The following is a 71,711-nucleotide window of genomic DNA, read 5'->3' on the forward strand; positions in this document are numbered from 1 at the left end:
TCTAAACCCTAAATGAATAATCTAAACCCTACGGGGAAGTGTTCAAAATGGTCATATAACTGTATCCATCTAAATATTATCAGCACACAAGTATATGGTACTAATGGTACTAATATAGCCATAAGTATCATTCGTGTAGCACTACATAAGACATAGTATATGATACTAATGGTATTAATAGTGCCATATGTGCCTAACCCGTGCGTAAACCCAAATTCGACCTGAATCCGGTCCGCCTTATTTAAGGGCAAAACAGTCCTAAAACGTAAAAAATGACCAGAATTTGTGTTTTTTTAATTAATGGCCAAATATTGTGTTCCATCCTTCAAAATGATCATGCGAGTGTATTGTTTCCCAAATATATATATATGTATATATATATATAGAACAGAGAACCATTTTAAACCATTCGATCATCAAGATTTACGGTGGATGCATCATCTTGGTGGATGAATGCAGATCCTGGGTTCGAATCCTGAAGGGAGCAAAAAATTTATTATTTTCGGATGCATTAAATTTAATAGCGAATGCATTAATTTATATAGTAGATGCATTGATTTTAATGGTTCTTATGTTCTCACGATAAGTGTGGTTCTCACTATAACCGCACCATATATATATATATATATATATATATAGGGTTGAGTTCAATAGAGAATTATCTTTTTATTTATTATGAACAAATCTATTCATTTTACGAACAGATCAACATAAGTAATGAACAGTCGTATTTAGTAAAAATAAAGAAAAACTCGCCACCAGCAGGCAGGGCCGGCCCTGACATTCCAGGGGCCCTAGGCGAAGAGGAAAAAAAGGGGCCCCGGCGAGGAGCACTCCTCCGGCAGGAGCACCGGCGCCGGCAGAACGCAGCCAGGCAGGAACAGGAGGTCAGGAACAGACGTTTGCTGCCTTGCTGCGGCTGCGCAAGTGAGCGCCGAGAGTACAGTCGCCGGAGAGAATCGAGAGAATTCAGAGAGCATTGAGAGAGAGAGAGAGAGTACGAAGAGAAGGAGAGAGAGAGAGATTGAGAGATGAGAGCCGTTCCTCTTGACCGTTAATGAGTTATTGAGTTTGAGAGAGATTTTTTTTTTTAATTGTTGCCTCCAAACTCCTCACTCGTTAGAAATAGGCAGAGTAATTTTTTTTTTTTTTGTATGGGTATAATACTATTCTTGGGCCAATATTTTGGGGCCCCCAAAAATTGGGGGCCCTGGGCCATTGCCCCACAAAATACACTAAAGGGCCGGCCCTGCCAGCAGGATTCGTACCCTTGGCAAATTGTTGTTCATGTGGTACATTGATCTGTTCATTAAAATTAGATCTGTTCGTTTTTATTTTACGAATTCTCTATTCTCCACAATATTTAGCTTCTCTGTTGATCCCTTCTATATATATATATATATATATATATATATATATATAGGGAGAGGTTCAAATAAGAACCACTAATAAAATAAGAACGGAGAACCATTTTAAGCCATTCGATCATCAAGATCTACGGTGGATGCATCATCTTGGTGGATGGATGCAGGTGCTGGGTTCGAATCCTGAAGGGAGCAAAAAAATTATTTTTTTCGGATGCATTAAATTTAATAGCGGATGCATTAATTTGTATAGCAGATGCAGTAATTTTATTGGTTCTTATGTTCTTACGATAATTGTGGTTCTCGCTATAACTGCACCCTATATATATATATATATATATATATATATTAATTGAATGCGATTGTGCATATCTTTTATACTTGTTTATTCACAATTAAACACCTAAATTAATCCATGCCACGAGATCAACAAATCAATGTTACACATAAATAATCATATATATATATATATATATTAGTTGAATGCATGCGATTGTGCATATCTTATCCTTATTTATTCATCTTGAATTCATGAATTTTAGGTATTTATGCATGTGTAATTCTCACTATAACACGTCGTGTTCATATCATATAGATAGATATACTCCATATGCTATATATGAATGAAAAGGAGGAAATACAGGAGTAATAATTAAGCTAGTTGACAAATGAATGGCAGTAGGCAGCACATGAAGTTCTGCGTATCCACAGCTTACCTGACCACTGAGAACTATTTCTTGGACCCCATTCCTAACATCCTATCAAATCAACCATGTCTAACAAAACTTATATATATGTTCACTGCGTTATTTTACCATTTCTAATGTTAAAAATTAAAATGGGGTTGTATTTTTTCTTAATGAATTCTGCAAACTATAAATGACATTTAATATAGCAGCATTGAACAACTTTCATTGTTTGTTATAGGTGTCAAATTACAATATTAATGTATATTTCATCATACTAGAGAAAATTACTGTGAGTGCGTGTATAATTTTTTATATTGGTCTTATTTGTTTATAAAATTGTTTCTCACATTTTGTAATTATAAATTATATAATTATAACTGAAAAAAGAAAAAACATTTTATACAGCATGGTGAAATGCAGTAGGATCACTCACATACGTAAGAAGCAGAAATAATTGGGGAAAGAGATCCTCAAAAGTCAACTTTAGAGTGATTTTGTGCACGATATCATATGTTAGGATTTTGTTATATGAACATGGAGTCGAGATTCGTGGGATTTAAGGCCTCGGAAATCCTATATTGCCCAAACTAGAAACATGGCCGTTTGGAATCAATCTAAATCTAGCTATAATATTCTTGTGGATTTAATTGGTCCTTTTCCATTATTGAGAAATAATTATTTTTTTTCTTTTTTTAGGGCTGAAAAATAATTACATGGATGACTTTTAAATAGGGGTGGGAAAATCGAAAGGGAAAATCAGAATCACGTATCAGGTAGTACGGTACCGACCCAAACCCGATCGGGTATACCCGATCCCTGAATAATTAAGGTATCGGATCGATATCGGTACCAGGGGTGCGTTGAAATCGGGTAGCGGGTATACTCGAATACCCGATTGAATTAATATATATTTTTAATTATTTAATTAAATTTAATAAATTAAAAATAGAGTTAAGCCCTAGTCTTATACTTTGAAAATTCGGTCTTCGTAAATTACTAAATTCAGTGTGTTGCTTTATTTTGTAGTTTGCTACATGGCATCTTCTCGCCCCATTCAAGATAGTAATAGAGTTTCGGAGGAAGAGGATAATAATATTGATGTGGATGATAGGTTAGAGGATGTCCCTACTGGCAAGGACGTGGAAGAAACAAAAACTGGAGCGCAAAGTGTTGCGACAAAGAAAGGGAAATGAGGTGCACGCTCAGAGCATTGGAAAGGATACATAGTTTTATGGGTTGAGGAAGGTGATCCTCCGATTAAGACGTGCAAAGGGCAGTGCAACACATGTCAAACTATAATTTGCGCTGATTCATACCGTAATGGGACCAACGACTTAAAGAACCACACCGCCTCATGCTCTAGAAAACAAAAATGCAACAAGCGGTCAAACTATATTGCATTACACACATGCCGGCGAGGATGAGACTAGCACGTTGACAGCTTGAAAATTCGATCAAAAATTTATTAGACTCACTTTGTGTGAGATGATTATCCTTGATGAGCTCTCATTCATATTTGTGGAGCGTGAGGGCTTCAAAAGATTTGTTGTTGCTGCTTGTCCCATATTTCAGATTCCTACAAGGTAGACAATTAGAGTTGACTGTGTGAAGGTGTTCTTGAAGCGCAAAGATAGATTGAAGACTTTCTTCACCAAAAAATGCATGGGTAGAGTCTCATTGACCACAGATAGTTGGACTGCAGTGAACAATGCAAATTTTATGTGTGTTACTGCACATTGCATTAGTAAAGATTGGGTCTTACATAAGAAGATCATTACCTTCTGCAAGATTATTAGCCACAAGTCAGTTGATATTGGTGGAGCTATTGTGATGTCAATGAAGGATTGAGGGTTGCAGAAATTGATTTGTTGCACTTTAGACCATGCAACAACGAACGGTGGGGCAGTAAGATATGTGAAGTCTTATCTTGATGGGGTACAATCTACAATTCTTGATGCATGTTACCTCCATATGCGTTGCACAACCCACATCCTTAATTTGATGGTGAAAGATGGTTTGCGAGAGATTGGTTTGTCGGTTCAAAGAGTTAGAGAAACGGCTAAGTGAATCAAGGCCTCCCCAACAAGAGCTGCACAGTTCTACAACTATGCAAAGATAGTTAAGATTGAAACCAATAAGCAATTATGTTTGAATGTCCAACACGGTGGAACTCAATATATCTTATGTTAGAGTCATATGAATGGTATGAGGAGGTATTCAGGGTGTGTGGGGGTATGTTTCCTATTTATACAGAGGTTTTGAAGAGCAATAACTATGAGAATAACCCTGTTGGACTACCTGAAGCGGCAGATTGGGTAAATGTGAGGAAGATCATTGAATACCTCAAGAAATTCTACGACCTCACTCTTCTCGTATCCGGCACTTCATATGCACTTCACACCTCTTCTTTGTTGAGATGTGTGATATATTTGATCTTATTACTGAGTTGGAGCTGAGTGATGATTACGAGGTGTCTTCAAGGGCTACAAAAATGACGCTGAAGATCGAAAAATATTGGTTGGAAGAAGTAGATTCAAATGCAAATATGAATAGGCTTATTTATATTATTGTTGTATTAGACCCCATGCAAAAGATGAAGCATGTGGAGAAATGCTTCAAATCAGTGTATGGTCTAGAACATGCAGTTGTTTGGTGAGTGAGGTGACAATGGAACTAAAGGAGTTATTTGAGTTTTATAAGACATCTAAGCATGTGGCACCCACACCTCGACCACGAGCTAGTGCTTCTACATCTTCAGCAGCCAAACAGAGGAGATCAGAACATCGTAGTGCACTTAGCCTTGTGGCTTTGCAAGACAGTGAAGAAGATTGTGATGATTTTGATACAAATAAACTCACTGAAATGTTATTACGTTACATTGTTTGCAAGGCGTTCCAGAAGAAGATCAATATAAGGAGTTTGAAATGGGTAATTATATTATTATAATTATTTGAGATGTTATTACGTTACATTGTTTGATTGTTTAATTATATTTAATTTTCTTACAATGCTCCATACCATTACTCATGGTGATACGAGGACGGCACAGAGTTAGATGGATCAAAGTGGACCTCGTCAAATAGAGTAGCCATGGACTTCAAGTTAATTGAACTTTGTTGTTTATTTGGCATTTCTTTGTGTAATGACTTACTTGAGACGTTTGTTTAATGTGGAACTTTAGAGTTGAGACTTGAGATTTGTACTTGTTGCTTGTTGTTATATGTTATTTGTTAATACAGGAAATTGAAAACACACACATTTATATAGGGTAAGGGCTTAGAATAGGGGAATAATTTTTGATTTTTTTTAAAATTCAGGTATTAGGGTACCCGAATACCCTATTAAGCCGAATTGGGTAATTCGGGTATCCGAATACCCTATTTACCTGAATAAGCTGGATGACATTTGAAAATTGAAAATTAACCGGGTATTTTAGGGTACTCAAATACCCGACTCGGATATTAGGAAACCCGATTAAAAGATCGATACCGATATTGGTACAAGCATATTCTCATTTTTCGGATTCGAATACCCGAATCCAACCCGATTGTCACCCTGCTTTTAAAAGTACTGTTTGGACATATTCAATGTTTCGTATTATTCTGATTATACAATATCTATTGTGATTGTGAGATTGGGACTTTGGAATAATGTTATTCCCAAATCAATAGTTTAATATTTTATATGAAATTGGGGGTATACAGAAGCAGGGGTATAATAGTATAAGAAAATAAAATCATCGATTTATTATTGAAACAAGATTTATAGATGACTATTTAAATAGTGTCTTTATAGTAGTATATTTTTATGCTTACAAATTACAATAAGGTTTTATATCATCAAACTTCTCACAAATATATATTTGTGCATGATTTTCAAAAATATAAAAAAAGGTCAAGCATTATTCAGTTATTTATAGACATTATAAGCATTTTAAATGACGAACACATATTTATACGAATTTCCCTATTTGAGATTTTGAAATATGCGTGTGATTTTAGTAGGGATGTCAATCGGGCCAGCCCACTCGGTTTCGGGCTAATCCATTCGGTATCGGGTTATTTTTGGTTCGGGCTAATCGATTTTTTTATTTTTCGGGCTAAAAATTTTCGACTCTAACCCACTCGATTTCGGGCTTTGGGCCCGCAAGTTTACAATTTTTAAAAGGTAAATATCATGAAAACCCCTGAAGTATACCCGCTTTATAAAAAATACCCTGGAATTTTCAAAATGTTCTCTAAACCCTCAAACTATCAGGTTTTTATCAAATATATCCCTCATCTATTTTCCAGTCATAAAAAACGTGATGTGGCTCGCCGGATGTCACACTATAATTTATATTCTATTTTTTAAAAATGTAATGACAAAAATGATGTCGTTTCGTACCTTATCATTAAAAAAATCCACTCTGGAATTTAAAATTCACTCCTATCGTGTTTGAAGTCCACGCTAATAACCTATAATTATGGATAAACACGATAAAATATGGTATGAAACGAAGTCGTTTTTTCCATGTCATTTAAAAAAATAGAATATAAATTACATTGTAGCATCCGGCGAGCCACATCACATTTTGGTAACCAAAAAATAGATGCGGGATATATTTGATAAAAACCTGATAGTTTGAAGGTTTAGAGAGCATTTCGAAAGTTTCAGGGTATTTTGTAACAGATTTGGATGTAACAGTAATTATGGTGATGATTTGTGATGAATTTTAATATAAAGATGTAACCTTGGGAAATTAAAGGAAAGAGCAGAGATAAGAAGATTAGGAATAGAGGCGAGATGAGAGGAGGAATTTCATATATTTCTTAGGGTTTCATAATCATGCAGCGTACTTTTATACTAAGATCATAAGTGGGGACCAAAAGCTATACAGCTATCCCAAGAAATAAACTAAAGCATAAATAAATGAATCAAGATAAAGGAACACGTTGGAAACCACGTGTTCAGCCCAGCTATCCTGTCCATCCATCTAGCCACTTGTACGCTGCTCCTTAACTCCCACAATTTCCTCAGTCTTCTTTCTCTCTTCGGTCAAATCTTCTTCAGCCACAATAACAAAATTCCCAAAGTTTCCCTCAACCTCTGCCGTCTTCAAACTCTCATCTGTAGCTGCGCCTTCATCCTCGACAGTTGCACCTTCATTCTCGACCATGTTCGTAACATATTTTTGATAAAGTTGTTACAGTTCAGGGATTTTCATGATATTTATCCATTTTTTTATATGTTTATTTTTTTATAGATAATCATATTCTTATAATAAAGATATATCGTGTTTTTTGAATCAAGATATTTCGTCTTGTTTTAGATACAAAAATTAGTGTTATTTTAACGTAAGTTTATATAATATCTAACTTAACTTCATTTTTGATAAAAAAATTGTACACAAATTTAACATAAATGACTATTTTTTTTTTATATATCATAGATGTTTGTTATTAACCGTTGAAAAAAATCAAAATATATTCTACAAGTATCAAAATATTATTATCGAATTAAAAAGTAAAGTATTAAAATTTTAAAAAATATTATTAAAAAAATATTCGATTAATCGGGCCAGTTTTCAAGCCAACCCTATCGGACTCGGGCTATTTTTAATTCGGGTTAAACATTTTCAATCCTAACCCTCTTTTTTTATCAGTCTATTCGAGTCGATCCATCAGTTTCAGGTTTTTTTGAGATTTGAGTCCAGTTCAATATCTTTGTAAGTGATTTTATTAAATCTTAAATCTATTATAATTGCGGAATTGCGATACCCCTAAATTTCACTTTAATCGGTTAGTGGGGCTGACTCGCCATGCATTATGATTTGTAGATGGAACTATGAATTAGTTAAGCTATTTAAATACGACTAGTTTTATTCAAATATGGAATGATCGTTTTTGGAAGACAGTCAAATCACAAACTGAACATTGCCTGCACCCCAAATGTAGGTAGATACGAAAAAATGAATCCCGAAAAAGGAAAATATATAGGCATTAATATATGATATGATGCGATAATAAAGAAAGTAAGTAGAAGCTGCGGGCTACATTAGCCGCTTCAGCCTCCTCCATTCCCTAAGTGGAAAAACACACACAAAAGTAATACAGTACTTGATCTATATATTAATACTAATTTTGGTATTTTATATATAAGTTTTTTTAAAGCAACGCAGTCTTCAAAATCTTCCCGGGTCAAAAAGGAGAATTTTTTGAAGGCGGGAGATGGGATCAGACCCTGAAGTTTTTGCCCGTGAAGGTCTGGCCGAACTGCCAATTAGAAGGCGCCACGTTCCAGGAAGTGGAAGTGCGACGGTCACTGCCGGTAACTCTAAAGGAGAGGGCCTGGCCCACCAAGACGGCGTTGGATTGCCAATTTTGGCCCCAGTTGCGGCTCAGTGGCACCCACTGCGTGTTGCCGCCTTTGATGCTCGCGCGCACCACATCCCCTGCGCCCGCCACGTTGGTGATCAGAACCAGGTTGAAGTAACGGAAGCCGTTGATCGTGAATCTGATTCCCCCTTGTTTTCTGCACGCCACACTGCCACACAATTTCATCTGCCTGATTAATTCTATAATAATTAATTTCATAGCTACGCAGTCAAGTGGTTTGTAAAATACCGGCGGAAGTTGACGGGAACGATGCCGGCGCGGTACTGGGCGATCTTGAGGAACATGGGCATGGCGAGGTCGAAATGCGGGCGGGGAGGGTTGCACCAGCCGCCGTTGTCGTTGGGGAGGGCGTAGTTTGGGGGGCAGAAATTGGTGGCGGTCACTAGAATGGAGGGACTGCCCGGGTTGCACCACTTGGCGTCCTGCGCCGCGTCGCACTTGATCTCGAAGCAGGCGCCGCAGCTCAGCCCGTTGTTGAAGAGCGCCGTGCTCAGTGCCGCCGTCTTCACGCCGTAACCCTGGCTGTATAGGTTTCCGTAGCCGCAGGCACCACCTGATTAATTACAAAAATTAACAAAACAGAAATGAAGCATAGCTAGCGTTGTTTTTTGTTAAGTCGGAGAATGAACCCATGGTGCCGGAGGCGTCGCTGCCGCCGTAGAATGTAGCGTGGGCGGCTTGCCAGGTGGTGCCGCCGTAGACGCCGGGGATTATGGCGCCGGCGGATGTGAGAGAGCAGAGGATGGTGGCCATGCAAAGGATCATCTTCAATGGCCGCATTTTTGGGAGAGAGATGTTTGTGTGGAATGGAAAGCGGGAGGGTGTACTTATGGTGGATAGTGGGAGTGGCGGGGCGGGGGGGCCTAATCACACTTCCATCCCTCTAATTAATACGCCCTTTACTATCCCCTTCTCTCTCTCTCTCTCATGCCTTTTGAATTGAGAATTTTGACGGACACCAACATAAATATAGTGCAAATACATTTTCTGTTTTCGCTATATGTATCATTTCCCCATTACTTTATTCGCTCATTATTCTTCTACACTACCAATTAGTTTATCATTTTAACCCATCATAAATATTACCGCTTTTCAAATATTTTTAGTTAATTTTCTTAACTACCAATTGTTTGTTGCTCAGCAACTCAAAATGGACATTATTTTTAGCATCCTCAAATTTTATTTTTACTTTGTGAAGAGAGATTACAAATGACCAACATTTCCAGGAAAAAGTGATACTCCCTCCGTCCACAAAAAATAGTTAATTTTTTCATTTGGGAATGTCCATAAAAATTAGTCATTTTTCATTTTTGAAAACTTTCTATCATATGAGTCCATTTCTCCACTCACATTACAATTAAATATCATTATTAACATTACTTTTAAGTGAAACCCCTTCTCCACTCACAATACATTTAACTATTTTTATTAAAACTCGTGTCGTTTACTTTTAGGACTATTTTTTATGGACGGAAGCTTATATTTTTAAGGCATTTAATATAATATAATTAAGAGATACTGGGATGGAAGGTATCAATATTGCTTTTGAAATATATTATAAAAAATTCATCTTTTAATTGTCCGTCAAACTATAGTCACTTCACAACTTGCAACTTGCAACTTGCAGTTTGAACTTTTAATTTTGGCCAAACTATATATTTAGTGTCGATCACCAAAGTCATAAGTGTCCTTTTAAGAATGAGAAGTAATCTTCATGGAATGCACGTTGAATAAAGCATCTATAAAATCGAACTAGATTATGGTAGTCGAAGAAACTTAATGGTCGGTCGGTCGGACGTCTATGATACAAATTAAAGCCAAAAATATAATAAGATTATATTACGTTTAATTTTTGCAGAAAAGTAAGTTTCAAATTACATAGCATAACAAGCTAGGGCTGTCTAAATGGTTATCGGGTTTTGGGTATCCAATTAACCGAACCGAAATTCCCGGGTTTGGATATCCAATAACCAAAAATTTCGGGTAATGGATCGGTTTCGATTATTGATTTTTTGGAAATTTCGGTTATCGGTTAACCCGAAAAACCGATCGGGTTAACCGAATAACCGAAAATTATTTTATTAATTATTTAATATATATTATCAATATATCATATATAATATATTATATATTTGTAAATTATTTAATATATATATATATATATTTGTAAATTATTATATATAATATATTTGTAAATTTACCAATATATATTATAAATTTACAAATTTATAATATATTATATATTATAAATTTACAAATTTATAATATATTTGTAAATATATAATATATATTATATATATTATATAATATATATAATATTTACAAATATATTATGTATATAACATATATTATATATTTACAAATATATTATATTTGTAAATTTACAAATAATTTACATATATATTATAATATATTTACAAATATATTATATATTTGTAAATATATATTATATATTTGTAATTTCTTTTAGAGTAGGTAGAGCAAAAATTATTTGAATTTTATTTTTTAAATGGGTATTTCGGATACCCAAATAACCCAATTGGTTAACCGAAGCGGGTATTGGGTAACCGAACTTCTAAAACGGTTCGGGAACGGTTATTGAAATTTGGCAATTTCGGATTCGGGTAACCGAAAATTCGGGTACGGATAACCGAACCCGAACCGATCGCACTACAAAAAAACCGAGTATTACCGGGGAAATTACCGGCGGCAAAACGCCCGCCGGTAATTATCGGCGGCCCAACGACACCGAAAGAAGGCGGGTCGGTTTTTTTCTTTAACGGCGGTATTACCGGCGGCATTATCACCGCCGGTAATTAGAGGCAGCTCGCCGCCGGTAATTTCAAATTAATTTAATTTAACTTTAATTTTAAAAAAATTGTTGCTTAACGGCGACATTGCCGCCGGTAATTCTTTAAATAAAAAACGATCAGATCCCCTTTTCTTTCACAGCAATCACGCGCAGCCCAAAAAACCCTTCTCCCTGCCCCCTGCCGCGCCTCCTCGCCGACCCAGCAGCCGCCGCTGACCGCCGCCGTCAGTCCACCGTCGCCGACCAGCCACCCCTGCAGGTATTATTTCTCTCTCTTTCTCTTTATCTCTCACTTTCACATTTAATTAATTTATTTCTTTAACATTTAATTAGTTGAACGACGTCGTGCCGTTGCCGACACCGCCATCGCCACCGCTCCGCCGCCGACCACTACCGTACGCTTTCGTTCTCGTTAATTATTTGATTTATTTATTAATTATTTTGTTAGATTAAAATTAATATTAATTAGATTAATTTTAATTAATTTATAATATTTGAAGTATGATTAATTAATTTAAAATTTGTTTTTTAATATTATTTTGTTAGAATCTAATTAATGTTAATTTGATTAATTTTAATTAATTTATAATATGTGAAGTGTGATTAATTTTAATTAGTTAAATTATATTGAAATTTGTTTTTACAATCTAATTAATAATTAGTTGGAGTTTGATTAATTTTAAATTAAAGTTGTTTGATTAATTATAAAGCATGATTAATTTTAAGTATGAATTTGTTAGAGATTTATTTATGTTAAATAATTTTGTTAAACAAAGTATGATTAATTGAATTTTAAGTGTGCTACGTATGTGTTTATCATGAAATGATATGATATTATATATTGTGGGATAGATTTAATCAATTTCTTAAGGATCTTCTCCCTTGGGGATAGAAATTGATTGTTTCTTAAGGATCTTCTCCCAACAAATGATTGTTTTAAATTTCAAACTTTATTTTTTATTGCTTTATATGTATTGTATATTGCTTCGACATTGGGGGGCAGGGTAGACCTAGTATAGGCTTAGTAAATTAGGACCACTATGGTCACTATAGCTGCTGGTAGAGTCGAGCACTTGGTAGTTAGGATAGTGTGGTTATGCTGTCGAAATTTCGTTTGATTCAAGTAATTTATGATATTTTATTTATTTTTCTCAATTAGAATTTGCAAGAATGAGTGATAATCGCATGTGGATATATGCGAGATACAATGATCGTTCTGCATTTGAAACGGGGCTGGAGAGTTTCCTTGATTATGCGATAAATCAAACGGCGTATACAGATGGAGTAGGTAACATTAGGTGCCCGTGTAAGAAGTGTAACAATGAAGCCTTTTTATTTGTACCTACAGTCAGAAAACATGTTACTAGGCGTGGATTTGTCCACAATTACACAACTTGGGTTTATCACGATGAAGCACCGATGTATATGGCGACAGAACATGCTGGACCTAGTAATTACCAAGTAATGGATGAGGATGATGGGTCATACAATAACTATGAAAGGATGGTGCATGATCATGCTGGACCTAGTAATTATCAAGATGTGTCAAATCTGGAGGAGCCGCCCAATCCTGATGCTCAACAGATTTACGACATGTTGAACGCGGCCGATAATCCATTGTACCCAGGCTGTGACACTTACTCACAGTTATCCTGGATGACTCAATTCATGAGCATAAAGACTGAAAGTCACATGTCAGAGAGAACTTACAATCAGTTGTCTTCGATGTTTCGAAATGCTTTACCGAATGATAACAATTGTCCAGAAGACTTCTATAGTACGAAGAGAAATCTGCGCGGTTTGGGTTTGCCCGTGGAAAAGATCGATTGTTGCGTTAATAATTGTATGTTGTATTGGGGGGAAACTAGTGAGCTACATAGTTGTATGTTCTGTGATCAATCACGATATAAGGAGAATTTGCGTGCATCTGGAAGTCGTCGAAAGAAACAGGTGCCCGCCAAACAGATGTACTACTTTCCTTTGACGCCCCAACTGCAGAGGTTGTTTGCATCTGCAGCAACAGCCGAGAATATGCGTTGGCATGCGACTTCAACAGACGATGGGGTTATGCGCCACCCGGCAGACTCTCCGGCTTGGAAGCACTTGAATTCAGTCTATCCTGAATTTGCTAAAGAGACCAGAAATGTGAGATTAGGTCTATCTACAGATGGTTTTGCCCCCTTTGCACAATCAGGACGTCAATATTCTTCTTGGCCGGTCATTGTCACACCATATAACTTGCCTCCATGGTTGTGCATGAAAGAACAATTCATGTTCCTCACAGTTCTTGTACCTGGCCCATCCAATCCAAAGATGAAGTTGGACGTATTCTTGCAGCCACTGATACAAGAGTTGAAATCACTACTACAAAATTTCACATACATAACACTTCATACATAACGGTTTTTTTTAAAAACCGTTATGTATGAGCGCATTTTCTAGAAAAGACAACGGTTCTGAAGAAATTCGTTATCTATGTAGTGTTATCCATAACAATAGATAACAGTATGATGTAATCCGTTATCCTTTAGCGTTATCTATTAGTTACATACATAACGGTTTGATAAACCGTTACGTCAACCGTTATCTATTAACACTTTTTTACAACAGTTTTTTTACCGTTAAGAAATGCGTTATATAACTGTTATGTATTAACATTATTTTTTTTCATAAATATATATTTTTACTAGGTAAAATTCAAAACCTAACTCAAAATCTAATTTTCAAGCTTCTGCTCCAATACTCCTAACACACCCGCCGCCTCCCCCCGGTGACGCCGCGCCGGACGACGCTGCACGAGCAACCGGACGCCGGTGCCAGTGAGTCAGTGACCGCCCCTGCCCCCACCCACCCTGCATCGCGTCGCCTCTGACGCCGCTCTTCTCGCAGCAGCAGATCGAGCGGCGGAGCACCCTTCTCCTCTCCACCGAGCACGAGCAGACCACCCCTCTCCTCCGCCGACGCCGCTCTTCTCGCAGCAGCAGCAGCAGATCAGGCTTTTTGCTTCTCCGTCTGCCACCTACCGCACCCGTCTCTCTCTCTCCGTCCGTTAGGCCTAGCAGCTGTCGCCGGTCGAGCTCTCAATCGCAGACCCTAGGAGCCGCCGCTGTCGCCGCCGCCTTCTACAATAGCCACCACCAAGGTAGAATCCCTAATTATTCATCCCTTACGCAAATCTCATTCCAAATCCCTAATTTTTGAACTTTGTTGGTGTAACACCCTAATCTAATTAAGGAGTTAAATATAAATTTTAAATAAATATTTAACGCGGAAGTCTTTAAAAATTTCAAAATCAACCTTTAAAATAAATATCCGGGAAAATCAATTTAATGAAAGTAATGATTAAATAAAATACTTTTGAAAAACACTTTTAAAATGATTTAAAAGATATCAAATTTTCTAATGATATATTCAAATATTAACTTTAATTGAAAATCAAAAATCAACATCTTCATTCCAAAGCATGACATAAAGATATCATGAAAATGTTTAACTACTAAGTAAAACTTTAAATATTTGAATCAACTATTTTCAAAATGACTTGATACGCCCATTCGACCCTCCACGCGCCTCCGGCCTTTAAAACCTGAAAATGTTAATAATGGGATGAGCATACAGAGTATAACTCAGTGTGGGATATCATGCAATAATTGTCCAAGATAATAACATAGTAAACACATACGGTCACTTCATATATATCCTCAATATTCGCACTGTGGCAACCCAAGGACTGTGAAGTCCTGGACCCTATTTACGGGCCCCTGGCGACATCCTCAAAATAAACCTCAAATCGCATTGTGGCAATCCAAGGACGGTGAAGTCCTGGACCCTATTTACGGGCCCCTAGCGATATCCTCAAAATATACGTCATAACACATATGGAAAACACATATTATTAAAATGGACAAGAATTAACCACAGCATGTACTGAAATAAATCTCACACCTGAAAATTAACTTGAACTTGAACTTCAACTTCAACTTCAACTTCAACTTCAACTTGAGTAATTCAATTAAAATTCATATCCTAGTCGCGCTACACCTAGTCAGATAAATTCAAATAATAAAATGTAAGGGCCTAGTTGAAATTTAGAAATAATATAAATATAAATATTAAGAATTTATTTTTAGAATACCATTAAAATTATTGATCTAATAAATTATAAAACATCTTTTATTAAAAAAAAGAAATTGGGCTCAATATATATACTCTTAAATATCTAAGGTCCAATTACTAAATATAAATACAAATCAAACTTTAGCTCCAAATAGCCCATAAAATAAAAGTGTAGCCCAAACATTAAAGGCCTAAACCCATTCTTCTTCATTAAATCTCACTCATTCTCACTTTCACTCACTCTCAGTACACACACACGCACACAACACACACCTTCACTCACGCACTCACACTCACACTAAATCACAACATCTCTTCCTCTCAGCCTTCCCGCCGCCGCCTGACGACGGCGCCGTCCGGCGCCTCTCCTCTCTTTCCCAGCCTATCTCTCTCTCCCAGCCTCCCTCTCTCTGACTCCTCAACCTCTCTCCCGACCCCTCTCACCCTCTCGGCCAGACGGCCACGACGCCGCTCCCCCAGCCAGCCATCGCCGCCGCTACGCCCGACGCCGTCTCCTCCAGCCCGGCGTGGTCTCCTTCTTTCTTCGACTGGAAGCAACGGGTGCCGCCGCCATCACCTCGACGGACAGCACAGCTGCTTCGCTGCCTCCTCCCCTTTTCCAGATCTGGCGCCGCCGCCGCCCCTATTTCTCCGGCGAGGGCGCTGCCTACCTTCCCTTTTCACACCGGCGCCGTTCAGACGCCCACTCTCTCTCTCATCTAAATCCTATGCCCCAATTCCTCTTCAATCCAACTTCTAGTTTTTCTAATTTCTTTTCTGAAAAAGGTAGTAGAATTATTCTATTTGTTTTTCTCATGAATTCAGGAAAAGTATTTGATTGTAAGCATTTATGTGTTGGATTTGATTCAAGAACAGAGATTTTCTTAGAAAGGCAGAAAAAAAATAGAATTTGCTTTGATGCTTTAAAATCACCAAAAATAAATTTACCAAGCTGATCTTCTATAGAAGATGACGATTGCAGAAATTTACTGAACAAGTTTGAAGTTTCACAGAATTTCCAGAGATGAGAATAACAATGGCTGATGGGGACGGAGAAATTTAAATGAGAGAGGAAATACAAGTGATACGTGGCTGAAATAAAATGGTAAATAGGATTGGCTGGCTAATTTACAGAGCAACACGTTGAGGCAAATTTTAAAATAAGAATGAAATCTACTCTACATAATATATGGGCTGATAATATGTGTTCGTAAATGGGCTTGTTAAAGGAAAAATTGTAAAATCTTAGTCCAAGATATAGAGGCCCAAACTGGATAAAGCATAACATAATAAATATCAGGCCCAATGTGTATATAATGCCTAACATTATAAATCATTAGGCCCAATTTAAATGAAAAGTGAGAATATAATTTCTATGTTTATGCACATTAATCTATAATTCAAAGTCTTATATCTAACTAGGAGCGCGACTAGACAATTTATAACTGAGAATATAATAAAATTTTAAATGACTTTACAATAAATAAATAAATAAAATTCAAACAATTCAAAGATAAATAATTTCAAATAAATGAATTGGTTTCGGGCTGTCACAATCCAACCCACTAAAAGAAAATTTCGTCCTCGAAATTTAACTTACTCGGCTCTAAATGAGGGTAACGAGTTAAGATTTCTTCTTCGCATTCTCAGGTAGTTTCATCAAGTCTGTGTCTTGTATAGTGATTTAACTAATGGTATATCTTGACCTCGTAAAAACGTGCACCTTCAATCTAACATGACATACTCTTCTCTGCATGTGAGGTCTTTGTTGATTGATCTTCTTAATGTACGATATCATTGGGATTGTGCAAATATTTCGCAACATAAACACGTGAAACACGTTGGGAACGGTTGACAGCTATGGCGTTGAAGCTAGACAATCGGCTATCTCCCTTATAAACTCTAGGATTTCGAAAGGTCCTAGCTAAAATTCGAAGTCTCAATTTGCCTTTCATTCCAAATTGCAGGCCTCATTTCATCGATGCTACCTTGAGGAACACTTTTCGCCAACTTCGAAATATAGCTCTCTTATTCTACGATATGCATTGGATTCCGGTCGATCTTTAGCTATTTCGATCTTCCCTTTTGTTTTCTTGATCACTTCAATTGTTGTCTCCACGATTTTTGGGCCTAATACTTTTCTTTTTGTCAAATCTCGTCCCAACATAAAGACGACCTACACTTTCTCCCATATAATACCTTGTACAGAGCTACGTCAAGAGTCGTTTAAAAACTATTGTTATACGCGGATTCTATTAATAGTAACTGAGCTTCCCAAAACCTTCGGCTATCGTTTTCTTCATTGTTCTGCACCAAAACAAAAACGTTCTTTTAAGATCTCTGCACTTCTTGGTGCTTCCAGGGTGAGTCGTGTATAGTGCAATGTGCCTCATCAAAATTTCTTTCATCCGCTCCTTGCTTTTGATGACACAAATTTCACCGACATTTGTCAACGTCTCCTTACTCGCTAGCTAGAAGCATACGATATCGTGTCTATGGTCCTTATTCGTCATTTTGTGGAGAACATCGTTGGTTTCTTGAGCTTTCTCAATTCGATATAGTAACGTGGGTATAACAACTAACGCAGCTAATCTAACTTTCTGGGTATTCGAAGTCACCACCTTGAATTTCAATCTCTTGAATTCTCTTATCAATGTATCTTCTTGAGTTGTCATCGAAGCGAATTGTTCTTCGTCATTTCTGCTAAGTGCATTTGCCACTGCACTAACCTCCATGGGTGATACTGTATTGGTGCAATCGCAGTTTTTTTCACATGTTCTAGCCGTCTTCTTTGTCTCATGTCCAACTCCTTCAGCGTGACAAAATATTTAAACGTTTATGGTCGGTGGAGATTTCACATTTTTCTTCATACAAGCAGTGTCTCCAAATATTAGCGCGTGAACTATAGGGACAATTGCTAAATCGTGCGTAGGTAGTTGTGTCCGAGCGTCTTCAATTGTCTTGATGCACATTGCTTCGATGCGTCAGTATTGCGAGGAAATTGTTTGATCTATCAACTATGGCTAACGTTGATGTTGTTGTAGATTTTCTCTTCTTGAAAACTCTGTTCGCACTTGTCAGTCGTTTTGAAGGTAACTTATTTCCTTTGCTAATCGTGTCATCAAAGCTGCCATGAGAATTCCTCGATGAATCTTCTATAAAACTAGCGAGTCCTCGGAAATTTCTCTTTTCACTAGCATTTGTAGACGTCCTCCAATTATTGATAGCTGAACTTTAGCAGGGTCCACTTTGATTCCTTGAGCAGTTATTACGCGACTAATGAAAATAATTCGACCTAACCAAAAATTCGCCCTTCTCAAGTCTACATAAAACTTCTCGCTCCATGAAGTTAATAATACGATCTTGAAATGTTCTTCACGTTGTACATCGTTTCTTGAGTATAACAGAATATCGTTGATAAAGCCTATGGAGAACTTGTTTGAAAAGTCATCTTCGATACATTGCTCTATTCTATCTTAGGTTGATGGAAACCCGACCTCAAATCGATCTTCGAAATCACGTCTGCTCATTTCACTTGGTCGAATAAGTCTTCTATTCGTGGCAAATGATACTTCTTCATGATGGTAAGTGGATTGAGCGTGTGATAATCTTACTCATATGCATCGTTTCGTTTTTCTTCTTGACAATTAAGAATGGCGTTCCCCATGGTGACACGCTTGGACAAAAAGTAAACCTTATGTCTAAAAGCTTCGCAATTGTGTCTGTAACTCTTCTTATCTGGCGTCATCCTATATGATGCTCTAAAATTGGTGCAACTCCAGGTACTAAATTGATCACGAACTCCACTTGCCTATCCAATGGCGGTATGCATGTTATATTATCGGGGTAAGCTCGAAAAAAATTACGTACCACTGGCACACTCTCGAGGGAAAGTTCTTCTGTCTTCTTTGCCTTCGACGTTTACTACACGACCCTCACCAAAACCTTGAGTTAACACCTTCATTGCTTTCATCCCGGATATTGTCATTGCCAAGCATCCTTCGCAAGTTGAATGATAGGATAAAATACTTTTTATTCGTTGATACAATTGATGTGAGTGAAAACTCGTTCTAGTCCTCCAGCTCTCTTCGACTGTTAACAACCTATCAAGTCTACTGAACCGAGGCGAGTTGTAGTTTCGTAGTCGTTCGATAGAATGATCCGTCGTGATATGAATTTGAGTTACTATAAGTCGTGTAGCTTGAGCTTGAGTTTGTTGTTGGATAAATCCTCACAATGCATTCAAAAACTAACTCATAAAACCACTCCACTAGTTGGATGAATTTCTTGCTTCTTCTTCGTGATTCGGAGTAGTGTTCTCGGCATAGTGGGAATATGCACGTGATTCCTGATGGTTCTATAATCATTGGCACTATCGATTTCTAACTTACATATCCTTACAGAAATGAAAGAATATAGAACAAGGCCGTTTCTAGGAAAATTTATAGGTTATTCCTAATTCGAGGACTACGTTTAAAAATAAAAATTTTCATAACTCATACTTTAACATCATGAACTGTGAAATTTCAAAACAAAACTATAGTTTCAATAAACTTCGACATAATTACTTATAAAATGAACTTTCTCATAATAACCTCAATTTCATAACTCATGCTTTGACATCATGGACTGTAAAATTCCGAAATAAATTCATAGCTGCAATTGATCCTCAACATAATAACTTGTAATATGAACATCAACTTCCTCACAATAACTTCAACAATTGCAGCAATTTCAACATAATTTCGGAATATAAATAGTTTATACTCATCCCCATTAAAATATTTTGAAATACATTTACCTTTAAGTCGGAGCGCGTAGTGGTCGAATGGCTTTCTCACAAACGACTTTTAAAATTTTTTTAAGAAAATTTTATTTTGCAGAGTCTACAGGAAAGTAGACCTGCTCTGATACCACCTTGTAACACCCTAATCTAATTAAGGAGTTAAATATAAATTTTAAATAAATATTTAACGCGGAAGTCTTTAAAAATTTCAAAATCAACCTTTAAAATAAATATCCGGGAAAATCAATTTAATGAAAGTAATGATTAAATAAAATACTTTTGAAAAACACTTTTAAAATGATTTAAAAGATATCAAATTTTCTAATGATATATTCAAATATTAACTTTAATTGAAAATCAAAAATCAACATCTTCATTCCAAAGCATGACATAAAGATATCATGAAAATGTTTAACTACTAAGTAAAACTTTAAATATTTGAATCAACTATTTTCAAAATGACTTGATACGCCCATTCGACCCTCCACGCGCCTCCGGCCTTTAAAACCTGAAAATGTTAATAATGGGATGAGCATACAGAGTATAACTCAGTGTGGGATATCATGCAATAATTGTCCAAGATAATAACATAGTAAACACATACGGTCACTTCATATATATCCTCAATATTCGCACTGTGGCAACCCAAGGACTGTGAAGTCCTGGACCCTATTTACGGGCCCCTGGCGACATCCTCAAAATAAACCTCAAATCGCATTGTGGCAATCCAAGGACGGTGAAGTCCTGGACCCTATTTACGGGCCCCTAGCGATATCCTCAAAATATACGTCATAACACATATGGAAAACACATATTATTAAAATGGACAAGAATTAACCACAGCATGTACTGAAATAAATCTCACACCTGAAAATTAACTTGAACTTGAACTTCAACTTCAACTTCAACTTCAACTTCAACTTGAGTAATTCAATTAAAATTCATATCCTAGTCGCGCTACACCTAGTCAGATAAATTCAATAATAAAATGTAAGGGCCTAGTTGAAATTTAGAAATAATATAAATATAAATATTAAGAATTTATTTTTAGAATACCATTAAAATTATTGATCTAATAAATTATAAAACATCTTTTATTAAAAAAAAGAAATTGGGCTCAATATATATACTCTTAAATATCTAAGGTCCAATTACTAAATATAAATACAAATCAAACTTTAGCTCCAAATAGCCCATAAAATAAAAGTGTAGCCCAAACATTAAAGGCCTAAACCCATTCTTCTTCATTAAATCTCACTCATTCTCACTTTCACTCACTCTCAGTACACACACACGCACACAACACACACCTTCACTCACGCACTCACACTCACACTAAATCACAACATCTCTTCCTCTCAGCCTTCCCGCCGCCGCCTGACGACGGCGCCGTCCGGCGCCTCTCCTCTCTTTCCCAGCCTATCTCTCTCTCCCAGCCTCCCTCTCTCTGACTCCTCAACCTCTCTCCCGACCCCTCTCACCCTCTCGGCCAGACGGCCACGACGCCGCTCCCCCAGCCAGCCATCGCCGCCGCTACGCCCGACGCCGTCTCCTCCAGCCCGGCGTGGTCTCCTTCTTTCTTCGACTGGAAGCAACGGGTGCCGCCGCCATCACCTCGACGGACAGCACAGCTGCTTCGCTGCCTCCTCCCCTTTTCCAGATCTGGCGCCGCCGCCGCCCCTATTTCTCCGGCGAGGGCGCTGCCTACCTTCCCTTTTCACACCGGCGCCGTTCAGACGCCCACTCTCTCTCTCATCTAAATCCTATGCCCCAATTCCTCTTCAATCCAACTTCTAGTTTTTCTAATTTCTTTTCTGAAAAAGGTAGTAGAATTATTCTATTTGTTTTTCTCATGAATTCAGGAAAAGTATTTGATTGTAAGCATTTATGTGTTGGATTTGATTCAAGAACAGAGATTTTCTTAGAAAGGCAGAAAAAAAATAGAATTTGCTTTGATGCTTTAAAATCACCAAAAATAAATTTACCAAGCTGATCTTCTATAGAAGATGACGATTGCAGAAATTTACTGAACAAGTTTGAAGTTTCACAGAATTTCCAGAGATGAGAATAACAATGGCTGATGGGGACGGAGAAATTTAAATGAGAGAGGAAATACAAGTGATACGTGGCTGAAATAAAATGGTAAATAGGATTGGCTGGCTAATTTACAGAGCAACACGTTGAGGCAAATTTTAAAATAAGAATGAAATCTACTCTACATAATATATGGGCTGATAATATGTGTTCGTAAATGGGCTTGTTAAAGGAAAAATTGTAAAATCTTAGTCCAAGATATAGAGGCCCAAACTGGATAAAGCATAACATAATAAATATCAGGCCCAATGTGTATATAATGCCTAACATTATAAATCATTAGGCCCAATTTAAATGAAAAGTGAGAATATAATTTCTATGTTTATGCACATTAATCTATAATTCAAAGTCTTATATCTAACTAGGAGCGCGACTAGACAATTTATAACTGAGAATATAATAAAATTTTAAATGACTTTACAATAAATAAATAAATAAAATTCAAACAATTCAAAGATAAATAATTTCAAATAAATGAATTGGTTTCGGGCTGTCACAGTTGGTAACAATATGATTTAGATTAGGGCTTTTGCTCGAATTTTTTAAATTATCTGAAGCTATTTTGCTCAAATTTTTTTATTTTGTCAAGCTATTTTGCTCAAGTTTTTGAATTATCTCTTTGTTATTCGATTATCCTCAATTGTATATTTGGTTGGAACCGCCCACGTTTCTACGGTAATTTTGGTGTTATTTTGATGTGTATTTGTTTTGAGATTTCCATGATTATACAGTTTAATTTCTAGATCTGAATCAGCTCTTTTTACCATTTTCCAACTGTTTTTCTCCTTCTGATTACTGCTGGGAATTTTGTTGCATTGTTCGGATAGAAATTGGTTATTAAATCAGAATAGCTTAAGGGAATTGCTCTGTCATTTTCAGGAATCTTGCCAAGAAGGCCAATCAGGTGATTTTATCTAATTTCTAGATTAATGGGGCTTTGGAATGAATTCCACCAACTTTGGATTGACCCTAAATCTGTAAACTTTTAAATCATTATATAAGCTCAAGTATTTGATAAGTTATTTGTTGTGATCTATGTGGGTTCAATCGAGTAGTATCTATGTGGTGTTAATCGAGTAGTATCTATGTGCTTTCAGATGATCGATATTTAATCTGAGCAGAGATGATACTTAAGGATAATTCCTCGAGACTGACGATGCTTTCTCTCTGTCAATGATAGGAACTCGCCACAAAGCTAAGATCAATCGTGTTACTAAAGCGGCAGCTTGATGAAGTACCAGCACAGGCTGAACTAATACAGTACCCGCCTAAGCATCTTCTTCCATCACTTTTGAAATTAACAACACAAAATTCTTACTTGCTCAGTTTTCATCACTTTGTTTGAACTTCTGATTAACAATGCAGGTACGAACTCCGACTTTCTGAACTTAACACTCAAATTCAGGTAAAGAGTTTGCATTTTAATAATATCATAAGTATTTATATCTCTGTGCTATTTGCTTATATATAAGGCTGAACTGCACACAGATTTGTTTGTTTGTAGAAAAAGCTCCGACAAACACGGAAGCACTATGATACATATAATGCTTTGTTGGAGATTAAAGATTTGATGCTCAAAGAAACATCCTTGTTGAATTCAATTAATGTGCAGGTAAAGCTTGTAGAATTAGTCCATCTTTTGTTCTTCCTCAGCATATCATTTTGTGCTTTGGTCTTAATAATTTGCTTGATTTAGTTTCATTGTGATTGGTATCTGGTTGTCTTGTTGAATCTGTTATCACTTCTAGTAACTTTGTGACCTCCTCTTATATACCATTCCACACTTTCATGTGGGACCGATGTTTGATATTGTAGCATAATCTCTTTACTAAAATTATGTTCCCATTATTTTTTCTTTATATAAAGTTTGCAGCTTTATTGTGATGGTGGACGCCACTGACATTCAATAAATGTTTGTTCCCCCTTGTAGTTCCAAAATGCTATTACTAGCGCTGATGGGAGGGTAAAACTCACAAACTCCTTGGAGGGAATTTTGAATGGGACTCAACAGGTATCCATTTCGTACGTATATTTCTACCCAAACTGAAATTAATCTAACCATATAACTTTCAATTATCATCTCCAAGAAGCTCTCTTGTGTTTCTGTTCCATGAACTATTATTTTGGGAAAGTATATTCTAGAAAAATACAGATAAGTTTGGATAAGTGAGAGGTGCAAAGTTTGACCAGTTAAGTTGATAGCTTGATTGGACATTTTATTTTGAGGAGACGTGTTTGGTTTACTTGCAAAGAAATGTCAGATTAAGAGATTCTTCTGTTAATGGGGTTTAGTTGTTGAAAATGGGATGCAATCTTTTCGAAGATGGTGTTTTCAATAAAGTACTGAGCATCTTTATAACTGCTGCAATATTGAAACTTGGACAAGGTGTGATGTGTGTTACATTATATTCTCATGGTATTGTTCATTAAAAAAACAGGTGGTAACTTTTGTTTCTATGTTTATGTGCTACAGCCTCGGCTCTATGTTGGCAGGGGAATGCATGAAAGTACCTTTTCTCTCTTCAAGTTAAGGCATTAAGGATAAGATCTTTTTGTATTCTATAGCATGATCTCTTGTAATAAATTATATCCTTTTCTAATTATCAGGTATACATTATTCTGGGTGCTCCTTACCATTACAAAGTTAGCTTTCAGTTTCTATATCGAGGTGCCTACCTTTCCCATCTTTTTTTATTTAGTCATCATACTAATTTTTTTGAAATACATGGTGGCTATTGATTTCATTTGCACTTTTTATAAGCTGTAATATGGCCCTGTTATGGCTTTAAGCATGGGTCATTTTCATCAAAACCCATTGCTGCTCCTTGTGTGGTCAGCTTTATTGTTATTTGTTCTCCAGAATTTGTGGTCTTCTCATGTTCTGTTAGGGTGTAAGCATTTGTGGACTGAAAGAAGGTGATATCGTATCGATGCTCTGAACTGTATATAGTCATATCAGAACATATTTATGATTTATACTGTAAACTGAGGCATCTTGATATCTTGTGTAGATATGTGGAATTTGAACTTTACATGGATAAGTTTCCTATCCTTTGCTCTTTGGAAATTTGTTAGAAAAAAAAAAGACCCAAAGGTTTAGTTAGATCTGGCTGATAACTAACAAAATATTGAGGTTTAACTCCATCATATTCCTTGAATGTACATATGCATGAAGAACAATGTCTTTTTCCTTTTTATCATTTCTTCAGAAGGGGATTTTCTCAATCAATAATGCTAGTGTATGCATAATATCTTTTTTTAACACTATTTTCCTTTCATATAACTAAGTATTTGACAAGTGGCGTATATGTTTGTATGTTATCAAGGGATGTTACTTTCAAAAAGGGAGGAAGATCAAGATGAAGATGAGCGCGAAGGAAGCCTTTGAGAGGTCGATGAGGACTTTGTCGGAGTGGATAAGCCAGGAAGTGAATCGAAATATGTAATGATCTTAGATACTTGATACTTGGTTCATTTGGATGATAATGTACGAATATTTTGGATAATATATAATATTGTTATTGTTGATTTTATCATTTTGTTGTTTTAAAGTTATTTATTTATTTCTTGATATAAATAACATAAAAATTGAGAAAAAATATTAAATATTAAAGATAATGGTTAAAATCGTTATAAAAGGTACAAAAAACCGTTATCTATGTCTTACATAGATAACGGTTTAAACCGTTATAAAAAGTATAAAAAACTGTTAACTATAATATGGAAAAAAAAAATATTACATAATACATAACGGATAAATTCTAATACATAACAGTGGAAAATCGTTATCTTTTTCTTACAAAGATAACGGTTTAAACCGTTATAAAAAGTATAAAAAATTGTTAACTATAATATGAAAAAATATATATTATGGAATAGATAACGGATAAATTATAATACATAACAGTCGAAAACCGTTATGTATAATCAATATAGATAACGGTTTTATAACCGTTATGTATGTGTGGTTGTACTGTTATCTATTCCCTTCATAGATAACGGTTTTATAACCGTTATGTATGTGTGGTTGTACTGTTATCTTTTCCCTTCATAGATAACGGTTTTTAAACCGTTGTGTATGACACCTATAATAGATAACACCACTATACACAACGCTTTTTTTGCTCATAGATAACGGATAAAATCCGTTATCTATGTGCGTTTTTCTAGTAGTGAATATTTGTGGGACGTAGGTGCGAACACTTACGACGTATCTGTGAAGCAAAATTTTCACATGCGGGCAGCTCTTATTTGGACTATCAGTGATTTTCCAGCGTACGCTATGTTGTCTGGGTGGGGTACAGCTGGGAGATTGGCATGTCCACATTGTATGGAGAATACAGAAGCTTTCACTCTAACGAAGAGTGGAAAACAATCGTGGTTTGACTGTCATCGGAAGTTCTTACCTCGTAACCATGTGTTTAGAAGAAATAAAACCTCATTTTTGAAGAATAAGACTTGCAATGTGTATGCACCAGAACAGAGATCGGGGACAGAAATCTTGAATCAAATAGATCAGTTGGGCTTCGTGAAGGTTACAGAAGACTTTGATGGGAGAAACGCTCAACTTGCAAAACATCAAAATATAGGGTGGAAGAAGAAAAACATATTTTGGGATCTTCCTTATTGGAAGGATCTTTTGATTCGACATAATTTGGATGTCATGCACATTGAAAAAAATGTGTTTGATAATGTGTTCAATACTGTCCTCAATGTGAAGGGAAAGACGAAAGATACAGAAAAGTCAAGAGAAGAACTGAACGTCTTTTGTCGCCGGCCTGAATTAAAGAAACTGGATGGAGCCCGACAGTATCCAAAAGCATGTTACACGCTTGAAAGGGATGAGAAGAAGATTTTACTACAATGGATACAGAGTCTTAAGTTTCCTGATGGGTACGTGTCAAATATTAGCAGATGCGTTGATTTGAACAACCTGAAGATGCACAACATGAAAAGTCACGACTGTCACGTGTTCATGCAAATACTGCTACCTGTTGCCTTCAAAGAACTTCTTTCTAAGAACGTTTGGGAGGCAATTACAGAGTTAAGTTTCTTCTTCAGAGAATTAACATCTCGCAACATCTCAATAGATGATATGGGAACCCTGAGTGAGAAGATAGTTGTTACTCTATGCAAACTTGAGCGTATCTTCCCACCGAGTTTTTTTAACTCAATGGAGCACCTACCTGTTCATTTGGCAGATGAAGCACGGCTTGCCGGTCCAGTGCAGTATCGATGGATGTATCCTTTTGAACGATATTTGAGGACATTGAAAAATCATATCAAAAACAAAGCCAAGGTTGAGGCATCCATCAGCAATGCATATATACTAGAAGAAATGTCAACTTTCTCTTCGTATTATTTTGAGGATCATGTGATTACAAAGTGGAGAATTTGCCTCGCAATATTGAAGAACCTACTGCCGAGAATGATGATCCCAATGTACTCGCAATATTCAAATCAGTTGGACGTCCGATTGGTCGAACGACAAGGAGATACATGGAGCCAAAAGAATACTTTGCTGCACACATGTATATTTTGAGCAACTGTGCGGAAGTTGCAGACACATATATCAAGTGAGTATTCTCGTTCAATTTATGTATATTTTCAGCATCGTACATAGGTAAAAACATATAACTTTTTCTTTGTATCCAAGGATCTTCGAGGGGGAAATGCGATATGCAAATCCTTCAATCACCGACGCGGAGTTAGAGGTTGCATATGATAACAATTTTTTGGTGTGGTTTAGCCAATATGTAAGATGCGACTTCCTTAGATCTAATATACATTTACGTGACTAAAATTGGCTTTGCAAACTAAAATCAATGCGTGTAACAGGTGAGTCGTCCTTATAACGATGATTTGAACCCGTATGTTAAGTCGCTTGCAGTCGGGCCCTTACATGAGATTGAAACGTACTCCGGCTATTTTGTGAATGGTTATAGATTTCACATTACTGATCGTGATAGGGACAGTGCGACTGTGAACAGTGGAGTTTGCATTAAAGGCTCGGTCTATGACAGAGATGTGCTAGACTTTTATGGGCGTCTGCAGGAGGTTTGCGTGCTGGAGTATCCAGGGTATCCAATTAAGAAGACAGTCTTGTTCAAATGTGAATGGTTTGACTTGTCGGCTCAGGGAACTTCTATTGATACGGACTTCAAGTTGGTTTCAGTGAACCATACAAGAAGATACAAGAAGTATGATCCCTTTGTTTTAGCGAGTCAGGCAGTTCAAGTTTTTTACTGCCCAGGCGTCTAGTAGTTCACGGGCTAGAAGGCCCATCGCCCCTCCAGCTGCCACCATCAGGGCCAACGCGCCTAGGGAAGCACATGGGAGGCTTGTCTTTCAGAGGATGCCTAATGGGTAAGTATTTTAATTTAAATCATTATTTTTCGTACAGCAAACAAATCCTTAAATTAGTTTTACACAGTGCTTTGATGGAGCCAGTGGGCCTGGCCAAAGCCTGCACTAAAGCATTTAAGAGGGTGGATAACCCAGGCGGGTACACTTGGAGGTTGACTCCCCCGGATGTGAAGGAGTTGTACTATGCCGAATTACAGGTATGATTGAATTTATAGTGCATATAAAAATATTTGATAATCTATTGTAAAATGTTATATATTAAATTAACTATTTCATTCAACAGAAAGAGTTTTCTTGGTCGCCTGCGGACGAGCTTGAGGTCAGGGCCATGTGGGAGGTTAAAGCCAGCAAGAGGTACAGTGACATGATGAGCGACTACAAGAGGAAGCTCAGGGCTCATACCGATGCAGGTCGGGAGATGGATAGACCCGTCTGGATGTCTGCCGAATTCTGGACAGGACTCAAGGCATACTGGAGTCAGGAGGCTGTTCAGGCCGTTTCCGAGCGAGCACGTGCGAACCGGATGTCTGAGCCCGATGGACCCGGTACTGGGATCAGCAGGCACGTGGGAGGGTCTCGGTCCACTCGTGTCCTGCAGCAGAGTCTGGTTAGTAATTATCAAATAAATTCATAAGTATATATATATATATATATATATATATATATATATATATATAATATCGCAAATAATAACTTGTTTATATGCATGCATGGACAGAGCTTGGACACTAGACTCCCCCTGACTGCACAGAACTATAGCACTTTCCTCCGCCTCCACATGCGCGAGGATGGATCTTTTCTGTCACAGAGGGATGCGGACATTGATGTAAGCGGTTAATTAGTTTAATCAAATATTAGTAATTCATAGTGAAATGTATTTATTTTAATACAATTTTCAATTGTTATGTCTGAATTAGGCGGAGATTCGTCGCATTGCTGTTGAGACTGGGCGAGAGGACCGGCTGCCTGAGATCTACTTGGAGGTCGTACGGCCCGACAGGTCCCGGCTCTACGGCACTGGAAGTGCCGGTAGGAGCCAGGTTAGTAGGGGGTCTTCTCAAAGCACAGGCACTTCCATGATGTCTCAGCAGATGTATGAGACACAGATCTCCACGCTTGAAGAGCGCCTTCTAGCCGAACAAGCAGAACGTGAGGCCCTCCAGCAGCGTATGGCTGAAATCGAGGCGTTCATGAGGCGGTCGGGTCAGCTACCTTGAGCAGCACTTTATATTTTGGAACTATTAATTTAATGTTTTGGACTATGTAATTAATTCATGTTTTGGAACTATTTGTCTGAACTATGTTTAGGAACAAAATTACAACTGCACTTTCTTTTTACATTTATATATGTTATGTTGAGCAACTATTAATTTCATGTTTTCAAACAACATTACAATTAATTCGTAACAAAGTAATAAATTCAAAATAACGACGAATGGAAATAAATTCAAATTACTTATCTTATAACAAATTATCTTCTTATTTTTTATAAAAATAAGGACGTATGGAAATAAATTCAAAATACAATAATTATCATCATAAAATACTAATGGAGTATATAAACTATATTGATTAAAAAAAATTAATTAATTAATAATAATAATAAATTAATAAATAAATACTTTTGCGACATAAAAATAAAGACAAAAACGAGTTCGATCCGTAATTAACAGCATCTCATCGATATCATCTTGATATATTATAAGGTTATGAATATATATATGATTTTGTATATTGAATTAGACTTTAAATGAATTAATAGGTACTCTATATATCAATAATACGAGTGTTCTGTACTGGTGACCATTCGAAAGGAACTTCAAAGTTAAGCGTGTTTGACTTAGAGCACAACTAAGATGGGTGACCGACTGGGAAGTTCGTCTAAATAATAAATAAATAATAAATAATAAATAATAAATAATAAATAAATTAATTAAATTACAAAAAAAATTACCGGCGGTATTTTCCCGCCGGTAATTAGCAGCGGCATTTTACCGCCGGTAAGTGCAACAATTACCGGTGATATTCACCGCCGCCGTCCGGTGAATATCACCGGCGACAAACCCCGCCAGTAATTACCGGCGGCATAATGCCGCCGGTAATTTGCCGGCATTTCTCCGCCTTTCACCGAGGACAAATAACGGCGGGACCTACCGCCGTTAATTACCGGCAGCGTGTTTTGCCGTCGGTAATAGTGTTACCGACGAGAAAATTACCGGCGGCGAGACGCCGCCGGTAATGCCCCCGGTAGACTAATTTTCGGCGGCCGTCCCCTCATTACCGACGGCAAAACGCCGCCGGTAATCTCCGGTTTTTTTGTAGTGTCGACAGCCCTATAACAAGCTACCATATTTTCCATAAAAAAAAAAAAAGCTACCATATTTAGCTAAAAAAGAAAAAAGGAGTATCATATTTGGACGGCAAAGTTATTTTTCGGGAAATGTTAACTAGAACAGCAACTCTAGGAGTTGTTTAGATAAATGAAAACAATATGTCCACCATCATTTCCTGTTTTCGAATATCAAATACAACCAAGGAAAACAAAGAACATTTGTGCAGTCCGATTTTATTTTTTTTGTCAATAATAATATTGATATATTTGAGTTTATTATATATAGTACTGTATTACATACCTAGTACTTACAATTTGATTGACCCCGTGTTTCATAGAGGTCAATAATGTTACTTCGGTAGGCTAATATTAGGCAGCTTTCGGATTATAGATCAAAGAGGAGATATAAATGAGGAATTTTTTTGGTACTAATTTGTTTAATAATAGACAAAGTATAAAGTGTAACGCAAAAACTTGCATGCGGTCGGTTTGAAAGTTTACATTTCTTCACAATAATATTTACTTTTATTCATAAGAACTTTTACTTTTAGTTATTTTCACTCATTAATACTCATATTCTTACCTATTTAGTCAAGTAATCATTGTCGTAATAAAAAGTAACTATTGTTACAATGAAATGTAATATTTCTAAAGTATTACATTTATTTACGATAAGTGTTACTTTTATTTATAAGAACTTGTACTATTACATAAGTATACATTTGTGCGAACAAATGTATATCTTATGCTATTAAAAGTAAGCGGCCGCATGCAAGACCAACCCAAAGTGTAATGATAGACAACCTCTGAAAATGTATAGTAGATAACCTTTCAGGAGGTATTCTGACTTTATGTGACCTGCGTGTTTGTTATTACCGAACAATAGTAGAAGAATGACAACTTGCATCCATTTTTAAACATAAAATCAGGCATGCCAAAACGATATAAACCTTATTCCTTCGTCTTATCTCATCTGAATTTGCATAATTGGCAAGAATTCCAGCATCTTCATTTCCCTCATCTCTCAACTCACACACATACTTATAATTTATAAACACTCTCAAAGGCAATACCAAGATTTTTTTCTGTCTACTTACCAAAATATTACATATATATAGATACACTTGAATACAAAATTGGAGCACTGAAAATTTTGTATGTACAGGCAGAAGAAAGCCCAGGAAGAAGAACAAAGAACCTTCTTAACTCGGCGCATGAACCACTAATCAGAATCTGGAAAAATAAAATGAAGGTTCAAAACCAGTAGCGACATTACTCCAAAACTTATCAGAACACCTCGATAACTTGCTCGTTGCCAAAGTATGAACTCAAACAAGTTACAGCACCTCTTTTAGAGAATCTTAATGCCCTGCAGTAGTTATCATATCAGCTGACCCTGATACTTTTGAGTAGTAGCCTGGAGTGCCCAAAAATTAGTCCTATAATCATCTGTAAGAACAGGAGTATCTCGTGCGTTCAACATCAACTCATGCCTGTTCAGATTGTAACAATTTCTCCAGATACAGCACAGAAGCAAATACCAAGTCATTTTCTTGCCGAAGAAAGATCTCTGTTATGCTCATGGGAATCTTGGAATTGGTTTGCAGCCTTACTTTGGTGGGCATATATAGTTGAGCCTCTAAATCCCTTGAGCCTCCTTGAATATAAGAACATCATCACGTGGATGCGCTTCCTCTACAAGAACTTTTACTTCATCGCCTACCTGTACACCGAGAGATACCCAAGCAGAACCTTGTACTCCAACCTGGACAAGCCATATTATGATTAATACAAAATGTTGTTGACATGTAAACTATTCCCCTACTTGTTTTTCTTAAAAGAATCTATGATTAATGGTACAATTCACAACGGTGAGCAGAAAATTTAAAGGACTTTCTGCGAACCAACAGAATGCTTATTAGTCATTGCCTTAGAACTTAAAACATATACCACGCATTGTATATTTCCATACACCAATCTACCATCAATTTGAGTTAATATTAGTTCAGGTTCAACAGCGTAATCATTTTCAGAATCTAAGAGTAGATCACTGTACCCCTTAACTTGATGGGACTGATATCTGAAATTCTATTTTCATCGGGTATATATTTAATTTTAATCATCAGCAATAGCACTATTCCTCTATAGAACATTTTACTAATAACCCATGTTCATTTTACTAAAAGAGATTTGAATTAGTGTGTTAGATATTTTGACATCATCAATGCAAGTTGAAACAGCTGATTTATAACTGGAACATGATTATGCTCACTGTGCTCTCAGTTATGGAAAATCCTAAATGAAAAGGTGGAGAGAGGCAACTATCCAAGCAGCAAGAGGTGGTTGATAGCAATTCAAGAAACTAACAATAGTATGGAATATAATTTCAATATACTATCATTACCTCCACCAAGAGTATTGCAGCAACTCTATCTTTGATAAATCGTAGGACCAATGCAGAAAACTTCTTTTCTTTTGGTTGCTGCCTCAGGTATTCTATCATCCAATAACGGAGACTGCTAGAGCTAAGCCGCCTCACTAACCTCACATTCATATTTCCCATAGATGCCATCCCCTCCAGCTGTCCTGCTGAGAAAGGAGGAGAATCTCCCCTGAGAAAAGCTTTTACCTGCATAAGAAAAAAATTAGTAAAAATTCTAAAGCAATTCATCAGCTTTCGGTATATTTATAACAACGTAAGCTCATGTTAGCAAGTTGTCACTCACCAGCCAATGCACAGGTTCACATCCTGGGAAGTATAATGTGACAGCAAAGATTATGATAACATATAAATTGTAGCATCTATATACTGTTTTTAACAGGACAGAAACCAAGCATTATTGATGTTAAAAAAGAAGAAAAGAACAAATTTAAGCAATAGTTGAAGTTCTGATTCAGTTGTGAATAATAAACAAATGAAACAAACAAAAGCTCAAAAACACAACATATTTTGTATTTAACAAATTTTATCCTATTTCCATACAATTTGCTCTTCTACCAGCACATCCTACTATCTTTACCTCTGAATGTGTTGGTGTGTGTCTGAAAAAGGTTTGTAATTTATAATCTCTGCAAAAGTATGACAAAAACTCAAAAGGTAAATTGTATGTAGTACTGTGTCCGTTTGAAGATTTTATGCTATTTTTCCAATGCAAAATAGGAGTTATAGAACTTCAAAATATGTAGTCTAAGAGACTACCGGTTGAATTCTCAGGTGATTTGTTAGTAATACCAATTGGGTTAGATTACTGATGTAGTACATCGATGAATATTAGAATTCCATAACCACTTCAAAGTACCTGATAGTGAGCCAGTAGATCCATATATCTACGTATGGGAGATGTGAATTGGACATATCCAGGAAGTCCTAAAACTCCGTGACGTGTAGGCTTCCTGAAATCGAATTCAGCAGCACGCATGGTTTTAACTATAGCAGAACTCCTTACTGGGCCTTCAGGAAGATGAACAAAATCAGATATATCAATATTTGACTGAGGTTGTCCCCGGTAAGGTAAGGCGATTTTGTTCAAAGAACCAAAAGTGGCCATAACTTCGCCGCAAAGTATCATCATCTCAGATACAAGACGCATAGCAGGATCAGCCTGATTCTCCACATACAGCTTGATCAAGGGCTCTAGATCATCTGGATTAGTCACCTTGATTCTGGCTTCTAATGTAGATGTGTCTATTGCACCCTACAGATGGTACTTCATATCATGAGGTAAAGGAGACATAAAGCCTTGGAGAAAAGAAAGCATTTCACATACAAAACAAAGTTTTTTTAAAGCCACCAAAGTACATTCTGGATTTGCACCAGAATTATCTCACAGCCATCAACCAAGAAATGCACAAGGAGGATGAGTGTTGCATTAGAAGTGACATATTCAAGTTTAAGATGGATAGAGTTTTATGCAGGTCAAGACTTGTTAAACATGCACTGTAGTAGTCAAATACTCCCTCCATCCCCCAATTTTATACCCCTTTCTATTTTTAATAAAATTACTTCACACAACCCCCATAAAAGCTGGGATCCTTACTCTACTTTAATCACTTTTGACACTATCATAAAGGTGGTACCCTTATTCCACTCACAACACACTCAACCATTTTATTAAAACCCGTGTCATCGCATGAAATTGGGGGACAGAGGGAGTATCATAAGCTTATCTAAATTTGCTATAATGGTAAACTAGATTTTATGTAACTCAATCAGAAAGTAAGCGGGTTTGCCTCCTAGAAGGATAAACAATGTTCTGCAAACTGGCATGGTCAACAATTTGACAGTATCACTTTTAAACTCTATGATCTTCTTAAGTAACAAAATTGGAACAAGTTGATTACATCCAGCTTCTAGAAAACAGAATACATTTCTAAAAAATGCAGAAAGTTATTGACAAATAGCTCAGAGATCACACAATCTGCATAGGAAAAAACCATAAACTTAACCAAGATAGGCTGAATTTAATCTCATAGGAATAGGAATGCTGACCTGCCTTCGACGCCATTGAAATCGGAGTGTAGCAGCCTCTGAAAGAAGTCTAAGTTCAGCCTCCTCTTCAAGGTTCAAATGAAGGAGTTCTGTTGCACTCTCATAAGTCAACATATATGTTGGTTTGATGATTGAGTTTTCAACAGAATATTCTGCAATGCTGTAAAAACAATTAAAACAATAACATCATTTTCCGAGGTCTATTGTTTACATGGAAAATAGAAGCGTAATCTGACCAAATGAAAAGGCAAAGTTTGTTCTAGGTTTTCGCACAGAGATATATGCAAAGGAGTGATCAAATTAGATAATCACTATGACACTTGGTAACTCCACCCAAAAATCCTCAAGGACATTCAAGTGATGGGGAAGTTATGTATTTTTGAACAAAGGTCCTAACTTTCTCCCTTTATCTTTTGGCAGCTTTTTATCATTGGGGGAGGGATGAAGAGGAGGATACAAACATCAGTTCCACAAGAAGATGCAGCCTGCCTCATATCCCTGCCAAGGCACACACAACTATGGGAATTTTTGTGAACAGTGTACCCAAAATTCTTTCAAGATTGTCAATCAATTATTTATTGAACAGTGTACACAAAATTCTACTGAAGAATGACTAAACAGAGGTATGAACATTTAGTCCATATCCACTTCAAGATTGTCAATCAATTATTTATTGAAGTCACCCATTTGTCAGGGTGCAGCCATGGGAAAAAGAAAGGACTGAGTGACAAAAAACATTCATTGTATTTGTTCTCTCAGCAAAGGTGTTCGACTATCATTTTGTTTAACACACATCAGATCGGAATTCTTTAAATCCATTTTCTAAAATTTGCTTCTCAAAGATGAGGAGTACTGCTATAATATCATTCACCAATGCTATAGTTTACCCACTTACCCACCATCACCATGCAGCACAACCGACACTGTGACAGCTTTGCAGTGCTCCCCTTGCTTCAAACTCATGCCTTCCATGGCTAACTTCTCAGGGAACATTGGGTAAGTAGCAGATGGTAAAAAAACAGAAGTGCTCCTCTTCATTGCCTCTCTAAAGATCAACAATTATATTACAAAAGCCTCAGAAAATCAATTACATGAACAAAAAATAATAAATTCACATGCATATAGATATACTTGTCTATAATGCTTCCAGGCTGGACCAATCTTGTAGGATCTGCAACATGGATCCAGATCTTTATACGGCCATCCTGAAGCCTAGTTGCACTCAGTGCATCATCGAGCTGCACATGCTTCCTTATTAGCAATTTTCGACTAACTCTTCAAGCATTTAGTAGAACTGTAGAACTGCATGCCTTAATAATCATGAACAAAGATCCCACTAAAGTCTACAAGAGTACAAGGTGTACCTCATCAGCTTCATCAACATCAATGGCATAAACCTTCAAGTGAGTAAGATCTTTTCTCTCAGCCTGACAAAAAAAAAAAAAGCAGAATATGTCCCTGATATCAATATAAGACCACACTGCAAATCCTTTTCTTGTGTTTGCAAAGTTTAGAAAAGATGTAAGACATATTCCCAGATAACATTCATTTGGTAGACTCCATATGATATATCTCTTGGGTAAGGTGCTCAGAAAACCAGCCAAGAACACATAGATGCATACTCCAGCAAAGCACAATGTTTATTGAAGGAGACTACTAAGTAGTACAATGGTATAATTACACTTAAGATGATAGAAGGCTATAAAATATGAAGTTCCCTATATGAAAATCGTGCTTGCACTAACTTTCACGGGTTTGAAACCAAAACATTAATAAACGTTGGATTGCAAGCAAAATATGTGAGCAGCCTCATATATCCATGCATGAGGCAACACAAACCAAAAGGCAGAAACGGGAATAGAGAAACAGACAGCGCGGAGAAAACGAGCATGATACACAGTTTGTGTTAGGAGTCGGAAAGATTACCAATTCTGTCTGGGTGGATGGACATGGTATCGACTTAGATACAGTAGGATTATAACACAAAAGTGTCTAATTATATGTGTTGACTTACAAACTTTATATTTAATGTGTGTTATGACTAAGAAACTTAAAATTATAATAAAGCAAGCAAACCTCATCTGGGTCAGGTGACTCGAGCAAAAGTCTTTCGGCAGCTATAAGAATCTCTTCTGCATAATCAGTATGGATGTTGAGCTTCAATATATCAAGATTAATGTGCACTGGGAAATAACCAATATCAATGAGGAGATTCATTGCTGCTGATGCTGTTCTAGCAAGTCCTACGCCCTTCAAAATCTGCTAGAAGTAAAGCAAGCATTCAGGACTCCTGTTATCCATTAAGAAAGTTGAATCATTTGGAGTTTCCACCACAGTGTTATGATGCATTTTTCTTTTTGATTGAACTATCAGTGAAGTTGTTTAAGGCACAGTATGGAATCTTCCCTAGGGCTAAATGTCCATTTGCTTTCAGTAGTCTAAATCATCAAGCATGATGGCACCAAAAAGAGTAGGATGAGAAGATGAAACAATTACCATCCCAGCAGTCTTCTTTTCATCGTCATTCCTACAATCATCAATTGCATATGCTTGAAGAATCTCAATTTTTTTCTGATTTTTCTCTTCAGAGCTCCACATGGACTTTGGGGGCTTCGCATGAAGCGGCATATCCCTGGCAGATCTCAGTAAATTAACAAACTCTTCAAGTTCCCTATCTGCAGCCTCTTTGGCATGCTTCCTGCGCATAAGTTCTTCGACCTATAAAATGAAGCTCTTTAACAACTCAGATTTTTTGCACAAACAAATGACAATGAATCCTGATGTGGCACATTGACATCGAAAACCATCATCCTAAGGGTGTCAAAAGTAATAAGTCACAGAAACACACAGCTCTACCAAATATACATTTTGAATCGAAAGATAATTTTATCAGTAGGTGCTAGATGTCCACAAGAAGAAGCTGTAAAACACCTGAACAGCAGGTCTGGGCCCATAAACAGAACATGAACCTTTAGATTCCAGTGTTGTGAAGTATATATCATCCTTCGAGAGCAACAAATGAGCAGAATAGCTTTCCAGAGGTTCCGCACTACCAAACATCATCTGGTAGAATGGACTTTGTCAATACAGTACTTATGATGAATGCAAAAGTGATATGCAAAAGGTCTACCTCTGCAAGCTCTTCCACAGTTATTGATTTATTCTTTTCAACAAGTTCAATCCATGCGAATTCAAGCAGAGAAGGGTCCTGAAAGCAAACCACAATATTGTCTACAAATAACTAATAATTTTCGAACTGAACTCCCACTAAACTCGGAAACTCTAAGCATAGCACACCAGATTATCTTGTGCTTTCTGAATAAAGTCTGATATCTCCATATGATCAAAGTTCTTGACACCGGGGACAATGAAAGTAATTTGTTGCGGCTTAATAGATGCCATTACACCATTCTGCAGAATGAGAAAGAAATGGATAATTGAGAGACAATGTCCTTAATAAGAGATCAAAAGGTCAAACATTAGAAACCTAGCAACCTATTCCACATGCGGCATTAATTGTTTCAATAAAACCTGATCGGAAACCATCCAGTTCTTTTTGCCATCCGGTTTCTGCACAACTGCTAGTAAGACCCTCTCTGAATCCTTCTTGAACTCTAGCAACAATCCTTTCTGAAGAGTCTTCTTTCCAGGCTTATCTTCGAGAAGCTCATCACTAGTTTCCAATTCTAATCTGAAGAATACTGTCATATGTGACCATGATAGCTAAATGTTGCTACTATGATTCAAACAATGAATATAGAAATGATATTCTAAGCAATAGTTAACTCAAGACTTGTTTCATCAGGAATGTTACTAAGCCAAGTACCTACCTCAGGGCCTCAGGCACATTTATCTAATATAAGCTTAGTAAATCAAGCTTATTTCACCATAAGCTCATAGTAAATAGAAACTTTAGAAGATTACAAAAATCCTCAAACATATTTTTACTATAGTACCATGGTGTTGCCGATCCTGAAATTGGACACTCTTGTCAAATATAGTTTAGTCATTGGCTTAGGGATGAATTTGGGACAGACTGTCTATTAATCTGTAGCACACATTGATTTCGATCTGTAACAATCCGATTTAGATAGATGCTAGGAGAAACCTCTATTTATTATGATAACGTATTTTGTCAATTTCATGATGATCACTACAACAAACATGTCTTGTCAAACAAAATACCAAACTGGTAATAATTACTAATAGGAATTACGAATAATATCGAAAAAAAAAGCTCTATAAAGTTCATCACCGTGTTTCTCGGTGCTCCAAACATGATAGCTGTCATTCACTCAAAGTTCCAACTTAATGATTATAAGAAATATATAAGGCTTCAATTTGACGATATATCCAACGCAATTTCAACCGATATGTTAATGAAGAAGTTCAGGTTAGGCGGAAAGAGGAAAAACACAAAAATGCAGTAAACATTTCCTTACTTGTTTGAGGCGCGAGCTACACCGCGCTTCCGGAGTGACTCCAGCTCCTCCATCATCATATCCACCAGACTCTGCGCCGAGTACCTCCGAACCGCCTCATAGCCAAATGATATGCGGCGACAACGAAGTCGCCGGGAAATTGACAAGCAAGCGGAGGAGTGCAACGGAACATGCTTATGGTGGCGCAGGCAGCACCTTAGGGCGGTGGGCGGCGGCGACACTGCGCAGCAGCGGAAGATTGCGCTACCGCCGTTCATGAGGCGAACCGCCATATCCCCTAGCTTCGGAAATACGAAAAAATCATGAAATGGAGAGTTGGGGGGGATTACAGAAATTAGAATGGTAGAATTGCTGAGCAACAACGGATATGATAAATTTCTTCTGTATCACTTGCAATAGCTTATTATCTTCGTAAAATAGTTAACCGGCCTACAACCCTAAACATGGGCCAACCATGACTTCCATCCGAAAATTAACATTGGGCCACATATTAGCAAAGTTCTTATGTAAGGCTCAATTTATATGAACAAACTTGGGCTATTTTTTAAAATTTATGATTTTTTGTATTAAAATATTCTCATTAACAATAATTTTGATGATTAAGTTAATAATTTCTAAAATGACCTTATAATTAAACTATTTTAGGATTGATTTTAATTAATATTAGGATAATTTAATATATAATAAATTAATATCTATTATAGTAATGATAGTTAAGATTGATATTACCTATATTACTTCAGAGATGATATGGAAAAACACGCAAATCTATATAATTTCATCGAGCTTTTGGATTTATAGAAGGTCATGTATTTTGTATGACTTCTTACCAAATAAAATATTATGGTGTCATAGTTATAATAGCGAACATGTTGAATTACATAGCTTTTTTTAATTTTATTTTTAATTATTGGAATTAAAACCTTATATTTTGACCAAACACAAATGAACCAAAAAAAAAAAGAGTAGCGTTAAAAACAAAAATAAATGCAAAAGGGAATGATTAATGATATACAATGATATTATATATTTAACAGGACACAAAAAGAGTTGAAGGAATGAATGAAACTACTATAAAGCTCACAACATTGAATAAGTATAAAAGTAAAGGTAGCACTACATTCACATAAACTAATTTATCGACAGAGTTGGGTGCACAATCCTTGAATCTGTGTGGTTGTGGGATTAACAAGTGAATATGTCCTGCTTTTGCTGCTGTTTGAGCATGTTAATGTGTACTGGTTCCCTGTTTGCACAGCCTGCACAATTTCAACAGATTATTGCAAGACTTGGATCTCGAGCTCTAATGCTAGGCATGCATAGTGATAGAGATACGAGTAGATGAAACGAGAGAGGGCGTCCGAGGAATTCTGACCTGACACGAGATAGGCTGCGTGTTGCAGCTCCATCTGGAGGTAGGAACGCAGCTGAGATAATGGCACCAAGAGCAGTGATCGTTTAGATCCTCTCCACGGAGGAGCAAAACCAACCCCACTGTGAACCTATACGTGCAACGCCCGTTATACCATTTTTGAGTCCAAATAGAACAAGGTAACAAATAACATAACATCATTGGCCTACAAAGGTATCTTATGATGGAATACTTGAATTACAAGAAAGAAGCTTCAAAAGGAAGAATTTAGAGACATACCCGACAATAAGAAAGATCAAAGAAAGCACCCAAAGTATGCACTGGTACGGCTTGAATCTCGGGGTACTTGAAGTCACTGACCCAGCCGGAGCATATCTCTGGCTCACCCACCCATACTGTGGTCGAATCAAAAACACGAAACCTAGGAGGAAACCGGACATAAATCCTCCAAGATGAGCAAAGTTGTCGACGTGTGGGAGGATTCCTACTGCTAGGTTGATTACAATAATCACAATAAGCGTCGACAAGGCTGCTATCTGAAAAATGAAGATTCGTGGTTTCAGCAAAATGTTTAAGACTTTATAAAGGCCCTTGATTGGCATCAGAGAGTGAGATACCTTGTTAGCGTATATACTCCAATTAGTAATAAGCTCCGACAGCATTCCTCCCAACAATCCAAAGAGTGCACCAGAAGCACCCACGGATATATTTGATTGAATGAAAAGAGCAGATAACAGACTCCCACCAAATCCAGAAATGAGATAAAGCAAACCTATTTTCGCTGAAAAGCATCACACATGACTAGATTAATTTAGATGCAGGTGTGTGTTCTCGCTTCAAGAGCACATAACTAAATATGGATTGCAGAAAATTAGTTGCATGTTACAAGCTGGACTTATGAGCCATATGTCACGAATTGGCAGAATTTGCTCCAATCAAACGAAATACTAATACCCAAGGTAACTTAGTTTACATGGATGCTACATATAAAATATCTATGGGTAGATATTCAAGCATCTTCTAATAACAATGTAAGCTGTAAACACACTCTATATTTGAATAAGCTAAAATGTTTAATTTATGAAGTAGGTCACCACTGCACCAACAATAATGATGAGCAAGGAAATTTAAATTTAAATGAACTCAACAACATTGGAATAGCTGAAAATAACATATACTCCAAACTAGGCAGCTACACAGCATATGTAAGGACACAAATCTTCAGACACAGTCAAAATCAAGAGACAATCACAAGATAGTCGCATGCTATAACATTCATATGTCGGTTCTGTTTTCTGAAACTTTACCAAGAGAAAAGATCATAATGTCTAGACCATCATACAAATTACCCGTGCCATACTTTGCAAAAGTGCAATCATAATAATATACACCAAATCATATAAATAAGTTGTTTCAACTTGTTACCTCAAAAAAAAAAAAAAAAAAAAGTATTTCAACTTATTTGGTTTAATCAAGATGGCATCATAGTTGACGAGGATAACATAATCTAATAGCATAAACATACCGAATCCAAATTCTCGCTCAAGTCGGATGCCAATAACTAACAGACTCAACATGTTGGCGAGCAAGTGAAAAACCCCGCCATGTAACCACATACAGGTGATAAGCCTCCATCCTTGATGTTGGTGAACGACTTTAGCCACATCTAAAGCACCCATCTTCTCCAACCTAAACCAAGGGAGGATTCAAATGTTTTTAGAGGTCATCCAGTACTAAACCACTCTGTTCATAAAGAAATTTAAGGTCTAGGATGACCTCCCACATACTAAAAAGAAAATAACAAACAGACTAGGAGAAGTTGCATTTACTTAGTACTTGACTACGTAGTAGCAGAATTGTTGATAGAGCCACCGACAGCCCATAGGCATCAAAGTTCCATTGACAATATCATCCTTTAGTATGTTTGTACGCCAAATTACAGTACAAGTTGCGAATGAAACAGAGACTAGTGTTATCAATGAGGTTTCTGAAGTCAAGTAGGAATGCTATCACAAAGGTGGAGACGAAAGGGCTTATTGCACCGAACAGTTGCGTAACTATTGGCATGGAAAATATTTAGAAAAAGAAGCCATCTATTCAGGCACAAATCATTGCAAATCGATAAAGGTTTACGAATATCTAAGTTTCGTTGATGATAGGGGTCGAAGCATTCAGAAAAGTTGTGTATAAAGGATCAGCAAAAAGTCAAGACGTATAGCTACAGACATTTCTTCTGTTATACATGAAATTAAAGATGTTCATTCTTTGTTAGTAAAACCTTCCCTAATTAAAATTTAAGCAGAACAATCGTTGGTCGTGCTTTCACATACAACTATCTCTTTCATTCATCAAAGTCTTACACAAGACCATAATATCGACCAACATCGAATTTCAATACTAAGTTTCTCTATCTAATTAATTAACACTAGTCTTAAAAGTCTATTATACAATTCAATTAGGGTGTCAGAATAGATCAAGCAAGGAAGCAGATTCAATAATCAAAGAATCTTAGAAACTGAAATCAATTTGCAGAGAGAGAGAGAGAGAGAGCTTACGCCGAAGAGGAAGGGCCAAGAAGAGGATTTTCCTTAAAGGGCTGAAACGAAAGCCTCCCCAAAAACCCAGCAACGCAAGAGACGGAATTCTTGGGGCAATTATTCACAGACATTGTGATAATAAACATCACCGTGTTTGCTACTATGAAGAAAGGTATCAGCCACGGGAACCATTTCTTGAAATGCTTCACTTCTCTGTAGACGACGGCGGCGGCGGCGGCGGGCGACGGAGACTCTAGCGAAACGGGGTGGATCATGTTGGCGCCCCGCCGTGAGTGCACTCGAACCTGTATGTTGTTGGCGGCATTGTCCATATTCGGATCGGAGATATAGGCACTGATGCCAAGAAAAAGATTTTTGGTGGGTTTAAATTTGTTCGAGTAGGCTTGAATTTGGAGGCCAAGCTCAGGTGTGTGGGTGGGGTGGGTGGGCGGCGAGCGGTGGCTGGTGGCGGAGAGATGGTTTGGTCAACTGTTTTAACCGCTATCTCATAACATGGCGCTTCCTCTTCCTTTTCTTTTTCTTTTTTTGCTTACTGTGTGTTTGTGATATTCGAATAAAAAATTAACGGTATTCATACTTTTCATCTGCCGACGCTACAAGCAAGCCAGTTCTTTTGCTTGGACTCAAGTCCTTATCTCCACTTTCTAATATGCTAAATTATTGAAAAACAAATTATATTCCAAATATTTCATATTTGCCGACTACAAACTTAAGCCTTTGAGTGCATTGTATGGTGACGTGGATGAAAATACGCATTTGTTTGCAATAGTAATTTTTTCTGTTGGATTTGTGTGCATCTCTATCATCAATCCATTAAGTTTATTTCAACTTTAGGATTTTAAAGGCTCTCATCATTTTTGTTGTTTTTCCATTTTGATCATCTTCTTTCTTTTTCTTTATTTGTTTGTGTGAAGTATGTGGAGTATTGTAATTGTGATATTTCTACCTTGTACAAATGCAATATCTTCTTTATTATTAAAATTAAATGTGGGATACGTAACTGTCCGCGTAGGTTTTGGTGTTTTACTATGTTTGTAATGCTGTTTAATTTTTGCAAATCATCGGTAGCATGTTATTTTGGAATTTGTTAATGCCTGGCCATGAAGAAATGGATTGCTTTTGAAAAGGGGGTAATTTAAAGTCAAAAGAAAAGAAAGAAAATAGGCAATAATTATGGAGGGTTTGAAGCAGATTGCAGGCACGTGCAAGAATCCAAAGAGAGCTCCGACGGATGTTAAGATCCAAACATGATGTCACATGTATTTTTCTATTTGCATTATTTGTATCCAAATCGACATCTACATCACCATATTCACCATATAGTCAAATGGGATTAGTTGTCAATACACGCACACACACTCTTCCTCTCACACAGGTGGGATTATTACACCACAAATAATTTAGGGACCTGCATGCTTGTTAGAATTTAAATTACGCCATCCAATTGTCGATCGCCAGTGCGATTAAATTTCATATTCTCAAATTCAACTATGAAATTTCTGGAACTTTAGGCTACATCTTCAACTGAGAAACCCCTGGCAATTTCATAAAATTACAAGAAATCATACAATTATGAACCTCTTTTAAACAAGAAGGAATATTTGGCAATCCCAGTTAAAAGATTCTGTCCATTTTCAGACAGACAAGAGCTAAAATGCTAAACATATAGTTAAAGACTTACTTTACTATAAAGTCATTGCAATCTTTGGGCTTGAGACTGAATATCTGAAGGATCAATAAGGCCTTCTAAGACAACAAGCTCATCCAATAGAGAAAGCTTCTCTTCTTCGAGGGTCTTGACATCATCCTCGACTTCCTTCAACTCTTTTCCCAACCCGAAACTTTCCTCCTCCAAGAGCAAATACTTGCGCCTAAGGGCTCTGTACTCGTTTCCTGAGGTCGAGGAGTCTTGTACTGAATCTGGGATCAGTCTCTCTGGTTGCAGTGATGGTGAGACTTCATTAACGACGCCCCTTTTGGTGGGTTTTGGCCCCTTTTGGCGGGAGAATGTCCGTATCTCATTGGATCTCTTCACGCTCATGCTCTCCCCAGGTGATTGAAACATTTCAGGGTGCTGGGATGAAGCCTTCTTTTTTCTGGGCTTACTAAGCAAAGCATCTGGCATGTGCTTCTGATCTTCCATTCAACTCAACGGATGCTCTACACTGACGCACAACAGAAGAATGAGGGGAAACGAGCACAATAACAAAAGAATTGAGCCCATAATAATTTTCCAAAAACAAGAACTTAGTGCTGGAACACATGCCAACTGAATAAAATGGTTTCTAAGGCAAGTTTACATGAAGAGTGAGGATGTGGATGAAATGAATAAAATAAAAAATGCATTGCAATGGACCTTGTGACTACACAAGCAAAAACAATTACTATAGAGATAGCAGATGCATTGAAACTGCAAGAACAATATTAGGTGACCGGAGTTTATGGAAAATTCAGACAAGATAGAGTTTTCCCCAGTTTCAACTAATGCCATGCTTAAAGGGATCTGCCTTTGCTCTTTCTAAAGTTAAAGAGCATAACACTAACATAGCTTCGCATGAATATTGCTCCCGAATTAACACAGTAAGGTTGTAAGCATTCTCTTACAGAGAATTCCGAATTGAATACGAAAAAGAGCAGAATCCCCATTACAAATTACAAATCAGAAATCACAAAGATAAGGGAGGCCCCATGAAAAAATTATATTTCGTCCATTCCTGCACAGAATCATGCATAGCTCAGAGTCATATGAAAGCAACCAAACAACACCGAAACAAAAAGAGGGATGCTTGTCCCTATTTTCTAAAAAATCGTTCGCAAATTCCAAGTTCTCGAGGATCACGACCAACCAAAAGTCAGAAATCCGAAGCTATCAATAGACAAAATTAGATTTTTAGGGCAAGTGACAGTATGGTCGAACTAAGCAGAAATCATAAATTTTCAACCGGAAATCATGAATATTCAGCCATAATCGAAAATTAGGGAGACCGACCGACGTGGCGCAGGCGGGGACCGGCGAACTCGTTGGACCAATCTGCAAACAAAGGGTGAAAGGCGGTGCTTTAGAAGAAACTCAAATAAAATCGAGAGCAGTCAACAACCAGATGTCGGTTCCCAAATTTTCCCACTGATCTACTTGTTTATTTCGACAGATTCCCAATTGCAATCGAGTCTGTTTGATCATGGGCTTCACTTTTCTTGTTCACTTAGAAATCTAATTCTCATGTCTGGGCTTTTCTTTGTGCTATGGTGTGATATACTGGGCTTGCTCCCTTCTTCTTATCTATTTCCTTTTTCTTTTGGCGCATTCTATCATTAAAATTATTTATTTATGAATAAAGAGATTTGATGACATGGCTTTGTTATGATACTTACCATATCATTGTCATGGAGGAACCAAGGTGATTGAAAAATTATTCTAAGAACTAATTCTTAACTGCATTTTTTGTTGAGGCGACCTCCCGTGCGATGGTTATGTGCGAACAATTGCACGGTATATTTGGCCAAATTATAAATACATGTTATAAACTAGAGAGAAGCGAGATGTTATAAACTAGAGAGAATAGATTCAAGAGTACAAATGAAGTTCACAATACACCCATATTTATAGGTGTTAAACCAAGTGTGAACGTCCGGTGTGAACGTTCACACACGTCCGGTGTGAACGTTCACACACGTCCGGTGTGAACGGAGGACAGTCAACTCCGGCGGCTTGAAGATGTCAAGTGTTATTCTCCCTCTAGGTTTCTTGGTCAACACACATAAGATATATCTAGAAGATATATTTACAACACTTCCCCTTGATTGACCAATCCCTAAAATAAAAGATGTTGCCTCATTAAAACCTTGCTAGGAAAACCCAATGGGACAAAACCTAGTCGAAGGAAAAAGAGTACAACTGCTTCCCCTGAACTTGAAATCATTGAATATCTTTGAGTCGACGCATGCCGATCTCGTGTACCAACTTTCTGAATGTCGATGCTGGTAATGCCTTGGTGAATAAGTCCGCCAGATTTTCACTTGAGCGAATTTGTTGCACGTCGATATCGCCACCCTTTTGAAGGTCGTGTGTGTAGAAGAATTTGGGAGAAATATGCTTCGTCCTATCTCCTTTGATGTATCCTTCCTTGAGTTGCGCGATGCAAGCAGCATTATCTTCATATAAAACAGTTGGTTTGGCCTTTGATAAAGCTAACCCACATGACTCTTGGATATGACTCGTCACATTTCTCAACCATACACATTCTCGACTTGTTTCGTGGATTGCAATGATTTCAGAATGATTTGATGATGTTGCAGTCAATGTTTGTTTCACAGACTTCCATGATATAGCAGTTCCACCATATGTGAAAATATATCCAGTTTGTGACTTAGCTTCATGTGGATCGGATAAAAATCCTGCATCCGAATACCCCACTAGAGTATTATCAGAATTTTCTTGATAATATAATCCAAGGTCAATGGTACCCTTTAGATAACGTAGAATGTGCTTAACACCATTCCAATGTCTCAAAGTGGGTGCAGAGCTAAATCTTGCTAGAAGATTAACAGAAAAAGCTATATCTGGTCTAGTATTATTAGCTAGATAAGTCAATGCTCCAATTGCACTTAGATATGGTACTTCAGGACCAAGTATCATTTCACCCTCTTCAATTGGTCGAAATGGATCTTTCTTAGTATCAAGAGATCTAACGACCATTGGTGATGCTAATGGATGTGCATTATCCATGTAGAAGCGTTTTAACACTTTTTCTGTATATGTGGATTGATGGATAAACGTTCCTCCACGGATACGTTCCATTTGCAAACCAAGACAAAACTTTGTCTTTCCCAAATCTTTCATCTCAAATTCTTTCTTCAAATATTCAGCAGTTTTATTTAGCTCTTCAGGAGTCCCAATTAAATTTAAATCATCAACATAAACTGCTATGATTGCAAATCCACTTTCGGTTTTCTTAATGAAAACACAAGGGCATATTTCATCATTCTTGTATCCTTCTTTCAAAAGATACTTGCTCAGTCTATTGTACCACATACGACCAGACTGTTTCAACCCATACAACGATTTTTGCAGTTTAATTGAATACATGCTTTTGGGTTTTGACTGAAATCCTTCAGGCATTTTAAATCCTTCAGGAATTTTCATATATATGTCAGTATCTAATGACCCATATAGATAAGCAGTCACTACATCCATAAGGCGCATATCAAGCCTTTGTGACACAGCCAGACTAATCAAAAATCTAAAAGTAATAGCGTCCATTACTGGAGAGTATGTTTCCTCATAATCAATTCCTGGTTTTTGTGAGAAACCTTGTGCTACGAGTCTTGCTCTATATCTCGTAACTTCATTTTTCTCGTTTCTCTTTCTAACAAAAATCCATCTATATCCAACAGGGATTTTAGATTCCGGAGTTAAGGCTATAGGCCCAAATACTTTTCGGTTATCACAGGAATTTAATTCCCTTTCTATAGCTTCTTTCCACTTTGGCCAATCAAGTCTCTGTTTGCATTGTGCAACAGATTTTGGTTCAGGATCCTCATTTAAAACTTGAAGAGCTATATGAAAGGCAAATATATCATCAACGATGATATTTTCTCTCTCTAGTATCTGATTTGAATGTAAATAATTTATTGAGATCTCATGATTTTCAGATACTTGTAATTCTTCAGGAATTACATCACTTTCATTTGATTGATTAGTCGTTTTCGTCATTGTTTGGTTTCCATCTTGCCCCTTTCTTCTTCTAGGCATAGAATCTTTGGAACCAACTGGTCGACCACGTTTTTGACGAATTTTGGACTCATTTGCTGCCAAAGCTATTTGTCCTTCAGGGACATCAATTTTAGCTGGAGTATTTGCAGCATGTATGTGAGATTGTGTCACTTTTCTTGTATCTACAAAAGCATCAGGAATTTGATTTGCAATCTTTTGCAAATGAATGATCTTTTCAATTTCTTGTTCACATTGATTTGTTCTAGAATCAAAATGTGATAAGTTTTTCTCATTCCAAGAGATTTCCTTGTGCTTTTCTGGATGTAGATTTATTCCTCCTAATGTTGGAAATGTCATTTCATCAAAATGACAATCTGCAAAACGTGCAGTAAATAAATCACCTGTTAAAGGTTCTAGATACCTTATAATCGATGGTGAATCAAATCCAACATATATCCCAAGTCTTCGTTGGGGACCCATTTTTGTTCGTTGTGGGGGTGCAATTGGGACTTGAACCGCGCAACCAAAAGTTCGTAAGTGAGAAACATCGGGTTCTCGGCCAAAGATAATTTGCATTGGGGAGTATTCATGATTAGATGATGGCCTTAGTCGAACTAATGTTGCAGCATGTAATATGGCATGACCCCAAGCAGTAGTTGGGAGTTTTGATTTCATAAGTAATGGTCTAGCAATAATTTGAAGACGTTTAATAAATGATTCCGCTAAACCATTTTGAGTATGGACATGAGCTACTGGATGTTCAATCTCAATTCCAATAGCCATACAATAGTTATCAAATGCCTGAGATGTAAACTCACCAGCATTATCAAGACGAATTCTTTTAATTGAATTGTCTGGGAATTGAGCTCTTAATTTTATGATTTGAGCAAGTAGTCTAGCAAATGCTGCATTTCTAGTAGAAAGCAAGCATACATGTGACCATCTAGAAGAAGCATCAATCAATACCATAAAGTATCGAAAAGGTCCACAAGGTGGATGTATAGGTCCACAAATGTCTCCCTGAATTCTTTCTAGGAAAGATGGAGATTCAGTATTAACCTTCGTATATGAAGGTCTAATAACTAACTTGCCTTGCGCACAAGCATCACATGGGAATTCCTTTGTAGAAAGAATCTTTTGATTATTTATGTTGTGCCCATATGAATTATTGATTATTCGGCGCATCATAGTCGCTCCAGGATGTCCAAACCTATCATGCCAAAGCTTAAAGCTTTTTGTATCATTGAACTTTATGTTCATGACATGGTTTGTCTCAATTGCTTTTATGAATGTGTAATACATTCCAGAAGGTAGTGTTGCTAATTTTTCTTTTGTCAGCTTATAGCCTGAAACAAAAGAATTTATGTAAAGATATTCATTGCTACCTTCTGCAATTGTCTCTATGTGGTATCCATTATTGCGGATATCCTTGAAACTTAGTAAGTTCCTTTTAGACTTACTAGAGTACAGGGCATTTTCAATATCTAATTTAGTATCATTTGGCAAAATGATACAAGCTCTTCCGGAGCCTTCAATGATGTTTGATGCACCTGATATTGTGTTGACATTATCCTTGGCTAATGTCAACTTAAGGAAATAATTCTTCTTTTGAAGAATAGTGTGTGTGGTGGCACTATCGGCAAGACAAATATCACAAGATTCCATTTGATTTTCTGAGATATTTTGGAAAAAAAATCAATTATTATTGAGTAAGCATTTGATTTTTATTATTGTAATAAAAAAAATAAAAACAACATCTTGAAATTAAAAATAAGCAATGTCATCTTAACAACTAGAAAAGAAAAAAAATTAAAATTAAGGACTAAACAGTGTCCATATTATTATCTTCAAGCACACCACCACCGATCAATTGATCTATATTATCTCCTTTTGGGTCATCAAAGAAGTCGGAGACATCTAAATGAGTAGTATCAATTGGACCGTCAAAGTCAACATTATTGGACTCCTTCTTGCCTTTTCCCTTGATTGAATCTTGATATAGATCTGCAAGGTGTTTTGCTGTTCGGCAAGTACGTGCCCAATGTCCTGTCATACCACACCTTTGGCATTCACCTTCCTTTTTGTATGAATTGTGCTCGTTGGATGCTTTATGCTTTTTGTTGCTAAAGGTTGCATCATGTGGTTTACCGCGTCCACGACCACGACCATATCCACGTCCACGTCCACGCCCACGTCCACGTTGGTTCCCACGACCACGTCCATTATCATGGTTGAAAGTTGCATTGGCTTCAGGCAATGCAGCGGAACCGGTGGGGCGGAGTGCGTGATTTTTCAAGAGCAATTCATTATTTTGCTCGGCAACCAACAAACAAGCTATTAATTCTGAATACTTTTTGAAACCCCGCTCTCTATATTGTTGCTGTAACAGCACATTAGAAGCATGAAAAGTGGAGAATGTTTTCTCAAGCATATCAGTATCACTAATTTTTTCTCCACAAAGTTTCAATTTAGAAACAATTCTAAATAATTCAGAATTATAAGCACTCACAGACTTAAAGTCTTGCAGTCTTAGATGCATCCACTCGTAACGAGCTTTAGGAAGGACGACAGTCTTTTGATGATCAAACCTGTCTTTGAGGTTCATCCACAATTCTTGTGGATCTTTGACAGTCAGATACTCTGTCTTAAGGTCATCATGAAGGTGATGACGAAGGAATATTAGTGCCTTAGCGCGATCCTGGTCGGACGCTTTGTTTCCTTCTTTGATAGTTTCTCCTAGACCCCTTGAGATCAGGTGAATATCAGCATCAAGAGTCCATGACATGTAATTCTTGCCCGAGATGTCAAGGGCGATGAACTCAAGTTTGGCTATGTTTGCCATCCGTGCAATTCTGCACAAAATAATCAAGGATATATTATCCAAATGTTTAATTTATTTGCTCAGAGAGCTTGTAATATTATTCAGGAATATTACTTGTGCTACTTTAATAGCATCAATGTAAGATCTTGAATGTAATATTCTTCAGGAATATTACTTGTGCTATTTAAATAGCATCAATTAATTTTCAAGATCATTTTGAAAAGAAAAAAATTGTATATATATATAGTATATTTCATAATATAACATATCAAATTTCAAAAATAAGAGCATAAGATTTAAATCTCTTTCAACTTCAATAGATTTAAATGTATATATAGATCATCAAAGAACACGAAACAAAATAATAATTTGAAGAAAGAAACAAATAGCAACATGATTCTTTGCCTAAATCCCAAAACATTCATATACGTTGACTAAGTATACCAAATCAATCTAAAAACACATACATAATTACAATGGCTCTCAATTCCTAATTGATTCGTTTTTTTTTTTTTTTTTTTTTAGTAATCAATTCAAATACGTCAATACATGGAATGCAATTTAAACAATAGTATCAACAACAACCAATAAAGAGAAATAGAATTCGAAAATTGGACCTTTTACGATCGAAGGGAGATGATGAGAGAACTAGAACTTTCGTGCTGATAACGTGTTATAAACTAGAGAGAAGCGAGATGTTATAAACTAGAGAGAATAGATTCAAGAGTACAAATGAAGTTCACAATACACCCATATTTATAGGTGTTAAACCAAGTGTGAACGTCCGGTGTGAACGTTCACACACGTCCGGTGTGAACGTTCACACACGTCCGGTGTGAACGGAGGACAGTCAACTCCGGCGGCTTGAAGATGTCAAGTGTTATTCTCCCTCTAGGTTTCTTGGTCAACACACATAAGATATATCTAGAAGATATATTTACAACAATACACAAATTATTCACGTGTAATGTACATGCTGTCAATAATTTTTAAATATTATTTCTTTCGTCCGCCAAGAATATGACACTTTGATTGAGCACGAGATTTAATAAAATGATTGTTGATTTTTATGTAGTGAAAAAAGGGTTCCACCATTATTTGAAAGGTTAATTGCCTATAAATACACAAACTATACCCAAATTTTGGTTTTTAACCAAATCTATCTTTTTGGTCAAAAAATATATAAACTTTTAATTTTTTGGAATTCGACATGACCCCAAAAGTTCGTTGGCCAATAACTTGATTGTCTGAATTTTGATGGCCAATCTGAAGGTACAATTGAAAAGCTATTGACGTTGTCTTTCTAATGATACCTATATTGTTGGGTTTTGATAACCAGAAGTAGTCGAAAAAAGAAAAAAAAATATAGAGTTTCGTGACCTCGACTTTCATGCCATTTTTTTTACTACTTTCGATTATCAAAATTCAACAATATAAGTATCATTAGAAAGATAACATTAAGAGCTTTCCAACGGTACCTTCGGATTGCCCATCAGAATTCATACAATCAATTTATTAGCCGACGAACTTTCGGCTCCGGGCAAATTCCAAAAATATAAAAGTTTATGTATTTTTTGATCAAAAAAATTGATTTGGTCAAAACCAAAATTTGAGTATAGTTCGTGTATTTATAGGCAATTAACTCTTATTTGAAATGAGTGGTTGAAATTAAATAAGAGGTAGGTTTTTTGTATATAAGGGGTATTTGTAAGGATGAATGATAAGGAAAAGATGTGGGGCAATGTCCTAAAAAGAAAAGTGACATACTCTTTGCGGACGCCCAAAATGACAATTGTGACATACTCTTGGCGGACGGAAGGAGTAATACTTACAAATTTCAGCTTCAGATAATTTATATTTTCCCTCGTTCAAAATGACATGTATTTTAGTTTCAAAAAAATACAATGACATGTATTTTAAATATTTTCAAAGTTTTTCAACGGAGATTTTTTTTTTCCCTTTGACTTGGAACCGAGAAAGAGGAGGGGGGGTAGGGGGGTATTTTTTTTTAGGGCCAAAGGTAACATAATTTAGATAGAAGAAGGTCCGCGATGGAGAAACACGCACTAAGTTAGTGACAAGCCCGTTTTTCGTGCTCTTTTTGTGCTTCGTTTAGGTCTAGATCGAGTCTTATTTTCGTGTGTTTTGTGTTTGGGACAACATGTTTTGGGCAATAGAGCAGGTGGACAGGATTATGGGCAAAGCAGGATGATTTGAGATCATTCATGGGCATAGCAGTCGTACTCCTTTGCCCAGACCAAGTACCGTGCGAAATGCAGGGCAAAGTGACGAGCCAAACTTTGAGCAGGAACTGAGCAGAGACTTAATGTAGACTTTGAGCCAAAAGTTAGTGTTCAAAGGAAAAGCAAAAAAAATTGGTGTTCAAGGGCAAAGCCGCAAGTCAGAGGTCGAGCAAAAACTGAGCAGAACTATGCTGCTGACTTTAGGGCAAAACCTGGCGTAAAAGGGCAAAGCGCGCACCCATCAACATAAGGAAAAAAGAATGCGGATATTGGCTTGCCTTTTGTAGAGAGATCGGTGTGATTTACTTGCCAAAGTATGGGGTGCGTATCTGATTGGGCTAAGCAAATAAGAAAAGAAATCTCAGCAATTTGGCTGCGCCTAAAAACCCTAGTCGTCGTGCCCAAAAACCCTAGCTGCTGCACCCATAAGCCCTAATCTGCATGGACCTGGCCCAAGGCCCACTACCGTTCTCTATATAAGGATGCATACCTCTACGACCAAAACACGAATTTTGGGAGCTGCTACTCTACATCATCTTTATCACTTTGTACACTTTACAATCATCACAATGTAATCCTTAGAGTATTTTGGGTAGTCATGGCTTAGTTTAGTTTATTTTTGTCTTGTTTTTTATTTGCTCTGCCCAAAGTTGGTTTTGGGTAGAGATTACTTTTCTGCTTTGACCTTATATCATTTATCCAAGTATGTTATTTTCTATCTTTCCTTTGCCTTTATTTACTTTGTCATGTCTAGTTAAGTTTACCTTCCTGGTTTGGGCAAAATCGAGTTATGTATTGGGCATGTGAAGTTGTATCTGGGCAAAGTAGTTGTGTATGTGTGTTCCCGAAGCATTAGGCCTGAATCCAAACAACTTGGGCAAACCTGGAGCTTTATTTGGCCGATGACGTTCTGGGTAAAGTTAAGTTACAAGCAGTATATGGGCAAAAACTTGGAGAAATCCTGCTCCATATAGTGCAGCTGATGCGGGCTACGGTAGTATTCCTCTGGGTATGCCTGCACAACTAAAGTTTGATGTCGGAAATATACCAGGGTATAGGGAGAAATGGTGTACACTTCCACCCATACGAAGGGCGCGGATGAGGACTGGGTGAGTTGTGCATGTGACGCCGTCACAATGGGGCACATCTCACTTATCAAACGGTCCTAACCAAAGATATATGGACACAACGAATTTCCTTGAACCTATGAGCGATGTCTTTGCCCAAACCTAACGAGATTGTGCCTATACCAGGTTATCTTTGTCTTTAATGTTTTTTTTTGTTTTATTTCAGGTTTCCATCTCTGGGCAAAGCCTTTTGTTCCCAACGCTCTGACCAAAGCTATTGATTGTGGCATCGTGACAAGAGAGAATAATACACCAACTCCTCGTGGGATCGACCATGTACTTACCGCTAGCGGAACCTAGCTGTGGGCATAGGAAATTATAAATGTATTTGCGCAAAGAGTCTTTGACAACGACAAGACTAAACCCGTCAGTTAGGCAGAGAAGAGACTGAAACAGATGAAGAACAATGATTCAAAGCAAATTTTGCAAATTAGTCTTGCAATCCTTTTTGTTCAATTGAACTTCACTTAGTCAAAATCTTTAGAGAAGCACTTAATATCATGGACAACTCCACCCGCAATCGATAAGTCACTCACGCTGCGAGAAAGGCTAGAAGGTTGTTTAGCAATCAGTCTCGATAACAATGGTTCTTCCTCGAAGCCAATTTTCCAGCAGAACTCATTCCCGAATAGCAAGACACTCCCCAACTTCGGCATCAATGGATGAGTGGAGCAATTTGTATCAACAGCTGATTTACATGCATTTTCATTCATATGATACGTCATTTTAGTGCTATTTTGAGTGTTTTTCTAGTTAAAGTTGAGTTGTCTAGCTTTGAATTTGCTTATTTTGTGGAATAGACTACTCGCCCGTGTTTGTGCTATTTTTACAGATATTTGAACTCATTTTGAAAAGATTTTAATGATGTTTGAGAAGAGTTCATGAAAATACGAGTTCGTGGGCGCAAACGAAGCTCAAATCGAATGTCGGACGAGGGAGAACGGGACGTCGGGAAGTCCGCGTGTCACGAAGACACGCGGCCGCATGCATGACTGCGCCTGCCTTGCAGAGGTCGTGCGGGCGTGGCACGCGGCCGCTTGCCTGGACTGCGTGCCAAGCCAGGCCGTTCTGGGGAGACCAGGCGACCAAAGCGCGCGACAGCGCGTTTGGCCCGTGCTACTCGACGTCGCACGCGGCCTTGCGCGCGGGGGCCTATTTCGACCGCATCTTCACCGCCTATTCTCGCCCAAATTCAACCTTTTACTTGAAAAACACAATTTTGGAGTGGAAAAAGAAGCTACTGGACCTAGGGCACATAAAAGAACCCCAAGACACTTTTGAACGTGACTTCATTTTATTATATTTTCCTGGGAGCTGAGGGAGACGGACGGAGAAAACCTCAAGAGCAAGAACAGAATATTCACAGATTTTCCTACGGTTTATTTGTTGAGTGTTCATCTATTCTATTATTATTTTTATTCTAGTTCATATGTCCGTGCATGGCTAGAACGTTTTATCCTAGGGTTTAGGTAGTAAACAGATTTGGATTTCTGACTCTGTTTGATTCAATTTATCAAGATTTAATTTCATTTTTATGTTCTTGTACCTGTTGTTTGCTTAATTGATTGGCCACCAATTTAGCATAATCTTAGGTTTTAATTTGATATCGGGAGATGATAATTATTACCAGAACTAAGAACATAGAACATACTTATCCATATATTTAGAGAGTTTGAGATAAGTGTGAGGACAATAATCCTAAGGACTATTTGAAGTTGCATGTTTAAGAGTGTTAGGTCTGAAGGGTCTCGAATAGGTGTATAGGCCATTTTTGAAAATGAAATTTGAAACACAAATTGTTACAACCTTTTCAGTTAAAAGAGTTTTAGCAAGGTTTAGGTTGATGACTGATACTGAATACTCTTCAGTAAGGAATTATCAGTTAAGTCAGAAACTTTAACTGATACACGTAAAGCTTAAGTCAAGTTTGTTGAACAGAGAGATGTTATGAATCTTTCTGACTATCCGGAGATAGATCGGTTAGACTAATAACACACGCAGCGAAAAACTTTTATTTCGAAATAGCCTGTGAGATTAATCACGTTGTCAGAAGTTAAGTTTCTCTTTGCAGTTAATCAGTTTTCAGTTAAGAAGGCTTGAACACAAGTAAGAAGGTAAATACTGAAAGCTATAAACAACACAGAGATTTTTACGTGGTTCGGAAAACACTTCCTACATCCACGGTCAATTGATCAGACCGACAACTTCACTGGGCATGTGCTTACGGGTGCACAGCAAACCTGGACAACTGAAGATGCTATCTTCAGTACCAACACACTTGGTTGGATTTCTCACTCTTACCGCACACTGGGCACTAAGATCTCTTCGGAGACAGAGCACTGGTCTGAACTCCTTACAACTCAAACTCTCGATTCGGTCGATTGAAAAAAGGTTCGAAAACTTGCCAACTAGATTACAAAGAACAGGTTCTCTGTAATCAGTTATACATAGGCTTTGGATATATAATATTTGCCTAAGTTCTAAGAGAATGTATGTAATCAGCAGTGACTAATTTTTTTGGCTTTGTGATTATCTTCTTCGATTCAAACTTTGGAATGGCTTTGAATGTTGAGTAACGAATTCGACAACGTTTCAGCTTATGTAGTTGAATTGGTGAAGATTGAAGTGATCCTCGAGCTCTATTTATAGGAGACATCTTGAATAGATCCGTTGGCTGAAATGGTCTTCAAGAATTCTTCCGTTAGAGAGTAATTTGAACTTGGGCTGAGGCTTCAATCTTCGAGGTTCCTTTGTTTGGTGAGAACGGCTACTTTGAAGAGCAGAAGATATGACATCTCTGAAAAGGTAGTCACCAAAAGGAGTGGCCTCGACAGAGAAAGGACGATTCTAAGATCTCTGCATTTAATGCGGTTGTACTTCTGGAGTGCGTGGCTTCCTTTAAACTTTAGAGGTTTAGTCCGAGAAAGATTGTTTAACTGATACATGTCCGTTGAATCCACGTGGCTCGCATTAAATAATCAGTCGTAACTGATTCTTGGACTGGTTAGTCAAATATCAGTATTTAACTTTGCCTTAATCGTTACATCAGTCGGCAACTTCAGTCTTCAGTCCTCCAGCTTCAGTCTTCAGTCTTCAGAACAACAACTAAACTAGAAAAAGAACTATAACACTTGAGTTCGAACAGTTCTAGTCTATTACAAGTGAATCCTATTGATTTTGGTATCATCAAAACTAGGATTAGGATATTTCATTAAGTTCCCAACAAAGAGTGATTCGGGGACGGTAGCCTTGCATTTAATCAACTGTTTGTATGCCACGTGAGTGAGTATAGACTAGCTAGCTTTGAGATTGTCTTAGGAAAATTTATCTTGGTTTATTGAATTGAATTCGTTGGATTATCCAAGTCTGTTGAAACTTTGGGATAATTTATTTCCATTTGTTTATCTCTGTCAGCTTGATTTATTTTCTTTGCAGTTATCTATTTTCTTTGCTTTAAAACCAACCAACTTTATTTGTTCTCCAGATAGAGAAAGACATTTTAGGTAGTAGTTAATCTTAATCAGTTTCTGTGGATACGACCTTACTTGCTACTATACACAATTGCACCCGTGCACTTGCGGTGTGTTAAGAAATTAGCGAATAATAGCCCAAGCAGGTCCCTTTATCATCTGTGGTCTACACTCCGAGCCTAACTCCTTGGTTTGGTTTAAAAGCCACATCACACCGAACTCTCCAAAAGCCCGAGGCTACACCCAAAGTCTGAACTTGCATCTTAGGCAAACTCCGAAACGACGAGCTCAGTGGGTGGTGTTTCATGCCCAGATCAAAACAGTCCACATGTGAGAGTTCCTTATGTTGAAAAATTAATTTTTCAGATAACCTAAAGGATTGTGCAAAAGATACGATGGTAGTCGGTATTGTCCACACATCGAACCTAAGAAATCCATGTTGAAAAGCAAAGTTCACGGTCAGATGGCTCGATGGAGAGTCTAATAAAATATGATTTCCTGAAGAAGGTTGTCCAAGTGCAATCCCAAAACACATCGCTTCCCCCACACCTAGCAAAAGTGGGATCCAAATCTAAACCCCGACGACATAGCGCACATCTCAAGGTAAGACATCCTCCAAGCATTTCCACATAAAAAGTTTAACTTTTGGGGTGATACTAAGCTTCCAAAGCCACTTCCAAATAGGTTGTAGATGACCCAAGGAAGTGGCATCTCTGCGAGCCTTCGAGAGCGCAATTGCATATCTCGATTTGACTGTGTAAAGACCAGATTTGGTATGGGGCCAAAATCTTGAATCTAAAGTCGGTGTTAAACTAATTGGGATAGAGGAAATCTTCTCAACCTCATTATTTAAAAAAACTTGCCCAAGTTTGTCCACATCCCAAGCTCCTTCGTCAAAACGCACAAATTCCGCGACTTTTGTGTTGGCAATATTATCTTCAAGAGCACATCTAAGTTTGAAACCCCCCAGACTTGAAATCCATCTATCCAAACCCACTCGAATCGATAGCCCATTGCCTGCTCTCCAGGCTAACTCATCATGAAGGATATCAAGACCAGTCACCAAGCTTCTCCATGTGTATGATGGATTATGGGCTTTAGTGTCTTGGATAATATCTAATCGTGGATAGTATCGCGCTTTCAGAGATTGTGCAAGAAGAGAGTCAGGCTTAGTGCTTGCTTGGCCAGAAAAGCACGGTTGAAGCACGAAATATCCATGAAACCCAAACCTCCATCACACTAAGCACGGCAAAATGATTTCCAATTCTGCCAGTGTACACGTCGTTCTTCGTGTCGTTGCCCCCAGAAAAATTGGGCACTTAGTGAATTGAGGTGTTTACAAATATGCTCTAGGAGTAGAAAGCAGCTCATTAAGTATTTTCTGCAATTTCAAGTCATCAAAATTTTGGTGGATTCCCATTATCAATGAGCATGACTAGTTTAATTTTGGTAATATTTTTTTTTATAGCCCCACTGGTGTCGATTTGTGACATTTGCTTGCTTTTCATTGAAAGATATTATTTTTTTAGGACTCTAACTGATGTTACTTCTACCTAGTTTAGAATGCTAAGTATTTTTTGTGTTACTCATTTTATTGTTATTATTGTTTTAGGCATAACAACCGCTCAACTCTGACCCTTTGCAAATACATGACTCGCACCAAAGCATTAATATAAATAAATGAGTTGTTGTTGTTTGTCCAGATTATACTACATTGCATCAAATTAAAATATTCTTATTGTCATATTATTCTATAGATATATTTGCAAATTAATGTAATTAGTTGGTTTTGGTCCACTTCAACACTCATACGCATTGTTTCCTAATTATGTATGATGGATTGTAGGCTTTAGTGTCTTGGATAATATCTAATCGTGGATAGTACCACGTTTTCAGAGATTGTGCGAGAAGGGAGTCTGGCTTAGTGATTAATCGCCATGCTTGCTTGGCAAGTACAACGCGGTTGAAGCATGAATATCCATGAAACCCAAACCTCCATCACACTTAGCACGACAAAGTGATTTCCAATTCTGTTAGTGTATACGTCGTTCTTCGTGTCGTTGCCCCCCAAAAAATTGGGCACTTAGTGAATTGAGGTGTTTACAAACATGCTTTGGGATTAGAAAGCAGCTCATTAAGTGCATCGGGATTACTTGCAAGATAGTTTTAATAAGGATGCCTTTCCCAGCCGCCAAAAGAAACCTGCACTTTTAGTCTTTTTTTTTTTTTAAACTCTATCCTCAAGCATTTGAAACATCCGAGGGGAGGGAATTCTTTAAAAATAGAGAGAAATGGAAAAAATGAAGCTTATCCATGAATTGTTATTATTTTATTTTTTTTGAGAATATGAATTGTTATTTTCTTCTTTCAAAAGATTCAATAATAATCTTTTAGTATTTCTTTTATAATAATTAAAACTCACAATAATTTTAGAGAATAATTGGAGTGAAATGTCTTCAGCTTAGGCTATGTTTATCAATAACTAGGGGTGAGCAGAAACCGAACCGAAATGCAAAATCGAACCGAATTCGGTCCCGAATCTATTGGTTCGGTTTTCGGTTCGGTTCCGAAAATTAAAAACCGATAAGTTTCGGTTCGATTTCGGTTTTTAGTTTTTGGTTCGGTTTTAAACCGAACCGAACCGATAAATATTAATATTTTATTATATATTTATATTTATAATATATATTCAATTTTCTAATTTTTAATTGGTTTATATATTTATATTTTATAATATTTTATTATAATTTTTGTATTTTATATATTTTATAATATATTAATTGGTTTTTTCATAAATTATATATTTATATTTTTACATTATTTTACAGGTTTTTAATTGTTTTTTTCGATTTTTTTTTTTGCATTGGTTCGGTAAACCGAACCGATACCGACGGTTTTACCGATTCGGTTTCGGTTCGGTTTCAATTTTAACCATCGGTTCGGTTTTCGGTTTTGGATTTTTGGTTCGGTTTTGCACCGAACCGAACCGATGCTCACCCCTATCAATAACCTTCATCAACCCAACTTTTTATTAAAAAAAATATTTCCCTCTTTTCTACAGATACAATCTATAATTCACTTCAATTTAATAAATTTTCTACTTTATCAATAACTCACACCAACCTAAATATACTTTATTGTTTTATTATTTTTTATTATATTTTTTGATGATAAAATGCCAAATGGCATAATCTCATTTGACAATTGAGGTTATCAAACAAGTGGGTCAGTACCCATTTTTTACAACCGGTTATGAGTTTTAAAGTATTTTATTATTTTTTTTAACCAAACATTTTGTCTTATTCAATGACCGGTCGGTGAGGTCATTTGACTAAGTTATTCACAACCGGTTATCTCAAGTCATAGCTAAAAAGACAAAATCAAAATAAAAAACAAAATATTAAAATGGAGTGAAATTAACAACCGGTCATGCAAAAGATTGCAGACCAACTCTGTAACAATTTTACAACCTTTGTTATTCTTTTGACATGTGGTGCCAACTTTTCATGTGTCATCATTTAATAATTCTTTAGTTAATTCTATAATCATTTTATAAATTATTTTTAGGTTGAAGTAGGTAATTGATAAAACATAAAGGTTGTTGAATTATAGGTTGTGGAAGAGAGAGAAATGAATTTTTTTTATTAAAAGTTGGATTGGTGTAGGTTGTTGATAAAGATAGTCTTAGTAAATGTCAGTTCGGATCCTCTGTACCCAAACCCTGTCCCACTCCACGTCCCAAACCTATTACGGCGCCGTTTTAGATGTAGGTTATTTACTCCCTTTAATCTCATAAATCTGTGCGGTATCAGCTCGACTCGTTCTATTTCAATTTTTTTGTTAATATTTAATTGATTCATATGCATGTTCAATTTTCTTTATTTTTATCCTTCCACAAGAACCAATTTACTGTGGAGAACATCACGACATCTATCTTCAACGCAATCAAACAATTTACCTCGAAGACGACATGTGAGTTTTCTTTTATTTTTGATAGTTTTTCGTGAATTATTAATTAACTATAGTGGCTCTTGATCTGTGTAGAAATTATTTCTTCAGCCTGTTTTCTATGTGTTTTTATTTTAATGTGCTTTTTGATTGAGTGAAAATAATTATTGTTAAAGTATATATTGGTAGGGTGGTGTTTGCTTGCTGGTTTCGATATGATATTTGTATGTGGAGAATGCCTCAGTTCGTGAAAAATCATGTGAACACACAAGTAATAATAATAATAATAATAATAATAATAATAATAATATTATTATTATTATTATTATTATTATTATTATTATTATTATTATTATTTTAAAATTTATTTGTTGATTTGCTAGAATCATAGCTTGTGAACTCGATCTGATTTATGGTCAAAGCATAGACTTAGAATTGATCCTACATAAGGCTGAAGAACAAACGAAGCAAATAAATTGTAATGATTTTTCCCATTAAGATTTGTGAATGGCATGAAGAACAAATGCGTCTTGGTTGGAGTTGGTGAAGCCAGAGATTGTATTGGTAAAGAAAACTATACAGATGGATCTGACCTGCACTTGCCCACATTTTCTCTGTTGGAACATCAATCTGTTGTAGTTATGCCCAATCAATTTTGCAACAAGCCATTGATCTTTTCCAAAACAATTTAAGTTATGAAGATTGAAAAGATAGAATTGGTATTTAGTACACTAATTTCTTAACAAATGAATCACTCCTTGATAGTTACAAAATCAAGAATGTCATCTCATCTGATTCATTTCCACTTAATTGATTCATCTCCTCTGATTACTTCCCATTAACATACCTGAACTTTTGGATTCAGTATCTACCTAGCCGTGCAACCTGCAATTAGCCAACTCATGAATCACTTCAACTACTTTCAGGGGACAAGGTACTTGAAACACATGTATAAATGACTAAAGAAACCAATCTATGACTTGACAATGAACAGTAAATAAATGAAATATACGTAACAGAGGATTTAAACTGCTTGATGATCAGATTCCTGGGCATTTAGCCACAATAGCTCAAGTTAATCAGTAATAAATGCAAATTACATTTAATATCGAAATAAACTTTCAAAATCAAGCAAATTTTTACAGGTTACATTTTCATTATGATTCCATCATAAAAAACAGTTATTGCCTAAATCAAGAACCATTGTACTTTATTAAAATACCACGAAGAACTATAAAAAATAAAAGAAAGCTCACCCTGTCGTTTTCAAGGCAAATTTTTCAATTTCGCCAAATATGGATGTCATGATGTCCTCCACACTGAATTGATTCTTGTGAAGAATAAAATCATAGAATGAGAGAAAACGAGTTCAAATAGGAGTCCGCGCGGAGGGCAAGGAAGAATGTCTCCACTACATGCCATAGAGATTCGTCGTCTTCGATCGATTCTCATCGAATCACTGCCACTGAATCCTGGATTTTGTTCGCTCTGTCTCTCTACAATCGGCGAGGAACACCATTCAAATACCTCATCCTTTTTACTTTGGAAGTCGCTGCAAATCTCCGCCACCGAACGGGCCATCGAGATCAATGGTCATTCGCCCGTTTGGGCCGCCTTCTCATAGAGTTTCCGGTAGGTGCAGGCAGTGCTCCAACATCCCCCACCTCTTCTCCGATGGGAGTATGGAAGTTTGTGAAGAAGAAGAATAAGAGCCAAATCCCGTGCAGTAAAGATAAATTTCTCATTTTTCGATGGAGAGAGAAATATTTCTAAATGGAAAAATAGAAGATTTGTGTTCCAGAACGAAAGAGAAAGATGTTACGGCTTGAATTGTTGAGAATAAAAAGTCAGCAGACAAATAAAGTTAGTCAAAAGATAAAGTTAGTCAAAAGATAATCAAGGATCCCTTAATTATAGGGATCCTCATGATGTTGTAGGAATCCTCATGATGTTGTAGAAGTAATATTGAATATCAGCTCCCTTCTTAATACTATAAAAGGGATGATTGTATCAGCAGGAAATAACAAGAAATACAAGAACAATATTCAAGAAACAAATTCTCTCTTCTATGATGATAACATGTTTTAACATGGTATCAGAGCGGGTTAAATCCTTGAAACTCAGAAAATTATCATCATAGTTTCCAAATCCCTTACTCAAACCTCTTTTTCGATCAAACCTGTTCTTATCTCACGTTGTTTCTCCTGAAAACAAACCACAAAATAAAACATGTCAGAAGAAACCCAAATTACCGATCCAAAAACAATAGCCTCACAAGAATTATCACTACAGATTGCAAATTTAGTGCAAAACTCAAACACCATCTCGCTGGGAATCAAGCTTGATGGCAATAACTACGCCCTATGGGCTCGCCTCATGAAGGTGGCCATAGGGAGTAGAGGGAAATCCGGCCACATCACCGGCCGACCACCACCTCCAAAAACAACGGATCCCGACTACTACAAATGGGAGGAAACAGATCTATCAGTTTTTTCATGGCTCATACAAAACATGGAAACAAAGTTAGTGGTGAACTTTGCTCAACACCAAACGGCAAAAGCTGTCTGGGATAGCCTCGCTATCACCTATGGAAGCGGGGTCGATCCTTTTCAGATTTACGACCTTGAAGTTAAGGCCAACAAAGTAAGCCAAGGAGTACTTACTCTGGAGGATTATTGGAACGAACTGCAGGCGATTTGGCTCACCATCGATCGAAGGGAGCCGAATCCTCTCGGGTGTTGTGAAGAAGGAATCAATAAATACCGGAAATTAATCGAGAACCGGAGACTCTATCAATTCCTCTCTGGGTTGGATCGGAAATACGATAACATCCGGCGAGACATCCTCAAAGAAACACCCATTCCCTCAGCCGAATCGGCTTTCTCAAAAGTAAGACGAGAGGCCGCCCGGCTACAGATCCTGCAGCCGGCAACCAACTCTACCGAAAATAAAGGCTCATCATCGGGAGAAATAGGGGCTGGACTCGCCTCCTCCCGCCACCACTCTGGAACCAGCGGCCGACCACCCCACGCTGCCAGCACCTCCGGCGGCAGAGGTCCCGGCTTACCATTTTCGAAACCAAAAAGGGAGGACAAATCGAAGCTCATTTGCACAAACTGTGGAATGACGAGGCACACCAAAGAAGGGTGCTTTCGACTCATCGGCTACCCCGAATGGTGGGAAGCAAAAGGGAAGGCGGCGGCCGGCGTTGATGGCCGAGAGACCGCCAGATCGGCGGTAGCCGTGGGTGGAGCCGAGAATTCCGAGAGAGGCGTAACCGCGACCGGCTACCAGGCTAGCGGCTCGGCTGCCGGCGTAGATGGCCGAGATGGCCGAGGAAACAGCAGGCTGTCGACTGCCGGAGCCTATGCCGGCGTTAATGGAGGCGGAGCAGTGAGAGGAAATAAAGGCGGAACCGAGAGAGGAAAGGAGGAATCAGCGGCTGATTTCAGTCAAAGGGAGAGAGAGGCGCCTTTTTTCGGTCAAAGGGAGGAAATATTAGGTATAGGGTTTGATGAATATCCATCAAACCCTCCCATTTTTGCCTTCTCTCAATTTCAGTCCCCTATTTTTCGAAAATTACAAAAGAAACCCCATTTTTTTGAGTCTAGTCCCTCAAGTTTAGGGAAATCCCAGAATGAACCCCATGTTATTCAAAACAGCCCCACAGTTATGCAAAAGTCTAATTTTGACCCTAAACTTTGTGAAAATTCGAAAAAAACCCCTACTGCATGTCAAGTCTCAAATAAACAAATCAGTAGGAACAAAAATTGGATTTTTGATTGTGGGGCTACAGACACTATGACTTTTGATAAATCAGATATACTTGAGTCATCAAAATCCTTTAGAACTCATGTGCAAACTGCTAATGGTGACTTAACTCAAGTAGAAGGGGCCAGAAATATAGAAATTACCCCAACCTTGCGATTATCCAATTGTCTATATGTTCCATCCCTATCTCATAAGTTGTTGTCAATTAGTCATGTTACCAAAGAACTCAATTGTACCATGCTAATGCATCCTCACTTCTGTTTTCTTCAGGATATCAGGACGGGGGAGATTATTGGGCGTGGCACTGAGAAAAATGGACTGTACTATGTGGATGAGATTGCTCAAAAAGGCAATGTGATGCTGGCTCACGGAACTGCAAACCGGGAAGCTTGGCTTTGGCATCGTCGGTTAGGACATCCTTCCACGGGATACCTTAAACTTTTATTTCCAAAATTACTCCAAAGTGATACTCTTTCTTGTGAAACTTGTATCTTAGCTAAAAGCCATAGACAATCTTTCAAATCAAATGATACACAAGTGAACTCTATGTTTTCTTTAGTTCATTCTGACGTTTGGGGTCCTTCGCCCGTGATAGGGGGACAAGGTTTTAAATATTTTTTGTTATTTATTGATGATTGCACTAGGATGACATGGGTATATTTTTTAAAACACAAATCTGAAGTTTTTGAAAAATTTACTCATTTCCATACTATGGCTCAAACTCAGTTTCAGAAAAACATACAAACCCTTAGAACCGACAATGGGGGGGAATTTGTTAATAATTCCATGAAAATATTTTGTCAAACAAAAGGGATTATTCATCAAACTACTTGCCCCCACACTCCTGAACAAAACGGAGTTGCCGAAAGAAAAAACCGAATTTTACTTGAAATGACTCGTTTTATGATGATTGAGTCTCATGTTCCCTCCTCGTTTTGGCCCGAGGCTGTGGCAACCTCGGTTTACCTTGTCAACCGTCTCCCTACTAGGACTCTTAAACTTAAAACCCCATTACAGAAATTGTCTACCCTGGCTTCCATACCTATTGCCCTTACACTTCAACCACGGGTCTTTGGGTGCTCTGTTTTCGTTCACATTCCTAAACATGAACGCACCAAACTCTCTCCTTGTGCAGTCAAGTGTGTGTTTGTAGGATATGGGGTTAATCAAAAAGGATATAGGTGTTACAATTCCAAAACCCGTCAAATTATCACCACCATGAACTGTGATTTCCTTGAAACTGAGTATTTTTACAATAACCACCTTACCAGTCAGGGGGAGAGTGAGAGTGAGATTGACTTGTTAAGTTGGTTACCAATGCCAAACAGCCCGGAAGCAGATCCAACAGAAAAAGTTAACCTTGCCACAGAGCAAACTCCATCCACTACTGTACAAAGTCCGCCTTCTCAGCCAATATCTCCTCCGCCGCTGGTATCTGAGGTAAACACCCCTGAACTTACCACTGAGATTTATGGTTTCACTGATCATATGTCTCAAGATGTTGAAAGGAATCAGGGAGAGAATCAATGCCTTGTTGAAAGGGATCATGAGGAGAATACAGCAAATGAAGGTACAAAGGGATATGTTCTACCACCCAGGAGTACTCGGGGTATCCCTCCCAAACGGTATACCCCGGAAAAGTTTGGGAAGAATTCTCGGTACGCAATTGGGAATGTAGCAAAAGGAAACATATCCAAAACCGCCGCAGCTTATGAGGCGGCCCTGTATGATGAAGAAATACCACAAACAGCAGAACAGGCTCTGAAAAGTGAACACTGGAGAGATGCCATGAAGAAAGAAATAAGTGCACTGAATCGAAACCATACATGGGAGAAGTGTAGACTACCAAAAGGGAAGAAAACTGTAGGATGCAGATGGGTCTTCACAATCAAAAGGAGACCGGATGGATCTATTGAGCGTTACAAAGCTCGATTGGTCGCAAAAGGATACACACAGATGTATGGAATCGACTATGAGGAGACCTTCTCACCTGTTGCAAAGATGAACACTGTCAGAGTGCTCCTCTCAATTGCTGCTAATAAGGACTGGGATCTTCATCAGTTCGATGTTACAAATGCTTTCCTACATGGAGAGCTTGAAGAAGAGAGAGAAGTCTACATGGAGGTGCCTCAAGGCTTTTCAGGAGATTTTGGAGAGGGTGAAGTTTGCAAGTTGAAGAAAACCTTATATGGGCTCAAGCAGTCTCCCAGAGCTTGGTTTGGAAGATTCACCGCAGCCATGAAGAAGTTTGGGTACCAGCAAAGCAACTCAGATCACACCTTATTCTTAAAGAAACGAGGTGATCTAATCTCTTGTTTGGTTATTTATGTTGATGACATGATTATAACAGGGGATGACACAGAGGAGATTCAAAAGTTGAAAGAAAGCTTGTTCAAAGAGTTCGAAATGAAGGACTTAGGAAAACTAAAATACTTCCTCGGAATTGAAGTTCTCAGATCAAAGAAGGGGATCTTCATCAACCAGAAGAAGTATACTCTAGATCTCCTAGCTGAAACTGGGATGCTAGATTGCAAGCCAGCAGAAACTCCTATGATCGTAAATCATGGGCTACAAATTGTGGAAGGAGCTCAGTTAGCCGATCGAGGACAATATCAGCGTCTGGTAGGGAAACTTATCTATCTTTCCCATACTCGACCTGACATTGCTTATGCTGTTGGTGTTGTTAGCCAATTCATGCACCAACCACAGGCTGACCACATGGAAGCTGCGCTCAGAATTGTGAGATATTTGAAGAAGACTTTTGACTATGGAGTGCTGTTCAAGAAGACTGAACACCTCGAGGTACAAGCTTACACAGATGCTGACTGGGCTGGAAACCCAGTAGACAGGAAGTCAACAGCTGGATACTTTGCATTCATCGGAGGGAATCTTGTCTCATGGAGGAGTAAGAAACAAAAGGTGGTAGCTCTCTCTAGTGCGGAAGCAGAGTTCAGAGGGATCAAGAGTGGATTGACTGAAGTCCTTTGGTTGAGAAGACTGTTAACTGAGTTGGGCCTTCAACCAACACAAACATGCCAGATGTTCTGCGACAATAAAGCCGCGATTAGCATCTCAGAAAATCCTGTTCAACACGACAGAACAAAACATGTCGAAGTGGATAGGCACTTCATCAAGGAAAAGATTGAGGAAAAGATTGTGGAGCTCCCGTTTGTGAGGTCCGAAGATCAGCTCGCTGATATCCTAACCAAAGCTGTAGACTTCAAAAGTTTTTCAGAAGTTCTTTCCAAGTTGAGTATCGGAAATCCCGTCACTCAACTTGAGGGGGAGTGTTGAGAATAAAAAGTCAGCAGACAAATAAAGTTAGTCAAAAGATAAAGTTAGTCAAAAGATAATCAAGGATCCCTTAATTATAGGGATCCTCATGATGTTGTAGGAATCCTCATGATGTTGTAGGAATCCTCATGATGTTGTAGAAGTAATATTGAATATCAGCTCCCTTCTTAATACTATAAAAGGGATGATTGTATCAGCAGGAAATAACAAGAAATACAAGAACAATATTCAAGAAACAAATTCTCTCTTCTATGATGATAACATGTTTTAACATGAATGAGCCGAGCTGATACCGCACAGATTTAGGAGATTAAAGGGAGTAAATAACCAAATGAGATCCTCTGTCCTAAAATATAGTGTGTACCACGTGTACCACTCTTGATTTCTTTATATTTATAAATTATTTTTTATTCCATTTTAATTTATTATGCTTTTATATAATATAAAGATAATTAACAAGGGTTCACTCATCCATTTAGGGTTTATAATTATTTTTTTATATTTATTTGAATTAATAATAGATTATTTGGGTTCATTAATTCAAAGTTAGGGTATATAATTTTTAAAATTTTAATTTTTCAATGATAAATACTAATTAGAGTTTATAATAATATGATAATTTTTATTTTTATAAAAAACAATTTATAAAACAAAGAAATTAATAATGGTACACGTGGTACACACAATATTGTGGGACAGATGATCTCATCTGGTAAATAACCTACATCTAAAATGGCATCGTAATGCGTTTGGGACATGGAGTGGGACAGGGTTTGGATACAGAGGATCCGAACTGAGTAAATGTAGTCTTAGGATTTGTTAGACCATCTTTATCGGTTCATTTGAGAAAAACAGGTCGACCACCTAGAAATTAAAAAAAAAAAAATTGAAATGGTTTGATGTTTAGATGTTCGACCACCTCTAAATCGAGACTGCATGGCCTCTCTCTCTCCTCCAAGAATGCACAAATAGGAAGATGACACTTGTCACTATTTTATTGGTTTGAAATATTTTATTTAAATAAATAGATAAAATTATTATATTTTTTATATAAAATATTAAAAAAAATTAAAAATATCAAAATTTATATTTTTTCATTATCTATAAATAGAGACCACTCTTATTATATTTCAACAAACCTTCAAATTCTTCTTTTTCCCCTCTTTACATATAACATCTAGTATTTCTTTCTCAATTTTACAATGGATCGAGACAATAATTCTTTCTTCAACTCTCAATCAATCCATCCCAAGTCTATTATCCAAATCTTGCTGATATTCCAAGCTCCAATGAATCTTAGAGTTTGATTATTACATGACAACATATATGGCAAAAGTTTGACGATCATAATTAAAAGCTTAGTATGTATTTTTTTTTCCAATTTCGAGTTTGGATTGTAATTTATATTTTTAGTTTGTTGTAATTTAAATTTTTATTAATTTTTTATTTTTTTCATTTTAATTATTTTTATAATATTTTAATTTATATTTAATACTCCATCCGTCCACCAATTCAAGGCCTACTTGC

General features: G+C 37.1%; 5 protein-coding genes and 2 long non-coding RNA genes across 13 annotated transcripts; 2 read left to right on the forward strand and 5 right to left on the reverse strand.

Annotated features, from left to right (window-relative positions):
- Positions 1–8,004: 8,004 nt before the first annotated feature.
- Positions 8,005–9,397, reverse strand: LOC130997555 (expansin-A4-like). 2 transcript variants are annotated; one of them, XM_057922915.1, is made up of 3 exons: positions 9,060–9,397; positions 8,659–8,983; positions 8,005–8,578 (listed from the first exon to the last, which is right to left on the reverse strand). In XM_057922915.1, the coding sequence occupies exons 1-3, from the start codon at positions 9,208–9,210 to the stop codon at positions 8,269–8,271; spliced, it is 786 nt and encodes a 261-aa protein (XP_057778898.1). In that variant the 5' UTR covers positions 9,211–9,397; the 3' UTR covers positions 8,005–8,268. The 2 variants fall into 2 exon arrangements, with proteins under 2 accessions (XP_057778898.1, XP_057778899.1); XM_057922916.1 differs by having other exon boundaries at positions 8,005–8,566; positions 9,060–9,362.
- Positions 9,398–23,406: 14,009 nt separating this feature from the next.
- On the forward strand, positions 23,407–24,547 carry LOC130997556 (uncharacterized). Of its 3 annotated transcripts, none has more exons than XR_009093120.1 (4): positions 23,407–23,498; positions 23,604–23,643; positions 23,743–23,850; positions 24,169–24,545. It is a non-coding gene; the product is annotated as an uncharacterized LOC130997556 (long non-coding RNA). The 3 variants fall into 3 exon arrangements; XR_009093121.1 differs by having other exon boundaries at positions 23,417–23,498; positions 23,727–23,850; positions 24,169–24,547; XR_009093119.1 differs by lacking the exon at positions 23,407–23,498 and having other exon boundaries at positions 23,508–23,643; positions 23,727–23,850.
- An 88-nt stretch (positions 24,548–24,635) lies between these two features.
- LOC130997557 (uncharacterized) lies at positions 24,636–25,704 on the forward strand. The gene is made up of 3 exons (XR_009093122.1): positions 24,636–24,764; positions 24,846–24,906; positions 25,565–25,704. It is a non-coding gene; the product is annotated as an uncharacterized LOC130997557 (long non-coding RNA).
- Positions 25,705–32,002: 6,298 nt separating this feature from the next.
- LOC130997558 (ribonuclease II, chloroplastic/mitochondrial) lies at positions 32,003–40,405 on the reverse strand. 3 transcript variants are annotated; one of them, XM_057922918.1, is made up of 14 exons: positions 39,868–40,405; positions 38,957–39,116; positions 38,723–38,836; positions 38,556–38,633; positions 38,357–38,488; positions 37,922–38,143; positions 37,502–37,684; positions 36,790–36,852; positions 36,557–36,663; positions 36,321–36,470; positions 35,426–35,585; positions 34,236–34,631; positions 33,341–33,565; positions 32,003–32,701 (listed from the first exon to the last, which is right to left on the reverse strand). In XM_057922918.1, exons 1-14 carry the CDS (start codon positions 40,137–40,139, stop codon positions 32,576–32,578), a joined length of 2,388 nt encoding a protein of 795 aa, XP_057778901.1. In that variant the 5' UTR covers positions 40,140–40,405; the 3' UTR covers positions 32,003–32,575. The 3 variants fall into 3 exon arrangements, with proteins under 3 accessions (XP_057778901.1, XP_057778902.1, XP_057778903.1); XM_057922919.1 differs by lacking the exon at positions 39,868–40,405 and adding an exon at positions 39,382–39,519; XM_057922920.1 differs by lacking the exon at positions 39,868–40,405 and adding an exon at positions 39,382–39,519 and having other exon boundaries at positions 38,921–39,116.
- A 462-nt stretch (positions 40,406–40,867) lies between these two features.
- On the reverse strand, positions 40,868–44,473 carry LOC130997559 (RHOMBOID-like protein 1). The gene is made up of 6 exons (XM_057922921.1): positions 43,795–44,473; positions 42,765–42,928; positions 41,857–42,020; positions 41,519–41,775; positions 41,243–41,369; positions 40,868–41,126 (listed from the first exon to the last, which is right to left on the reverse strand). Exons 1-6 carry the CDS (start codon positions 44,106–44,108, stop codon positions 41,004–41,006), a joined length of 1,149 nt encoding a protein of 382 aa, XP_057778904.1. The 5' UTR covers positions 44,109–44,473; the 3' UTR covers positions 40,868–41,003.
- Positions 44,474–45,316: 843 nt separating this feature from the next.
- Positions 45,317–47,121, reverse strand: LOC130997560 (uncharacterized). 2 transcript variants are annotated; one of them, XM_057922922.1, is made up of 2 exons: positions 46,787–47,121; positions 45,317–45,962 (listed from the first exon to the last, which is right to left on the reverse strand). In XM_057922922.1, exon 2 carries the CDS (start codon positions 45,938–45,940, stop codon positions 45,491–45,493), a length of 450 nt encoding a protein of 149 aa, XP_057778905.1. In that variant the 5' UTR covers positions 45,941–45,962; positions 46,787–47,121; the 3' UTR covers positions 45,317–45,490. The 2 variants fall into 2 exon arrangements, with proteins under 2 accessions (XP_057778905.1, XP_057778906.1); XM_057922923.1 differs by having other exon boundaries at positions 45,317–45,957; positions 46,787–47,090.
- Positions 47,122–51,332: 4,211 nt separating this feature from the next.
- LOC130998298 (uncharacterized) lies at positions 51,333–52,352 on the reverse strand. The gene has a single exon (XM_057923730.1). The coding sequence runs from the start codon at positions 52,350–52,352 to the stop codon at positions 51,333–51,335; it is 1,020 nt and encodes a 339-aa protein (XP_057779713.1).
- Positions 52,353–71,711: the final 19,359 nt, after the last annotated feature.

This window comes from Salvia miltiorrhiza, chromosome 8, assembly GCF_028751815.1.
Source record: "Salvia miltiorrhiza cultivar Shanhuang (shh) chromosome 8, IMPLAD_Smil_shh, whole genome shotgun sequence".
NCBI classification, from domain to species: domain Eukaryota; kingdom Viridiplantae; phylum Streptophyta; class Magnoliopsida; order Lamiales; family Lamiaceae; genus Salvia; species Salvia miltiorrhiza.

Bases quoted from the DNA above. Each gene is read 5' to 3' on its own strand.
- LOC130997560 (XM_057922922.1), bottom strand. From the start codon at position 45,940: ATGGAAGATCAGAAGCACATGCCAGATGCTTTGCTTAGTAAGCCCAGA.
- LOC130997558 (XM_057922918.1), bottom strand. From the start codon at position 40,139: ATGGCGGTTCGCCTCATGAACGGCGGTAGCGCAATCTTCCGCTGCTGC. The intron at 36,853-37,501 runs GTTTGCTTGCTT...TTTTTTTGTCAG, and splicing joins AGTCACCTGACCCAGATGAG to GCTGAGAGAAAAGATCTTAC. The intron at 36,664-36,789 runs GTACACCTTGTA...AAGCATGTGCAG, and splicing joins ATGTTGATGAAGCTGATGAG to CTCGATGATGCACTGAGTGC.
- LOC130997559 (XM_057922921.1), bottom strand. From the start codon at position 44,108: ATGGACAATGCCGCCAACAACATACAGGTTCGAGTGCACTCACGGCGG. The intron at 41,776-41,856 runs GTATCTCACTCT...TTCATTTTTCAG, and splicing joins GGAGTATATACGCTAACAAG to ATAGCAGCCTTGTCGACGCT. The intron at 41,370-41,518 runs GTATGTCTCTAA...TTGCACGTATAG, and splicing joins TTGATCTTTCTTATTGTCGG to GTTCACAGTGGGGTTGGTTT.
- LOC130997555 (XM_057922915.1), bottom strand. From the start codon at position 9,210: ATGCGGCCATTGAAGATGATCCTTTGCATGGCCACCATCCTCTGCTCT. The intron at 8,984-9,059 runs GTTCATTCTCCG...GTAATTAATCAG, and splicing joins CGACGCCTCCGGCACCATGG to GTGGTGCCTGCGGCTACGGA. The intron at 8,579-8,658 runs GTATTTTACAAA...ATTGTGTGGCAG, and splicing joins GTTCCCGTCAACTTCCGCCG to TGTGGCGTGCAGAAAACAAG.
- LOC130998298 (XM_057923730.1), bottom strand. From the start codon at position 52,352: ATGGCAAACATAGCCAAACTTGAGTTCATCGCCCTTGACATCTCGGGC.